The sequence below is a fragment of the Monodelphis domestica genome, chromosome 1 (assembly GCF_027887165.1).
Source record: "Monodelphis domestica isolate mMonDom1 chromosome 1, mMonDom1.pri, whole genome shotgun sequence".
Taxonomy (NCBI): Eukaryota; Metazoa; Chordata; class Mammalia; order Didelphimorphia; family Didelphidae; genus Monodelphis; species Monodelphis domestica.
The window spans coordinates 427,086,726-427,158,814 of NC_077227.1; positions in this window are offsets into that span (position 1 = coordinate 427,086,726).

A 72,089-nucleotide genomic window follows, 5' to 3' on the forward strand; every position below is an offset into this window, starting at 1 on the left:
TCTTTGTCAAGAAAACCTGAAACAGACCACAAAGGGTTGGATGCAATTAAAAACAATTGAACAATAATAGAAAACATTTGATTCAGTAGAGCTAAATGCTACCTTTAAGGCTCTTCTTCAACAGGGTGTCTTCTATGCATTTATTAAGATAATTTAAGATTCCATGAAAGATGTAATAGTAATAACATTTAAAAAGAATTCTCTAATGATTAACATCACTATTCACCAAAGGTACATGCCACTGTCAAGGAGGATGCAGAGGCCAAATGAAAGGGAGATTCCTCATAGACTTTTTTTTTTAAACCCTTACCTTCTGTCTTGATTCTAAGACAGAAGAGTGATAAGGACTAGGCAATGGGGTCCAGGGTCACACAGCTATCTGAGATCAAATTTGAACCTAGGAACTCCCATCTCTAGGCCTGGCTCTCAATCCACTGAGCTACCCAGCTGCCCCCTCCTCATAGACTTCTAAATCCTTTAGATGCCTCCATTTATGAATGGTGGTGTGCCGATTATATCAATCCCAAAACATTATAGTTTAAAAAATAAAATCCATAATAACTCAAGAGTTCAGTTAATGATTTTATTGATCATCTTTGTCATTAATGTCATGATTTTTCCAGGCATTTGATATTCTTCCCTCCATTTATCCTCCAATATTCAACTTATATCCCACCTCTTTCCCTGACCACCATTGATGAAAACAATCAACTGTCCATTGCCTGAATTCTCATAGCATTTGTTGCCTGTATTACTAATAGAAATTCCCAAGATCTCAGAACTGAGGAACTTTGGAGGTCATCTAGTCCAACCTATACTTGAGCAGGAATTTCCTCCTCAACCCTCTTCCATGGTTTCTCCCAGCTCTCCAACAAAGTCATCCAAATTCTTTGTATCCACACAATGCACGCAAGAAAAGTCAAAAGAATGAAAAATGTACATTGACAATGTGAGAGCCCAGACAGCTAATCTTTCAATAAACAGCATTTATATGGGCACTGTGGATAGACAATGAATTGGACTCATAAATGAATAGGAGGAAGAGAGTGTGTTGGATTGCATTTGGGAAGTGCCAAGGTGCTTCTAATGACTTTACACTTCTCCCTGAAACAAAAGCCCATCTTCTTACCATTAATATTCTTCCAGCAATGCTATATGGCTACAAGGTGATAGAATAATATAGTCTTCAAAGATTTATCATTTTTTATTTTTCTTTTAAATTATCAACTTGGCAAACCTCAACAAATGCAAACATTTCTATATATAACTGAAAACAGAAAAAATGATCCATATATAAAACCTTTTTTAAAAGTATCTTTGAAAAAGTGTCTATTAAATTCAACACAAAAGTAAGAACATTACCATGTTTATAGGCCCTCCTCTGAACTTTCTTCTGCTTTTTCCTTTTTGTTTTTTATGTTCTAATGATGTTCTTTTTTTTTTTGTTTGCATGGTTATCACTATTCATTTGCTTTCCCCTCAAAACCTCTCTGCCCCAAACTAAAAGCCCTCCCAAGTAACAAATAAGTGTAGCTGAGCAAAACAAATCAACACACTGACCATGCCTGATAGTGACTATCTCACTTGGCACTTCTACGTGTTCACCTCTTGGTCAAGAAATGAATGGTGTGCTTCATGCATAGGTCTTATAGAGTCATGGCTGGTCGTTACATTGATTCTAATCATTATTCTTATTCTTATTCATTAATCATTAATCATAATTCTTATATCTTCCTTTTTTTCTTTTTTAAAAAATTTATTTAATTGGTCAATTTAGAATATTTTTCCTAGGTTACAAGTCATGTTCTTTCCCTCCTCTCTCTCCTCCCCCCCTCCATAGCTGACGCATAATTCCACTGACTTTTACATGTCTCATTGATCAAGATCTATTTCCATATTTTTGACATTTGCACTAAGGTGATCATTTAGAATCTACATCCCCAGTCATATCCCCATTGACCCATGTGATCAAGCAGTTGTTTTTCTTCTGTGTTTCTACTCCCACGGTTCTTTCTCTGGATGTGGCTAGCGTTCTTTCTCATAAATCCCTCAGAATTGTTCTGGATCGTTGCATTACTGCTAGTAAAGAAGTCTATTACATTCAATTGTACCACAGTGTATCAGTCTTATATCTTTCTAAGTTGTTTTCCTTTATGTTATCTTATTAAATGGGTCTCCTAGTTCTCTTCACTCACTTTGCATCAGTTTATACAAATCTTAAAAGTTTTTTCTGAAACCATCCCTTTTATCATTGCATCAGTATTCATAACTTGTTTAACCATTCCCTAGTTGAAAGACACCCCCACAATTTTCAGTTCTATATTATAACAAAGAGCATAGCTACAGCTATTTTTGCCTGACTCTGGGCATTTGCACTGACTGTCCCCAATGCCTGGCATTCTCTCTCTTTTTATCTCTGCCTCTAGGCTTCCCTGGTTTCCTTCAATTCCCAGCTAAAATCTTGCCTACTACAGGAAGCTTTTCCAGTGCACCCTTAATACCAGTGTTTTCCCTCTGTTGATTATTTATTTCTAATTTTTCCTGAATATAGCTTATTTGTTTATTGTTTGCATGTTGTCTCTTTCATTAGACTGTGATCTCTTTGAGAGTGAGGACCATTTTCTTACTTTCTTTGTGTCCTTGGCACTTAACAGAACACCTGGTACAGAGTAGGAGCTTAATGAATGTTAACTGACTGTCTGACTTCATACGGATTCTTTCCCTCTGATTTTTACCTATTTGGGGTACAGCTATTAGTGGTATTACTGGGTTAAAGAGTATAATTTGTTTAGTGACTTCCCTGACTAATATTTAAAATTATAGGTTCTGTAAAGGGCCACAGAAATATGCAGAGTATAAAGGGAACTGGACCAAATTTATAAAAATAAAAGCTATCCCCCAATTCATAAATAGGTAAAAGGATAGAAACAGGAGTTTTTAGAAGAAGAAATAAAAATTATCAATAGTTATATAAAAATGCTTCAAATAACTAATTATTAGAAAAATGCACATTAAAACAACTGTCAAATACCACTTCACACCTATCAGATTGACTAACATGACAGATAAGAAAAGTGACAAATTCTGTAAGGGATGTGGAAAAATAGGTAAGTGAATACGCTGTTGATAGTTGTAAGCTGGTCAAAGCATTCTAGAAAATGATTCAAAATTAAGTTGGGCGTTCCCTTTGATGTAGCAATACCACTACTATATCCAAAAGGAATCAAAGAAAAGAGGAAAGAACTTATAAGTTTAAAAATATTTATAGCAGCTCTTTTTGTGATGGCAAATAATTAGAATTGGGGGCGTGCCCATCAGTTGTGGAATGACCGAACAAGTTGTGGTATATGGTTATTATTGTATTATAAAAAATAATGAGGGGGATGGGTTCAGAGAAACCTGGGAAGACTAAACATGAACTGATATAAAGTGAAGTGAACAGAACCAGGAGAAAATTGAACACACCAATAGCAATATTGTAAAGACAATCAACTGTGAAAGACTTGGCTATTTTGATCAATATAATGCTCCATGACAATTTCCAAAGGACTCATGACAAAAAATGCTATTCACCCTCAGAAAGAGAATCAATGAACTCAGAGTACAGATTGAAGGGTATTTTTTACTTTATTTCTCTTGCCTCTTTTTTTGCACATAAAAATATGTTTCATATTCATATGTATATTGCTTGTCTTCTCAATGAGTGAAGGAGAGGCTGAAGGGAGGGAGAAAAGTTGGAACTCAAAATAAAAAGAAGCTTAAAAAATAAATAAGTAAATTTAAAAATAAGATTCCCAGTGAGAATAAACAGGCAATGAAGAGCTGTACAGAAGTGGTATCGTGGGTTCTATCTGAGAGATACATGGCCAGAAATAAGATGGCCCACTCTTGTAGTGAGGACAAAGACTACCCAATGGCCAGTCAGTGTATTTGTTGCATGAGTATTCATGCAACGTCAAGAGATGTAGTGGAATACTCTCAGCATGTTAAGTGGAACTAATAAGGAGAATTTACAGGACAGAGACAAGACTCAGATCTGATGAGATGACCTAAATGGCTTATGGTTTGTGCTGGTGATAGAGTACTCAGACTGATGAGATCACAGACTTTTCTACCAAGCTACCTGGTCCTTTTAGGTCTCCCACCCTGTGTCCTCAGGGTGTCCCATTGACCCCACAAATGTAACATGCCTAAAATAACTTTTTTCCAAAACTCATACCTTCCTGTAATTTCCCCATCATGTTAATGGCATTCCGTTAACCAGGCTCAGAATCCAGGACTCACTTTTGCCTCTTCTCTTGCCCTCCCTTTCCAGATCAAGTCTATGCCCAAGTCCTGTTAATTCTATCTCCACAGTATCTATTGAAGAGGAGTTAAATGAATGTATAAAAAATATAAAGAGGGGGTGGCTGGGTAGCTCAGTGGATTGAAAGCCAGATCTAGAGATTAGAGGTCCTGGATTCAAATCCAGCCTTGGGCACTTCCTAGTTGTGTGACTCTAGGAAAGTCACTTACCCCTCATTGCCTAACCCTTGCCACTCTTTTGATGTGGAACCAATACACAGTATTGATTCTAAGGTGGAAGGTAAGGTTTAAAAAAAAACCATAAAGAGCAAGGACTCTATCCATCTATGCAACAGTTTGTAGAACTTTAAACATAAAAGAATAATAGCAAGATAGTTACTTGACCTAGGATAAGATAATTATAATAACAATAACTCACTTTGCAAAGCACTTAAAAATCTACAAAGCTCCCAATGACCCTACAAGATAGGCAAAGTATTAATATCCATTTTTACAGCTAACAGGAAACTGTGGATTTGAGAAGCAAGAGGACTTGTCCAAAGTCAATCAACTAATAAATGTCAGAGCCAGCTAGATGTGACTTAGTGACGAGAATTCTCCAGCAGAAGCTTGCTAACCTTCGTGGACTAACAAATTCCCATACTTCAAATACAGACTTCTGGCATCTCTTTTCCAGTCACACAGCCCCAATCCTGGTTCAGGCACTCCTTATTCTTTTCCTGGATGATTGTAATTATCTCCTAATGGGTCTGCCTGCCTCTAGCCTCTCCCCGATCTGGTCTATTCTTCACATGAAAGAAAGAACTGGACCTCCTGTCTGGAAATTGGTGTTGGCTTCTAGGCTCCGACATTTATCAGCGTGTGACCCTGGGCAAGCTGTGCCACCTCTCTGAACCTGTTTGCTATTATCTGTGAAATGTGGATACTAATACACTACTTATCTCTCGTGGTTATTGGGAGGGAAGTGCTTTTTGGCCAAAAAGTACTAGGTAAATGGGAACTATAATCATTTTCATCTCTTCATCATCATCATCATTTCATCATCACCCACTTATCCTCTTCCTCCTCCTCCTCTTCCTCCTCTTCATCATTTTCATCATCACCATCACTCTATTCTCACCTTCTTGATAGAGTTCAGAGAAAAACACCTTTAGGACAAAGAAGTATCTTGCTCTTATTCCTTTATATTTAGAGTTCTATGGTGCAGGTGGATAAAATCACTGCTTTTTTGTAGTTGAACAAAAGCATTATGATCTCAACTCACTTTTTGCATCCTCCTCAAATAACTTCAGGAGCCAAGAGTGACGGGTCTGATGTGTATCTTTCATTCTATTCTGACATGTTTGATTTTTTCTGCTAGGTTTCTGCATTTTGAAAGCTTTTTATTAACAGTAAAACAAAAAAAAAGGGCTAATAAATAAATCTATATAGTACTTTCAGATTTTCTTTTTTTTTTTTAACCTTTATCTTCCATCTTAGAATCAGTATTGGGTATTAGTTCTAAGGCAGAAGAGCAAGCAGTAAGGGCTAGACAATGGGGGTTAAGTGACTTGCCCAGAGTCACACAGTTAGGAAGTGTCTGAGGTAACATTTGAACCCAGGACCTGCCATCCCTGGGCTTGACTCTCAATCTACTGAGCTGCCCAGCTGCCCCCTAGTCCTTTAAGATTTTCAGATATTAGCTTATTGGCTCCTTTTGACCACCCTGGGAAGCAGGGTCATCCCATTTTTCAGATTCAGAAATAGAGACTAAGAGAATCTAAGGGACTTGCTCAGGATCACACAGCTAGTAAGTGTCTGAGGAAGAATTTGAACCCAGGTATTCCTGACAGTGGGTCTGTCACATTATATATTGTTCCTCTTAGCTGTTCCACACAGCTTAGAGATTTTGAGTATTTGGCATTTTTGGTATGGCAGCTTCTACTAAAAAATTGCTCCTAAGTTTTTGATTATATATTGTTGTTATTCAGTTATTTTAGTCATGTTGACTCTTCATGACCCATATGGGGTTTTCTTGGAAGAAAAACTGGAATAGTTTGCTATTTCCTTCTCCACCTAAGAGTCAGGAAGATCTGAATTCAAATTCCACCCCAGATGAACGCTTATCTCCCAGGTTTGTTGTGAGGATCAAATGAGTTCAAATGGGTAAGTTGCTCTGCAAACCTTAAAATCCTATATGGACCCTAGGTATTATTATTAATCTAGAATTTCTGATATATTTTTTCTTCTAGATTTCATTTTGCATGGGTCTTTTTTGTGGCTTTAAATGGGGTGACAAGTTATTCAGGCTTCCTACTGCATACCAGCTAAATATTGTTGTAATCTTCCAATGTGTTTTTCTAGATTAAAAAAAAAATCTTTACCTATTATCTTAGAATTGATACTCAGTATTGGTTCCAAGGCAAAGGAGCAGTAAGAGCTATGCAATGGGGGTTAAGTGACTTGCTGGGTTAAATTTGAACCCAGGACCTCCCATCTTCAGGCCTGATTTTCAATCTCCTGAGTCACTCAGTTGCCCCCAATGAGCCTTGATGTCTGAGTGCCATATTACATGCCAGGGATAAAAGACAAAAATGAAATAATTTCTGATTTCCAAAAGCTCACATTCTATCATTTCATTATTAGATAGACTTTCTGGAGTCTTCATTAAGTCAGGATTTTCCACCATCTCAAATTCTCCAACTTTTCCTTTCTCAGATAGGGGTAATTCTTGGATTTCATCTTTGATTTTCATAAGGAAGAACTTATTTCTCATGATTGTCCTGTTCTGCTCACCAATCTAGTGTTGCATTGCATGGAGCTGGGGCTGCCATTGTGGGGGAAAAAGCAGGATTAAACCTTTGCCTCTAACTGTCAAGATTTGTTTCCAATTTCATTATGATCCTAGAACTGGCCCATAATGAAAGTATTTATGTCCAGTTCGTGCCTATTCGTGGTCTGCCTGATTTAGAGATCAGCGCAATCTGCTCAGAAACATTGCCTGCAAGTTGTCTGCTAGCATTCCAGATTTGTCCCCATGTATCTTGCCCTCTTGTGGTATCAGGCCATAAAGGAGAGTCACTCGTTTCTATCACTTCCCCATCAAGCTTGTCATCATGGCAGATTACGGGAGCGGGAGGCAGCTAGCTGGCCAAGTGGATAGAATTTAGGGGGTCAGGAAGACCCGAGTTCAAATCCAGCTTCGAACCTTAATAGGCTGTGTGACTCTGGGAAAGTCTGTCCACCTTAGTTTTTGCATCTATAAAATGTGGCTAAAAATAGTACCTGCCTCCCAGTCCTGTTGTAAGGATCCACTGAGACCATAAAACGCTATATCAATGCTAGCTAGTCTTATTAGGGTCAGCCTGCAATCTTCTGCCTCTGCAACTATTCCATTCATTCTTAGGAGTGGTTGTATCACAGCAATCAGGGTGCTAATCCAGTTAGTGGTACCACTGCTAATTAGAGCCTAATTTGCCTGCATTTCATGGTTCCTACCAGCTTTCCCAGCTGCCATAATGGTCTCAGGGCACACGAGGTCTTTGCTGATAGATCATCATCATTGACATTATTATTGTTTTCGTTATTTTTTAAAAACTCTTACCTTCTGTCTTGGAATCAATACTGTGTATTGGCTCCAAGAAAGAACAGTGGTAAAGGCTAGGCAATGGGAGTTAAGTGACTTGCCCAGGGTCACACATCTAGGAAGTGTCTGAGGTCAAATTTGAACCCAGGACCTCCTGTCTCTAGGCCTGGCTCTCAATCCACTGAGCTACCCAGCTGCCCCCTTGTTGTTATTATTTTTAAGGCTCAGAATGGACCATGATACTTGCCTACTGAAGCACCTTCAAATTCTCCCTGTTGACTAGAGAAAATAAGATTTTCTCAGCCTGGCATTTAAGACCCTCCATTATCTGGCTCTAAACTACCTTCCTAGCACCTTTCCAAATTACTTCCTTTCACTGTCAGTTAATAAATATTTATTGAGCACCTACTATGTGCTAGACACTGTGCTAAATTCTGGGCATACAGAGAAAGGCAAAAGACAGTGCCTGCTTTCCAGGAACTCCCATTCCAATGGAGGAAACAACATGCAAACAACTACATGCAAGGAAGGAGACAAGCATTTATTAAATACCTACTGTTTGCCAGGCACTGTACTAAATGCTTTACAGATACAGATATCCCTTCCACATCACAGTGGGTAGGGGCATAGTGCCCCCATGATCTGGAAAATCCAAGCAAAATTTTTTGACTCTTTCTTTGTACCAGAGAAAAGTCTGAATTTTTTTCTTTTTCTTTTATGGAATATTTACTATGTATGTTTATGGTATTAAAGATAAAATGTGTTGTTAACATACCTACATTTTATGCATCTCTGAATTTCTAAACTTTTTTGTGTCATCTGCTGACCTTGTGTTGTCTGTGGCTTCCATACCTCCCCCCCCAATTTCCATTTGGTTTCTTATCAAAATTTCGATGGGGAAAGGATACAGACTATTACAGCAGGTGGTATCCCACAATCCTGGGAGGCAGATGCGATGATGATCTCCATTTTACAATTGAGGAAAGTGAGGCAGGTGGAGGTGAAGTGACTTGTTCAGGGGAACATAGCTAGTAGGTGTTTGAAGCCAAATCTGAACTCCAGAGCAGCTAGGTGGCATAGTGGATAGAGTGCTGGATCTGTGGTCATCTTTGTGGGTTCAAATCCAGGCAAGTCACTTAACCATTTGCTCCAGTTACCTCATCTGTAAAAGCTGGAGTAGGAAATGGCAAACCATGCCAGCATCTTTGCCAAGAAAACCCCAAAAGGGGTCACAAGGACTCACATGACTGAAAATGGCTGAACATTCCTGGCTTCAGACCCAGAGTTCCATTTACTGTGCCACCTAGCTGTCTCTACACAAGTTCTATACAGGATAAATAGAGCTAATCAAGAGGGAGAAGGCATTAGAATGAAGGGAGATCAGGACAGACTTCTTAGAGAAGGTAGAATTTTAGTCAGAACTTGAAGGAAAGCAGAGAAGCCAGAAGGCAGAGATGAGGAGGGAGAGCATCCTACACACAGGCTGCTCCCCTCCACTTCTCCATGCCCTTGAGAACATTTCTCTCATCCTCTGCCCCTCTGCCCACCAGCCTAATGAGAGTGCTTCCTCCCTCCCCTGTCTGGGGTAAGGCAGGAAGCTCACAAGTGGTGTGAGAGTTGCAATTTGGGCATTTGGTCTCTGAAAGGTTTGCCATCATTGTCCTAAAGCATACCTTCCCAATTCTTTGCAGGCAGAAGTTATCCTTCCTTTCCCAACTATACTTTCCAGGCTTTAAGTATACTCTCTAATTAGAATTTTATTTATAATTTAATTTTATTATTGTAAACTAATTTTAATTTTTACACCACTCAGAGGCTTATAGTAGATGTTGCTTCCTCACTGGAATGTAGCCAGAAAGGGAAGAGATCAAGATTGAGTCATTTTGACCTTTTGTATTTGTTGTTGTTTGTTCCTGTCTAACTCTTTGTGACCCCATGCTCCAAATTCCAAATTGTCTATGAGGTTTTCTTGGTAAAGTTACTGGACTGGTTTTGCTATTTCCTTCTCTAGGGGATTAAGGCAAATAGAAGTTAAGTGTCTTGCCCTGAGTGTTTGAGACTGGACATGAACTCGGGTGTAGGTCTCCTTGGCTCCAGGCTTAGTGTTCTATCCAGTGAGTCACCTAGCCGCCTCCTATGTGCTTCCTTTGTATTTGTACTCAGGAACAGAATCAATTACCTTTCATCACCCCAAGGTTATCAGATAGGAAACAATCCCTGCACATGCTCTGAAGTCCATGTGGGAGTTTCATCAAGAAAAAGAGAACGACTTTGCACGTGCTTATAAGAGCAGGGCTCTCGCTGGTCACTTCCCTGTCATACCTTGCTTGGGCTATAGTTATATATGTTTAGGTCTCTTCCCTCTACTGTCTCATGAGCTTCTTCTGGAGGGCAGGGACCATTCCATTTGTCATCCTTGTATCCTTGAAAATTCGAAGAGTATCCATACTAATGAGACCACTGTTTTACCTAAATATTGAAGCAAACATTGAAAGAGAATAGGGTAGCAAGAGAACTGGAGATCACATTATGCCTCCAAAGTGGAACAGTGGAATCAACTGGGGATGTTTAGCCTGGAAAAGTCTTGGGAGGCCATGATGGCCTTCTTTGACTATTCAAAAAGTTGTCACGGGGAACAGGCATTAGCTTTGTATGGTCTGACTCCAGAGGACATAACTAAGAGCAGTGGGTGCAAGGTAGGAGGAGGCAGAATTTGGCTCGGTATAATAAGGAATGCTCTCCAACAATGACATTTGAGCCAAAGTGGTATGGACTGCCTCTGTTGATGGTGAGTTCCGCATAACTGGAAGTCTTTAAGCAGAGGTTAGATAGCAATTAGTTGGGGATGTTATATAGAAACTCTGCTTTAGGCAGTTTACAACTGGGCTAGATATCTGTTGGGGCTCCTTATAGCTCGAGGTTGTAGGATTTGATGGTCTGTGTGGTTCCTTTTACAAAAAAACACCAAGATTTCTCATGTGTTTATATTTGTGTTTTTTTTCTTTCTTTTCCCTTTAGGGAAAAAAAAAACCAAAACAAGATTTAAAAAAACATAAATTACCCAAATTCAGGTATATAACTGGATGGGCAGATTTTGTTAGTTCTTCTGTGCTTATGTGGGTTTCTACATTTGCATATAGCATGTGTGTATATATATGCATGTATGTAAACACACACCTATGTATATATATACACATAAAGAGTATGTATGCATATGCCTATATAAATGGGTGCATATATATATTACTTTTTCAGTACATATTTTTCTGTGTGCTGAAACCAGCTTAAACTTATCATTATTTAAATTAATTAAAATTTCAGTATAAGCATTTTCTCTTTGGAAATCAGCAAATGCCCCAAGTTGGAGCTTGATTTATTGTTTTGTTTATTGTCTAGACCAGTGTTGGTGAAGCCGTGGCACAAGTGCAGAGCTGGCACTCCGGGAGCTGTTCCGTTTCCCATCTTCTCAGGGCCCAAGGACATTTTATGCATTCCCCACCCCTCTGTCCAGCTGCCCAGAGCAAATACTTCCTCAGCTCTCTCTGCTAATGTGGGGGCTCACAGACAACTTGAATTTGCCCTCTGGGCACTCAAACTCAGAAAAGGTTCACCAATGCTGGTCTAGACTAAAGAAAATGATGGAGAAAATATAAATGTGGGGGCTCACAGATAACTTGAATTTGCCCTCGGGGCACTCAAACTCAGAAAAGGTTCACCAATGCTGGTCTAGACTAAAGAAAATGATGAAGAAAATATGAATCGTGCAGATTTAACTTTAAAATCTGTTTTGTGTTTTCAGAGAGCTGGTTGTTAAACATTTACCAACATACAACTGCCTGTGTGCATACATACAGACATACTAGTTATATGAATATGGTCAAATAATGTAATTTCCCAGTGCTCCTGACAGCTCTCTGATCTAGGAGGAAAAATCATATCACAGATCTGGATCATTTTTGCTTGGTGGCAAAATGGATAGAGCACTGGGTTTGGGATCAGGAAGACTTATTTTCACAAATTCAAATCTGGCCTCAGGCACTAGCTCGGTGACCCCAGGAAACTTACTTCATGCTGTTTGCCTCAGTTTCCTCATCTGTAAAATGCGTGGGAGAAGGAAATGGCAAACTACTCCAGTATCTTTGCCAAGAAAATCCGAAATGGGGTTAGGAAGAGTCGCACATAAATGAACAACTGAACAACAACACAAGTTCATTTGGTGTCTGAATATCTCTGTTTTACTACCTCCCCCCCCCCCCCCCCCCCCCCCCCCCCCCCCGTCTCTCTATCTCTCATGGACAGGTCCTGCAAATATATATTATCCATGCAACTATTCTACAGCCCGAGGTCTCTTCTAGCTCCAACATTCTGCAGGAGATGGTCTGACCTTCTGTGGCTTAAGGTCTTTTCCTGCTGGGGCACTCGATGATTCTAAGCGCTGGAGAAGGACTTTTGAATCTCCAGTGAAACATGGGGCTGCCACCTCGAGCCGGTGCCTTGTTTCCACCAGAGCAAGTGCTCCCCCCCCCCCCCTCCCCGCAGATAAATTCGCTCTTTGAAATTAGGAGGGATCAAGTCCCCAATCCGCAGCAGGGAGCTTTCGGAGAGTGAAATGTGTTCTCTGAGTGGATGGAGATGATTGAAAATCAGCTGTTTCCGATCCTGACTATAAAGTCTCCTTATCCTCACTGTCAGATGGTTGCCCTTTGTACAGGGTAATGGATGGGGGAGCTTAGGAGCGCAGCAGCACCAAGAAACCTGTGCTGGTAATGATGAATCGGGGAGCTGAGCTTTCCGCCAGGACGCTGATCGGCAGAAGACCCCATCGTTCCCTGGTCCCAGATCTGTGCCCTGCACATAGTAGGAGGTCAGCTGTTGGAAGGGATCCTCGGTGGCTGCAGGAACACTCTAAAAGATAGCGGAGGGCAGCGTCGAGGAGGAATCACAGCTTTAGAGACAGGAGAGACCTTTCAGGTTGTCTAGTTGGATTCTCCCTCTTCAAAGATGGAGGAAACTGAGTGAGGCTCAGAAAGGCTGTGACTCGGAAGTCAGAATTTTGACCCAAATTCTCTACGTCCAAATCCAGGATGCTTTCCTTTGTGCTGTATTCTCATTCAGAAACAAAACAACACAACTGGGAAAGGAATAGACAACAAACTATTGTGCTATAACAAACTCTATGGGAAGAAGAGTAAGTATTAGGCTGGGAGTCAGGAGGTCTGGGTTCTAGTCCTATCTTGAAGAGGGAAGGGAACAAGCATTTATTAAGTACCTACTACATGCCAGATATTTTATATGAAGTGCTGTATAGAGTATATATATTTATATTACAAATATAAATTTGTATTTATAATATGATATAATAAATAAATATATATTTATGTGTGTATATATGCTATAAATATAATAAATAAATAAATGATAAATATCATTTGTTTCTCACAACAACTCTGGGAGGTAGATACTATTGTTAGAGTTTTTTGAACTGAGGAAATAGAGATAGAGAGGGGATAAGTGACTTGTTCAGAGTCAGCAGCGAGCTTTTTGAACAGGTAGATTAGCCACGGCAAGTGGTTTTATTTTGTTACCTTTTTATTCCTTTATTTCTAATGATCATTAATAAATCTCTTAAAATATAATATTTTAAATTATTGATGGTTAATTTAAATTTTTACACTTTTAAGTGTTTGAGGCCAGGGGGTAGCTGGGTGGCTCAGTGGATAGAGAGCCAAACCTGGAGACAAGCCTAGGTTCAAATCTGGCCTTAGATACTTCCCAGCTGTGTGACCCTGGGCAAGTCACTTAACCCCATTGCCTTGCCCTTACTACTCTTCTGCCTTGGAATCGAGTATTGATTCTAGGATGGAAAGCAAGGATTTTTTTTTTTAAAGTGTTTGAGGCCAGGTGTTGAATGCAGGTCTCCCTGACTTGAGTGCACTCTCCACTGTGTACTGGCTGTCCTAGGTAAGTCACTTGATTTTAAAAGCTCATATTTAAATAGCATTCTAAGATCTCTATCTATAATCTCATTTGCATTTCACAACAGTCCTGTAAAGTAGGTGATACATGTGTTGGTATATCCATTTTATAGCTATGGAGCCTGTGCTTAAGGGAACAAATCAATTTACCTTAGGTCATGAGGCTACTAAATGTTAGATGCTACATTTGAACCCGGGACCTGATTCCAAGTCTAGTGCTCTCTATGCTACATTATGTTTCTGTCTCAGTTATTTTTTTTTCTTGTGAAATGAGGGGTTTGGGCTATATGCTCTTTAACTGTTATTTTTATTCAGTTGTGTCTAGAGTTGTGACCCCTTGGGCCACAGTGAACCCTGGGGGCTTTCTTGGTAAGGATATTGGAGTGGTTTCAATATGGTCCTTAAAGTTCCTTTTTCTTCTACCTCCATACCATACCAAACCATACCATAGTTTATTATTTTGCTTTTTACTATCCCTTCAGGGATGGGAGGTCAACTAGGTAGTTCAGTGGATTGACAATCAGACCTAGAGATGGGAGGTTCTAGATTCAAATCTGGCTTCAGATACTTCCTAGCTGTGTGACCCTGGGCAAGTCACTTAACCCTCATTGCCTAGCCCTTACCACTCTTCTGCCTTAGAACCAATACACAGTATTGATTCCAAGATGGAAGGGAAGGGTTTAAAAAATAAATATCCTTTCTGATTGTGCCATTCTATGCTCTAACATGTTATGCTTTAATGTTTCCTTGTGGCTCTAACTTGTATATTCTAATATCTTCATCCACTCTAAGCTTCTACATTCTGATATTCCATGGTCTAAGATTTCTGTATAGAATCATAGAATTTGGGAGCTGGAAGGGATCTCACCATCCAATCCAACACTTGCACAAAGGTGATCCAGCCTTCCAGCCCTACCATTGGGTTCCATATTCTATTATCTCTAAGGTCCCTTCCAAGGCCAACATTCTATGGATCTAGTCTTTCTAGTTCAAATAAAGCAGAGGGTTTCAGCAACAAGCTCAGCCTTTTGCTGTTCTTCATCTTCCACCTCTCCATTATTGTTTCCTCAGAGTCCCTGCCTCTGTTTGGGCTCTCTTCTTATCCCAGGAGAAAATGGACACACAAAGTCACCCAAGTCCTGCTCCTGCTCAGTGAGCCCCGAGGAGGACGGGACCTTCCCAGATCAGGAGGTTCTGGGAGGGAAGAAAGGCTCAGCTTTGGCTTTGAACTTGGGACTGGGTGATACCATTCCGCATCTCCATTTTCAATGGGTAATTCATCTCCCCCTTTTCTAGAAACAACTTTGCCAGACATTGGATGTATATATTATATGCTATTATGATATGATAGATAGTTATATATTATAAACATATATAACATGACAATATAATATATAACATAATGTAAGGTAACTTAACATAATATAACATAACATAGCAACATGACATAAAATAACATAACACAGTATAATATAATATAACAACACAATATAATATAATATAACAAATATAACATAATATAACATAACAGCAATATGACATAAAATAACACAACACAGTATAATATACTATAACAACACAATATAACAATATAATATAACAAATATAACAACTTAATATAATAAATATAACATAACAACATACAATATAGATATAAACTTCCCTGTGGACATGTTCTTCCCCCCATCTCTGTCCCAGGCTGTAACCCGTTGGGTTTTGGTCTCTGGTTCCGGCCTGACCCATAGTAGGCTCTCAGGCTATGCCCGTTCAATTGAATTGAATGATGATTTGGTGGTGGGAGTTGGGGTGCGTGTGTCGGTGGCAATTCCCGGCTCCAAGCAGCCCTGGGATTGGCTCGGCTCGGTCGTCTTTATTTTAGGAATTAAATGTGAGCTGCGCTCTGCATGGCAGGAGGTTGTCAAGCCGAGAGGAGGGATTTTATAGCTCCAGTCAAAGGGCGCCCCAGGAAGGTTGGGGGAGGGGGAGACGGCGGGGGCGGGGCTTGGCACCTCCAAAGGTGGTTTCCTAATTTGGTTGCAAATGAAAGTCCCTTCCCATTTTCTGCATCAGGCCTACCCCATGGAAGATTCCCTCCAAACCTGCATTCCCTGCTGGCCTCCCGACAGAAGAAGGGAAGCCCTAGATATAAGAGGCTCTGTTCTTTCCGGCCCGGCTGCCTGCCTGCCGCCAGCTCGGGTCATAAATCTCGGGGAGAAAACCACTTTGCTCACACAATTTCAATCCAGCAGGGCGTAGAGGTATCAGTCAGTGCTTGTTTTATTTAGCTGATAATCTTTTATTGCACCGGGAGACCCTCAGAGAAGTACAGCGTCTTTAAAGGGCTGTCATGGGCGGCCAGAGTTTAAAACTCTCCCAAACACCACAGCCTCCCAAAGAGGCCCTCGGAAGAAAAGCCAATATTTTCTACTTTCTCTGTCCCGGCCCCCTCCTCCCTTCCCAGACAGTGACTGATGCCAAGGCTGTAAATCTCCCGCACAAAGTGCGGCTCGGGTACCCTCGTACACTGGTGAGGTAACAATCGGGCTTGCTTGGCATGTCTTGGTGTCTGGGCACTGGAGCAGCCCAAAGTGGGGCCCGCTCAGTTAATTTTCTCAGGGGGGAGCACCAGGACCCCTGGGCCTCAGTTTTCTCATCTGTAAAATGGGAGTGCTTGCCTAGGTGATCTTCAGGTTTCCTTCCCACCCTAAATCCTCAGCCTCTTGACAGAGGAGTGTGTAGTATTATCTGTGGTATTGTGGAATACGGTGGCATTTCCTGAGCTTCTCTTGATTTGGCATGGTGGGAAGAATCTTGAAGTTGTAATCAGTAGGCTGAGATTTGGCTTAGGGTTCCAAGGCTTACCAGGTATGTAACAGGTGGATACTAGTTCAGAAGGTCCAGATTGTCTCACTTTTGTGCTCAGATTCTTCCATTCTTAATGTATTTGCTGAGTACATGCTGGCTGATTGATGGATGGTGAACAAATCATTTCCCCTTTTGGAGTATCAGTTTTCTCATCTTTAAAATGGGGATAATTATCCTTCACTCTCTAATTTATTTTAAAAAAATTTTTATTGTCATGCAAAACACTTCCATATTGGTCATTGTTGTAAGAGCAAACATACATAACCAAAACCCCAAAATAAATCCATAAATACACAGATGTGAAAGATGCCCCTGACAGTTCTTTCTCTGGAGGTGGCTAGCATTCTCCCTCATAAATCTTTCAGGATTGTCCCTGATCAGTACATTTCTGAGAGTAGCCAAGTTTTCACAGATAATCATCGTTCAATATTGTGCTTATTACATACAATGTTCTTGCTTATTTCATTCTGCATCAATTCCTGAAGATCTTTCCAGCTTTTCCTGAAATCTTCTTGCTTATCATTTCTTATAGCACAATAGTATTCCATCACCAATATGTACCACAATTTGTTCAGCTGTTCCTCAATTGATGGACATCCCCTCAATGTCCTATTCTTTGCCACCACAAAAAGAGCAGCTATAAATATTTTTGTACAAATAGGTCCTTTCCCATTTTTTTTACTATCTGTTTGTGAGATACACTCCTAGTGGTGGCATTATCAGATCAAAGGGTATGTAAGATTCTATAGCCCTTTGGTTCAGTTCCAAATTGCCCCCTAGAATGGTTGGATCAGTTCACAATTCCACCAACAATGCATTAGTGTCTCAATTTTGCCACATCCCCTCCAACATTGACCACTTTACTGCCATATTGGTCAATCTCATAGGTGTGAAGTGATACCTCAGCTTTTTTTAAATTTGCATTTCTCCAATCAAGCTTCACTATCTAATTTCCAGAGCTGCTCTGAGGAAAGAGACTTATAGACAGTAGAAGGCTATGGAAATATAAGATATTGTTACCTTCTGGGGGGCAGTCTTCATGTTCATCAGCATTTCTCAGGTAATCACCTAGTCTAAGGGTGGCTATTCTTTCAGCACTTGAAGAGATAGGACTATAGGATTTCTCCAGGGCCCCATCCTCTTGGAGGTACCTGTAAACCAAGGTGTTAGCTCTGGAGACCTAACCTCATCTATCCAGTCATCAGGGAGCCACTTAATTCATTAGGAATCACTGAGTGCCCAGACTCAGCATTTAGAAACTTCCAGTATTCTTTCTTGAGGTTCCACATCTGTCTTCCAATTGGAGTAATAATAATCATCATCATTTTGTACCTAAAACAGAACACAATACCTCAAGATGTGGCCCGGTCAGGGAAGAGGACAGCTGGATTATTACCTCGCTCATCTTGGACTGTTTTTCTTCCTTGAATGCAGGTTAAGATCACATTAGAATTTTTGATTACCACATTACATTCTTTATTCATGAACAGCACATAGTCCTCTAAAACCACCAGATCTTATTAAAAATTTAATTTTTTTAAGTAACAAAAATCTTTTTTCTTTCCCTCTCTTCTCACTATCTCCCACTGGAAAAAAGAAAAAAGAAAAACAAAACTCTCATAAAAATCTTCGTAGTCAAGCAAAAAAAATTCCCTCATTGGCCATATCCAACAATATATAAGGTATTCCAAAAGTCTTAGTATTGTTTTATAGTATTAAAGCCAGTGCAGAAGACAGAGTGCTGGTCCCAGAGTAAGTGCATAGCTTACCTTATAGACTTACCAGCCATGGGACCCTAGGCAAGTCACTTACTTCTGTTTGCCTCAGTTTCCTCATCTGTAAAATAGGGATGGTAATAGCTTCTGCTTCCCATGCATATTGTGAGAATTATTTGAGATAATAATTGTAAAGCACTCAGTATAGTGCGTGGCACACAGTACTATTTAAATATTAGCTATTATTATTATAACAACACTTTACTAAGAATTTTGGGGACACTATGTCTAGACGTCTCATTCTGAACCCTGAATCTATTATCTCTCTTTAAATAGGTAGGTAACAAGTTTTGTTTCTTTAAAAAAAAAAACCAATTTAAGTCCATACCTTCTTTCTTAGAATCTATCACTTCCAAGGCAGAAGAGCAGTAAGGACTAAGCAGTGGGGGTTGTGACTTGCTGGGGTCACACAGCTAGGAAGTGTCTGAGCTCAAATTTGAACTCAGATCCTCCCATTTCCAAGCTTGGTGCTCTCTCCTCCCAACTGCTTATCTGCTTTGGTAGCAAGTTTCATCATTGGTCTCCCCATATATTTTTTCATACAAACTATAGGTAGCCAAGTAATAAAATGATGTTTAACCATTTCTCTCTCAACTTATACTTGTTAGTTGTCTCTAAAACGGAGTTTAGGACTTTATACTTATTCCTCTTAAGTTTTATCATAGATTTGGTCCATATTCTAGCACCTCAAGACTTTTTTGGTTCCTACTATCGCACTATTAATTTTGTTCCCAGCCTCAAAATTATTGGCAAATTTTCCAAGCATAATTCATTCAACCTGTGTGATTTTTTAAGTGGCACAGACAGGGCAAGGAGAGGGCATGGACAGCGCGCTATGGTTTCAGGTGGACACTCTGTGTGAGGTGAGTGTCAATGTATTTATTCCTTAGGCTACTTTTTCCATAGCATTCCCTAAATGACTCAGTTTCACTCTCGGTGTTGCCTGCTCACCTAATTCACATAATCTCGATTTTTCGACTCCCGCCTTGCCCTTTTGCTTTGTTGACCCCAAGGAAGTTTTCCTCTTTATCCCCAGCAGGAAAATTCCTATTGTTCTGGTTAATGAGATCCTAACCTATATCAAGGAAGGAAAATAGTCCAAGAAGAGGGAGATAATAACCCAGTCGTCCTCTACCCTGACTGGACTAAATCTGGGGGTATTATATTCTGTTTTACGTACAAGATGATGATGATGACCATTACTCCAATTGGAGGACAGATGTGGCATGCCTACTCTCCTTGAGACTACTCTCCTTTTACCTCTATCCCTTCTCTCCCATTTGATTTGTTACTTGTTCTTAATTACCAGCATGAATGGGATCTATCTACAAAGGGGGCAGAATCCTGAAACGTCACTAATGAAAATGTTGGACTCTGGCATTTCCTACTTTAGGCAATGGTGAGGTGGCTCCATTTTAATAACCCATGGTGCCTGGTGCCAAGATGTTGCCATCTTGGATGATGACCCAAGTGAAGCGGGAAGCCCTTTTCTTATCTTTTGAGGGAGGGGTACTGATGAGTTAGCCTTTTGGGGGAGATAATCTTCAAAGATATGACAAAAGTCAGAGAGAGGAAACGGTGTCATTTCAGGGACTGCTCAGCCCTTGGTCTGCTATTGACGATCTTCCATCTTGGGCAAGTAACTTTCCATCTGTGTCTTAGTTTCTTCATCTGTAAAAGACTAGACTGGATGGTTTCTAAGCTCTTTTCCATCTCTAAATCCTAGGGATGGCAGCATTTTCCGTCTTTGTGAAGGCAGCTGATCTCCTTTTGACCCTGCACTCTGAAGCCAGGGTTTCCAGAGACCCCGAGTCGTCCTGAGCCACCGGGGTCCACTCGATTCCCTTCCTCTCACCTGTGCCCAGTGAAATGACAGGAATATGTCCTGCCTTCCTCCGGGGGGAGCTGAAGGTGGCTTCACGGCCATCTGCTCAGGCTGAATTTCAAGTCATCAGCACTTGTAAGGGCCCCCAGAGACAGAATTCAGTGCATTCTGCAGGTGTATTTCATTGCTCTGAATGTGCTGAGCCCAGCTGAGGAAAACGGGGTCCCTGCGGCTCACCCTTTGTCCCCGTTTCCTGGATTCCTCAGCTACAGCCCAAGATGCTGGGGGAAGACAGAAGTACACACAGATACACACAGATGCAACCATAAAACCCTTCAGCAATTTTTTTCTTATATCTTAGAAAAATTATATTTTGAGTCCTGAAGGGAGGTTCTGGGAGGTCCTTGGAGAGAATTCTGGCAAGGATCTTGAAGATCAACCACTCCAACCCGATCCTTTTGTAGATGAAAAACCTGAAGCCCAGAGAAAGAAGTGACTTTTCCAAGGTCATACAGCTAGCTAGGGGCAGAGTTCAATTCTCATTCCTGGAATATAATTCTCACACTCATATAGCTATGTGGAGGAAAGACCTTTATGGGTAACTTACATTCCTTCTCAGAACCTCAGTTTTATCCTCTCTTCAATGGGGATAAATAATAGCTGCCTACCCCTTAGAGCTACTATGGGGGGGACTTTGTAAACTTCAAAGTGTTACTGAAATGAGAGTGATTAGTTATTATTTCACAGAGCTGTGAGGACTGAGACAGCTTTTCAGAGGTCATCTTGTCCCTCCCTCTGCCCCCAGGCAGGACTGTGCCTAACTTAGCTCTGCCAGATGGCTATCTCTCCCAGCCTGAAAATCATCCAGGGAGGAGGTAACCTACTTCATAGCTCTCGAAGTCTGAGAATTTCCCCTGAAGTCTTTGGCTAATCAATCATCCTACTTGCCAGGCATGGACAAACCTTTAACCTTACAATGACTCTTGCCAACAACTGCCCATCTTCTGTGTGTGGCGCTCCAGGAATTAGGAAGGGCAAGTGGAATTGAGATGGCAGGCTGAGTGCCCCTCAAACCAAGCAACCCCTCCAACAACCCGACGTCTGGCTTCTCTTCCCCTCAAAAGCTTCCTTTCTCATAAGCAAACATATTTATCGTGCTCGATAGCAAACAGATTATACTTGTCCAGCGCAGAGAAGGGTAGAATTAAAACTTAAAACCTTGAAGTCCAGGCAATAACAATGAGGGGAGTTAAATTAAAGTATATAAAATCCTAAATGGTGCAGATAATGTCAGCATGAGTTACAGCCCCGATAAGAGAACAGGGGACCCACACGGAGAAAGCAGAAACAGAAATTCAGAAAGGGTTGCGTGGAGTAGATTTCAAGCAGCTAGAATCATAAATATGTTGAGCAGCTCCCAGGCAAGGTTACTGAGGTGAAAATATTGGGGTCATTCAAGAAACAATTACATGGCATCCTGGGGGACTGGAGGGCTACAAAGGAAATGGGCTTCGATGGGGCTGCCTGGCTTTTTCTTGTTCCTTAGAAATTGATGGCTAGACAGGGTTTTTTAATGTCCTGACGCTGGCTTGGAGTCCGTGCAAATCTTAAATGCTTTCCCTATCCCCTACCTATTTTAGCAGCAAAAATATAAAGGTGCAGAGGACCCCTGCTTGCATTTGCCACACAAGTCCACCATCTTGACAGACATGTGCCAATCAGGTGGCTTTCCCTCCCAAATGAAGCATCTAGGACATCATAAGATGTGTAGGGCTGGAAGGGACTTTAGGACATAGGATGCTATTGTTTATGTCGGAGAACGTTAGAACACACAAAGTAGAATATTATTTGCTAGCAGGGAACTTAGAACAGAGAATGTCAGAGCCAGAAAGGCCCTGAAGACAGAGAATGTCAGAGCACAGACTGTTAGAGACGAAAGAAACCATAGAACAAAAGAATATTGAATATTAGAGCTGGAAGGGACTTTAAAACATGTATCTTGGAATACAGAACATGAGATGTTAGACATGGGAGGGCACTCAGAAGTCACCTAGGCTTCCCCAGTTAAAAACAAAAACAAAAAAAAGAAACATTTGCAGTCTAGCGAGGGAAAATAATTGATTGATTGCAGTAATTTGCCCAAACTCATACAGTGGGTTAATGGTGGAGTTGAGATTAGAACCCGGGTATTTGGACTCCCAGGACAATGTTTTTCTCCCCCATCCCCCAACTTAACCATTGCCCTCAGACAAGCCTAGCTAGTAATACTCCCTGGGTGGGAGGGAGGGCACTGACTTGGAATGATGCCCAATATGTCCCCAGGAGGTGAGAGGGTTAGAATAGTTTCTGGGAAGCCTCTCTAAACCCTGACTGGTCTGGAAATGCACAGCTTGGATCCCTTGTCCTTTGTCTCATCCTTCCTGTTCCCCTCAACCCAGTCGATTTGCAAGCAAATAAATCCCTCACTGATAATAAATAATACTTTGCATTTCCAGAGAGCCTCCATCCAGGGATCTCAAAGTGATTTACACGCATTAATTAATTCTGACAACATCCCTGTGAGGTAGTTGGCTGTTATGGTCCCTAAGAGAAAACAGAGATGCAAGGAGGTTAAATGAATTGCCCTGAAGGCCATACAGTGAGTCAGTAGCAGGCCCCAGTTACAGTTCATGGGGTTCCCAGTCTCTCAATCACCTCTGGCTTGGTCTACTCCAAGGGACGGTCTGTGGGTGAAGGCCAAGCTGTGTTTGTTTGTGCTTCTTCATCAACCACAATGGACACGTCTCTACCCAACTGGGCTTCTCCCCCTTGCCATTCACTGAGAACTTTCTCCTGGGAATTGATACACACCAGAATTTGACCACAAGGTATATTAAGAAGTTAGGGGTAATACATAGGGATGGTTATTACACTGGGGTTCGAAAAATGCATCAACGTAAGGTGTTGGGTGAAGGGCTAGTCGCCATTTTTTTTTCCTGAAAAAGATTCGAGGATTTTGGTTGACTCCAAGTTCAACATCAATCAGCACTGTGTTGTGGCAGTCCCTCCGAAAACTAGTGAGATATTAGGCTTATTAGTTCCCATTGGGTTCAATTACAATCTCTCCACAGGTGATGCCTAGGTCTATATATCCAGCTCTGATCTCTCTTCTGATCTCCAGACCTACATTTCCAACTGGATCGCTGATGGGCATTTCAAACTCCATTTGTCCTGTGAGAATTTACTTTTTATGTACTGTGTTGATTCCTATATTTAGGGACAATGACTGTGTATTCCTGTGACTTGGATCTGGGTCAGAGATACCCATTTTGCATGGTCTTTGTCCTTAGGAATCCCAAGGAATGTCTTCCTTTTTAACAGAATTCAGTTAAGAAATGAAGGGGGAAATGGGTTCGAGTCAAGAACACATGTGATACCCAGTGGAATCATGCGCTGGCTATGGGAGAGGTGGGGGTGGGGAGGAAAAGAAAATGATTTTTGTTTCCAATGAAAAATATTTGGAAATGACCAAATAAAATAATGTTAAAAAAAAAAAAGAAATGAAGGGGACAAGGGTTCATTTGCTGTGTACGTATTCCCCATGATATAGGCATGGAGAAGGGTGGATAGCTCTTAATTAGCTATCACCAATTAAAGATGTCTTGGGATGGTCAAGGTGGGAGCTAAATAACGAGCTCCTAAAAATCTGTTTATTAAGCTGCACGACCCAGCTCGAGTTGTCCCTGGTCACTTGAGAGCTATGGTGACTTAGATTGCTTTATCGGTTATGATGCTGGCCTGACCAATAAACCTGTTTATATAATCAATAAACTCATATTCTTACCCCACAATCAGTCTCTTGAGATCATTTTAATTGCAATAGACCCAAACTTAATGCTTTATTATTCCTCTTAAAGCCACCTTTCTTTCAAAGGCTCTTATTTTGTTTGGAAGTACCCTCCCACCTATGCATCTAGTTGCCAAAGCTCTCTGATTCTCTTTCTACAATATCTCTTTCACCAGTCTGCTTTTTGATTGAGTGATTGATTGGGCTTCCTCAAGAGTCATGGTTTCTCGGACTAAGGAGATGATGAGCCTACTGTATTCTGCCCTGGAATATTGGAATCAGTTTTGGGTTCTGCATTTTAGGAAGGGCATTGGTAGGTCGAAGAGTTTCCAGGACATCCAGGTAGGAAAAGGCCTTGAGTTTGTGCCACCGGAGAACTGGCTGAGGAACTGAGGATGTGTAGACTATAAATGTAGTACACGTGTAGCTGTAGGCAGCTTAGTGTTCCAGTGGATCTGATGTCATGAAGATCTGAGTTCAAATTTGGGCTTAGACATTTACTAGCTGTGTGCCTTCTAGGCAAGTCACTTAACTGCTGTTTGTCTCAGTTTCCTCATCTGTAAAATGGGAATGATAATAGCACCTACCTTCCAGGGTGGTTATGAGGCTCAAATAAGAAAATAATTGTAATGCGTTTAGCTCTTAACATAGTTAATACACCCCTCCCCATCCCTACATCATGGGGAACATGTATATAGCAAATGAATCCTTGCCCTCTTTGTTTCTTAGCAGAATCCTGTTTTAAAAAAAGACATTCCTTATACTATTGTGCTCAAAGGAAGAATAAATTGGAGGAATTCCATGTGAATTGGAACAACCTCCAGGAATTGATGCAGAGTGAGAGGAGCAGAACCTGGAGAACATTGTACACAGAGATGGCTACACTGTGGCACAATCAAATGTAACGGACTTCTCCACTAGCAGCAATGCAATGACCCAGGACAACTCAGAGGAACTTATGAGAAAGAACACTATTGACATCCAGAGAAAGAACTGTGGGAGTAGAAACACAGAAGGAAAACAACTGCTTGATCACATGGTTCGAGGGGGATATGACTGGGGATATCCCTAGTGCAAATATCAATAATATGGAAATAGGTTTTGAACAATGACACGTGTAAAACTCAGTGGAATTGCACATTGGCTATTGGAAGGGGTGGGAGGAGGGGAAGGAAAGAACATTAATCCTGTAACCATGGAAAAATATTCTAAATTAATTAAATAAAAATTTTAAATAAAAAAAAAGACTTTCCTTGGGATTCCTAAGGGCAAAGAACATATGGAACTCAATGAATGCTATTGTTGGCTAATTATTATTTCATTATGCATTTATATACATAATGAAATAATAATTACATAGCTAATATATCTATTAGAGAAGATGAGGGTGGGATAGGGCATGATGATTGTCTGCAAATATTTGAAGGTCTTCCTCATGGAAGAGGGATTAGACTTTTCCTGGCATAGACTCACAGATTTTGAGATTCAAAGGCCACCTAGCCCAAACCCCTCATTTTACAGAAATGGAAATTGAAGCCTAAGGAGGTTAACAGACTTGCCCAGGGTCATATAAGTAGATGGGAGAGGCAGGATTTGAATCCAGATCCTCTGATTCAGTTTTTTTTTTAAACCTTACCTTCTGTCTTAGAATCAATACTGTCTATTGGTTCCAAGGCAGAAGAGTGGTAAGGCTAGGCAATGCAGGTTACTTGATTTGCCAAGGGTCACAAAGCTAGGAAGTGTCTGAGGTCAAAGGTCTATCCAAAGAAACACCTAGCTGCCCCTTCAGTGTTTTTTTTTTGTACCACATTACTATTTGGCCTTAGAGGGCTGACTTAGGAGCACTCGGTGGAAGCTATTCCAAAAGGATAAATTTAGAGTTTGGTCTAATTTAGTAAATTAGAATAAATTAAATAAATTTAAATTTACTAAAAAAAAGTCGGGGAAAAACTTCCTAATGACGAAAGCTTGCTAAAAGGAATGTACTGCCTCTGACATCATGGGTTCCCTCTCACTGAAGGTCTTCAAGCACTGGCTGGACCATCACTTATTGTGGATCTCATAGTCAGGGTTATCTGTCAGGGGCAGGTTGGATCAGATAGTTGCCATGGTCCCTTTCCTCTCTGAAATCCTGGGACGATGGGATTCTGAATTAGCCAGAGCACCTACCATAGAAGTTAGCTGAGTCCTCATTTTGCTGCAGGTTGGTGAGCTAGGCAAACAATTGAAGGGGCAAACTCACAGAAGAGTCATGTTTCCTACCATGCTGGGGAAGGCTACTAAGTACAGCAATGATGGGGGGCATCACAGCTGAGGGGACCAATGAGAGCTTGGGCAAATGCCAAAGTCTAGATCTGTTGTGCAAGAGAATGTGGCACTAGTAACAATATTAACAATAATGATGATACAGAGGATGATGATAATTTTAAAATAGATATATCTGAGGGGCATCTGGGTAGCTCAGTGGATTGAGAGCCAAACCTAGAGAGGGGAGGTCCTGGGTTCAAATCTGGACTCAGACACTTCCTAGCTGTTGACCCTGGGCAAGTCACTTAACTCCCATTGCCTACCTCTTACCACTCTTCTGCCTTGGGACCAATACATAGTATTGGATCTAAGAGGAAAAGTAAGGGTTTAATAATAATAATAATAATAATAATAATAATAATAATAATAATAATAAAAAGAATGGAGACTCCTTGATGTTAGGAACTTCCTTGTTTTGTTTGTATTTGAATCCTCAGTGCTTAGTACAGTGCCTAGCGCATATTAAGCACTTAATGTTTTTTAATTATTCATTCATTTATTTATTCATTCATTCATTCACCAATGAAAGGTTTTTGGCTATAGCATCTCCTGGTAATTATTTACCAAAGGGTAGAGAGCTCAGGGTTTATAGTTAATGTAGAGCTAAAAATGATTAGACTAGAGTACAAACCTCTCATTTAACAGATGAAGAAACCGATCCTCCAGGAATGTTAGAAGGTCTGCCTAAGTTAATGTAGGTAGTGGCAATAATGATAACAACTAGTATCTATAGCACATTAAAGTTTTCAAAGTGTTTTACATATATTATCTCATTTGAACCTCACAATTACGTGGGAGATAGATGCTATTATTATTCTCATTTTACAGATAAAGATATTGAGACTGAGAGAGTCAAGTGACTTGCTTAGGGTCATAGCTAATAAATCTCTGAGGCAGATTTTGAACTCAGGTCTTTCTGTCTTCAGGTCTAGTATTTTAAACATTGTAAACTGCTGTGGAGGAAGGACCTATATCAATGATATCACAGATTTTTTTTAAGTATTTGAAAAATATACTTGTTTGAAAGAGAGAGAGAGAGAGAGAGAGAGAGAGAGAGAGAGAGTGAGAGAGAGAGAGAGAGAGAGAGAGAGAGAGGGAGAGAGAGAGAGTCAAGCCCTGGTTTAGTTGAATGTAAATTGTAGGGAACAGGTAGGTGGCTCAGTGGATTGAGAGTCAGGCCTAGAGGCAGGAGATCCTGGGTTCAAATCTACCCTCAGACACTTCCTAGCTGTGTGATCTGGGCAAGTCACTTAACCCCATTTCCTAGCCCCTACTGCTTTTCTGCCTTAGAACAAACACACAGTATTGATTCTAAGATGGAAGGTAAAGGTTTTAAAAAAAGAATGTAAATTGCAGGTACCTACCACACCTCCTATTCCCTCCCCATATTAAGGCAAATCTTTGCTGCTTTTCTAGCTCACCTTCCAGGTTCTTCCATCCCTATTCCAATCCTCTCATTCCCAACAGAATGTAAACTCTTTGAGGATAAGGACTATTAGGTTTTTATTTTTGCATCCCCACCATTAGGCACAATGCCCAACACATAGTAGGCACTTAAATGCTTGTGGAATGAATGAATACATCCTGAAGATGGCTCTGTTGTTTAAATTTGAGTAGTGGCAATACAGTAGAAAATGCACAGGATGTCAGATCTTGGGTTTGTTGCTTCATATGAACTGGGGTAGCACTATCTCTCTGAGCTTAATTTTCTTCATCTGTAAAATTGAAGAGTTGGACAAAATGATTTCTAAGATCCTTTCCCCTTCTGATTTTCTATGACCTTAGATTTCTTTTATCATTTGGTATATGAGAATTCTCTGCTACTATCCCAGTGTCAGGAAATTCTCCTTGTGTGTGGCATAGAGAGACCACTTTGGGGGACTTCATGATTTGAGTGCAGATTAGACCAAAGAAATCTTCGGAATCCTTTAATAATAGTGCCTGTGGCTTATAAAATGTTTTACATCAATTATCTCATGTGCTCCTTATTATATCCTTGAGTAATGGATAGTAGAAAGATTATCATTCCCATTTAAGAGATGAGAAAAGTGAGGTTTAGTGAAGGGAAAGGATTTGATCTGATCCCCAAACTACTGATTAGCAGAATTCAGATTTGATTTCAGGTATTTGGATTCCAGATCCAAGATTCTTTCCCTGCTATCTCTAAGTCTGCAATTCTATAATTCTCTGAAATGTGTCCCAAGACAGAGGAACAACCAGCTTCCCTGGGGAGAAGCCCACTTCCAGTCCCTCAGCTCTATTTCCATGCTTCATTTCCTACACAAATAAATTGAAACAATAATCAGTCTGGCTCGGCTCTAAAATATGCAAATAACACCTCCTGTTATCACTGAATTAGGTACATTCACAAGCTTGGGGAGGAGTTGTGTTCTCAGCTTCATACTAATGGGGAAGTCTTGTCAACACTGATCCCCTCCACCTCAACCGCAGAGCCTTTGTTTGGTCCAAAGCCATTGTTATCATAGGGTTCTAGAAGACAATCAGAATCTCAATGCTGGGATGGACCTCAGAGAGTTTCTAGTTTTCCCTTCTCCCAGATAGTGCTGGAACATTTACCAAAAATTTGTGACAGATGGTCATCCAGTCTCTGAACATATCCAAAATCAGGATGCTCACTTACCTTCTGAGACAGCCATTGGGAGGCAGCTCCGAGTGCTACTATCCACAATAACAACATATTTGTATTCTATTCAAGCTTTACAAATCCTATTCCTTACAATAAACTCAAGAAGGAAATAGTATTATCCCCATTTTGCAGATGAAGAAACTGAGGTTCATGGAGGGGGGGAAGAAGCTTAAGAAAAACCACATAGCTAGCAAGTGTTGAAGCCAAGATTCAAACCCAGATCTCCTGTCTCTGGATCCAGGGCTCTTCGCACTATACTACACTGCTTCTTTGTTAGGAAATTTCTTTTTGTGTTGAATTAAAATTCACTTCTCTCTGATTCTCTGTCCCTTCTCTCTTCTTCCCCTTACCTGATTGCTCTTAGTTCTTCATTCTGAACAGAACAAACTGAATTTCTCTTCTCCGTGACTGTCCTTCAAACACTTAAAGGCAGTGAACCTCCCTTGCCCTAGGCCAAATAAATCCAGTTTGTTTAATTAGTCCCTTAATGGTACCACATTGAGATCCCTCATCATCTTGGTTTCCTTCTCTGGACATACTCTAACTTCTCAATGTCCTTCTAGAGTTGAAACAAGTTCAAAATAGTAAACATCCCTGTATGTTATCCTTTCAGGTGTGATCTGACTAGGGCACAGGGCAGTGGGACCATCATCTCTCTGGTTCTGTATGCCAAGCCTCTTCTAATCAGTCTAGCATCAAACTGGCTTTGCGTAGAGCTTTGGGAACAATGCTGGCACTTAGGAATTTGATAGCCACTAAGAACTATTGCTGTTCTACCAGGTTTCCCATTTTCTGTACTTGTGATCTGATTTATTTTTACACCTAAGTTTAGAACTTTCATCTGGTTAAATTTCCTATTGTTAGTTTTAGCACTTCCGTTCTGTCAGACTTATGGCTAATCAAAGAGGGGGCAAGCCTAGTGTTATCACTTGCTACCTTGGACAGCAACTTTTCATGAGTGTGTCAGGTGGTTCTAATCAGCCCTATTTCAACAGGGTGGCCAAATTTATTCAGTACTGGCCCCCCAGGCTCCGTGGCCCCACACCTGGCTTTGACTAGTACCCCAACACTTTTCCTGGCCATCTGGATTCATCCGTCCTGGTGAACCTTTGGCCTTGATCTTAGTGCATCATTCTGATCACCCTTTCTCTCAGGGTTTCTCTACCCTGGGTATTATCCTCTCAGCTTGTTAAATAAAACCCATCCTGATTTGACAACCTCTCCAAGGGGCTACAGATCTGACAGTTTCAACCTGCAAAGATCTTTGAATTTAATACTGATTCAGTGGTCCAAAGTTCTCTTGTTTTCATGCCATCTGCAAAATTGATGAATGTGTCAGCTATGCCTTCATTCAATTAATTGCTTTAAAAAATCTCAATAGCATAAAAATGAGAAAGACAATACTAATTTAAATTTGCTTTTATTATTTTGCTTTGCATTTCGTTTATTGTCTCCTTTGTAAAAAAAGGAAGATTCTGTTCCTCCTTCTCCATGTGCTCCATTGGTATCCTCAGAATGTCAAGAGAAAACAAAGGCCTTTTCTGTATTGAATGGACTCCCCCTATAAAAATTTTATCCTAGGAGGTGGACAAGAGTCCCATTGGAGGGGAAGGCATAGTGTGCTGCAATCTGCATCACTGGAGGCGCCTCCCATACCAGTGAGATTACAGACTCATTTGGGCATATCGATAGTGGCATTGTGATGATAGTGAATGTGATGGCCTGACATCATATTCATTCATTCGAAAGATCTGCTGGGTTTTAAGTCTTGACTCTGCCACCTGAAAGCTGAAAGGCAAGGCAAGTCACTTTCCCTTTCAGGAAAAACAAGGAATAGGACTAGATGATTCTAAGTCTCTTCTAGCTTTAACACTATGCACAACAAGACTCCTTCTGGCTCTGACCTATCATAGACTCATATAATCCCACCTCATCACTATAAGATGAGGAATCTGGAGCCTAGAGAGGTGACATAGCTTGGCCAAGGTAATACAGTAGCCTAGAAGGGATTAGAAATAAGATCTTTTGATTCAAAGTCCAGTGTTCTGGGGACAGTTGGGTGGCTCAGTGGATTGAGAGCCAGGCCTAGAGAGGGGAGGTCCTAGGTTCAAATCTATCCTCAGTCACTTCCTAGCTGGGTGACCTTGGATAACTCATTTGACCTCCATTGCCTAGCCCTTACCACTCTTCTGCCTTAGAATCAATATGGAAGGTAAGGGTTTAAAAAAAAAAAGCCCAATGTTCTTTTCCACAATCCTTATTCTGCAATTCTGTGTGTCTTTAAGACATAGTCCACACCCTCAAGGAGCATAGAGGCAATAATGTATGCACACAGGCAAATTTAATACATATTAGAATCTAGTAAGTACACAAGAGTATACATAAAATACCAAAGTAGTTAATGATGAAAATATCACATCTAATTGCAAAGAAATGACTTGTTTCTGAAACTACACACTAATTATTGTTTAACTAGTAACTTTGATTAATCATGATTAATTATTAATGATTAATCATATCAAAATACTCTGTGTGTGTCATGGGCCATTTAAACTTTTTATGGATAATTTTAATATCACCTTTATTTCACAATATTCTCCCTTCTAACCACCTCCCCTGCCACTCCATGGATAATCAGGTCTTATAACAAAGAATAAAAAAGTAAAGTCAAAAAGGCAGTTGAGAGAAACTAAGGAATACACTAACCAGATGTGACATTATATATAGTGTTCTACACCCATACTGCCTCACCTGTGCAAAAAATTAGAGGGAGGCACATTCTTATATCTCTTCTTCTCATTATATGATATTAAAAAAAAGTATTTCCATTTATATTGTTTAATTTACTGTGAATATTTTTCCAGGTTCTACTTATACCATATTGCATATGTTTATGTCTTCTTATGCTTCTTCATATGCTTTTTGGATGGCATTTGTTAATTTAAAAATATTTTATTTTCAATACCAAATTCTCTCCCTCTCTCAATTCTTTGAAAAGGAAAGAAATGCAATATTCATTATGCATATGAAATCATATGAAATATATTTCTTCATTAGCCACATTCCTCCCAAAAAGAAAAAGGAAGAGAAGTGTTTCAATCCACACTTGGAACTCTTAGGAGTGTGAATAGCATTTTTCATCATAAATTCTTTCGAATTATCATAGATCATTGTCTTGATCAGAGAAGCTAAGTCTTTCCTGATTCATCATTGTTAAAATATTGCTGTTCCTGTGTATAATGTTCTGGTTTTGCTCACTTCACTTTGCATCAGTTCATAGAAATCTTCCCAGGTTTTTCTAAAACCACATCCATTCCTTCATCATTTCTCAGAGCACAATTCCATTACAATCACACACCACAACTTGTTCCACTGCTTCTTTGTACACTATATAATTATAGTTTTGTGTGATACAGTGATATTCTGTTATACTCATGTATCACAGTTTATTTAGTCATTCCCCAGTTGATAGTCATCTTCTTTGTTTCCAGTTTGCTGCTACAAAAGTAGCTGATTTAATTTTTTCCCTAGTGTACGGCATTAATTTTTCTCATTGACTTTAGTGCTGGGGTATATGCCTAGCAGCGACATCTTTTTGTCCACAATTATAGACCTTTTGGTCATTTCTTAGCAAAAGTAACGGGCCACTTGAAAGGCAGAAAAACTGAGGTTGGAGGAATTATTGATTTGCAGAAGAGTCCTAGTAGTGGACGTGGGGAGACCTTGGCTCCAGGGCTTCCTACTTCTCTTCGTTCCACAGAGCAAGACACACACTCTACACCATTAGTCCAGGTTAATGCAAATCAAATCTTCTTCATGCTTTGTGAATCTCTATTTCTCACGATGGGGAATGAGGATAAGTACAGGGTGTAAATAAATCCATAAATTAGCCAGCTTCCATAAACATGACCCAGAAAAACGAACAATTTCCGGCCATCACGTAAAAGACGCCCTTGTGTGCCAGTCTCCGGCAGCCTCACGGCGGGCGGCCTGGAGTGAAGCTCTGAAGCGGCCTTTCCATTTTTCATCACAGGCTTAGCAATGAGACAGACCTTCCCTTGCTGTTACCCGCAGGCGAACCCACCCTGCCTGCTGTCCACTCCTGACTACATCAATAATTCCTGTGCCAGCCAGTGGAGGGGAGGACCATTCCCACCGGGGCCCTGCGCTGAATTCATTAGTACTACTGATGCTCACTAGTGATGCAGAACCGCACCTGCCCAGGCCGACTGTTCCAAAGGAAGGGCAAGGCAGAGCTTACCAGCTGCTCAGGGGCCCCAAGGAGGCTGAGAGGAGATTTCCCTTGCTTCCTGGGTTGGTAATGTCGCCGAGGCCTCTGTGTCCATTAAACCCAGCCATGGGTGTGCGGGCTCTCCTCCAGCCTGTGCAGTTAGCAGAGTCTGAAACCCTCCCCACTGACACAAGGTTGGCATTCTCAGAGACGATCTGAGCCGGGAGATACCTAGGAACAAAAAAGTCGGAGCCGGAAGGGACTTTGGAGCATGGAGAATCGCTAGAGAGATGGAAGAAAACTCACAGAGGTCATATATTCCAACTCCTTTGTTTTAAAATAAGGGAACTGGGGGCAGCTAGGGGAATTGGCGGATAGAGAGCCAGGTCTGGAGACGGGAGATCCTGGGTTCAAATATGGCCTCAGAGATTTCTTGGACAAGTCACTTAACCTCAATTTAAATAAAATAAAACTGAGTTCAAGAGAGAAGAAGTAACTTATGCTAGGTCACATGGGTAGTAAATGGCAGAAGGAGGATTTGAATCCAGGTTCTCAGATTTCTGATCCAACATATGTTCCCGATACTGACTCTTAGGGAATATAGTCTAGAGGTGTCAAATTAGTGCCCTGTGGGGCTAAATGCAGTCCACAACACTCCTGAATGTGACCTGAGATAGAATAAATTGCAGATGGGAAATATTTAACAAAACAAACAGAAAAAAACACAATAAAACAAATTTTATATTTTAAAACAAATTCAAAATGCAAGCTTCAATGAACTTTATCGATGAATTAGCAGCCCCTTGTTCTATTTGAGTTTAATACCACTACTATAGACTACAGAATATTAGAGCTAGAAGGGGCTTCAGAGCATAGAATGTTCCAACTGGAAGAGGCTTCCACCATCAGCCATTGGAGCTAGAAAAGGAAAGGGCTCTTTCCAACGTCACATGGTCAATAAGAAGGACTATAGGAGTGTAGGTTTAGGACTGGAAAGAACCGGAGAGGGGCCTGGGGAGATTAAGTGAATTGTGTACTAGAATCAGTTCATTTCCAGTTCAAGATTCTACACCCTCTTCTTCCATTTTTTATGTTCTTGGAAAAAATTTCAGGCAAGGATGTTATTGAAAAGGACCTTGGAACATAGAATGCTAGAACAAAGACTTTCAGAGATGGAAAGAACCTTAGAATATATGATTCAGGAATAAATGTTAGAGTTTGCGGTGCTGTCACTATTGCCATTTTGTAGATGGAGAGACTGAGGTAAATAGAAGTTAAGTGACTTGCCCAGGGTCACACAGTTGGGAAATGTCTGAGGTCAAATTTGAACCTGGGACCTTCCATCCCTGCTCCTGGCTCTTAATCCACTGAGCCACCCAGCTGCCAACTAAAATTTTTTTAAATATTAAAAAAAGAAACTGTCTAGCAAACCACCCAACACATTGACTGCCTTTGACAGTATGTAACTGTCAAACAGTCAAACTGTCAATGTAACATTCCACAGTCATAGGTCCCCACCTCTCCAGTGAAGGAAGGAATAAAAATACATTTTCTTGTGTCTTCTTAGGGGCCAAAGCCTGGTCAGTATAACTAAGCAGTATTTTCCTTTTTTTTTAGTCTTTTTATTTACATTGTTGTAAACATTTATACTGGTCACAGTTCAAATGAGCATTCCCAGAATTCTCTGAATCCTTTGTATTTGTCATTTTCTTACATTGCAATGATAGGTGGAGAAATGGAGAGAGCACAGGGCTTGGAGTCAGGAAGACCTGAATTCAAATATGACCTCAGACACTTACTAGCTGTGTGACCTTAGGCAAGTCACATCACCCCATTTGCCTTGGTTTCATCATCTGTCAAATGAGCTGGAGAAAGAACTGCTCCAGTATCTTGGCCAAGAAAACTCCAAATGGGGCCACTATGTCAGAAACACCTGAACAACCACAATTTATTTGGCCATTCTCTCCACAATGGAGAAACACTTTTTTTTTTTTTAGTTTTTTGGCTACCACAAAAGACAATTGGTGGTACAATGGATAGAGCACTGAATCTTGATTCAGGAAGACCTGAATTCACAACTCAGATACCAGCTGTGCGATTCTGGGCAAGCCATTTCACTTCCATTTACCTCCATTTCCTCAACTGTCAAATGGGGGTCATAATACACTTACTTTGTAGGGCTCTTGTGAGGACCAAATGAGATAAAATGCTCTGCACAGTGTCTGACATGTAGTAGGTGCTGTGTAAATGCTTATTTGTTTTCTTTTCCCCCTAAAAGCCACAAGTTATTCTGAATAGTCAGATGGTCAGCAGACGTTTCCCTAGTCTCATATGGGAATAGCTGAAATATTGTTTGAATTTTCTATTTGGAGTCTTCAAATCACAGATAACGAGAGCTGGAGGGCCCCTTAGAGATCAGGGAGTCCAACCTCCTCATTTCACAGATGGGGAAATGGAGGCTCAGAGAGTCTATTCCACAAGTGAAACATTGCCTAGTCTCAATAAGAGAATGCCATATCATCTATCACATTGAACTTTTGGGGGGGGTTGAAAATTTTTATTTAATTAATTAATTTAGAATATTTTTCCATGATTACATGAATCATGTTCTTTCCCTCCCCTCCTCCCCCCATATCCTGTAGCCAACACTCAATTCCTCTGTGTTTTACATGTGTCATTGATGAAGACTTATTTCCATATTATTGATATTTGCACTAGGGTGATCAATCATATCCCCATTGACCTATTATCCCATTAACTAAAAAAAAACAACACACCCTTATCTCCCTAGCTGTGTGACCCTGGGCAAGTCACTTAACCCCCATTACCTAGCCCTTGCTGCTCTTCTGCCTTGGAACCAATACACCGTATTGATTCCAAGATGTAAGGTGAGGGTTTAATTAATACGGTGTATTGGTTCCAAGGCAGAAGGGCAGAAAGGGCTAAACAGTGGAGGTCAAGTGACTTGTCCAGGGTCACACAGCTAGGAAGTGTTGGAGGCCAGATTTGAACCAAGACCTCCCATCCCCCTGATGCACCTGCTTGCCCACAATCACATTAACTTTTGATCCCTTCCATTTGAAAGGTATTAAGAAGACTAATTGCGGGCAAGACTGCATGCAAACCAGATACCTAATAGAAACTATTTGAATTGAATTGTGTGCAATAGCTCTCGTGAAAGACTGTATTAGAATAGAAAATCCTTTGATCAGGAATCAAAGGATCTGGGTTTGAGTCTGCCTCTGTGTGACCTTGGATAGACTGTTTCCCTCTCTGGGGCTTCAGCTTCTTTTTATGTGAAAGTGGGGACACCATTCGGGTCACTCTTTGCCTTCCAGGGCTGTTACAGCGAGGCTCCACTGTGAGAACATATGGGGAGCGCTTCCTAATGAAAAGCACGGTGTAACCTGAACTAGGATGGGCTTTCTCAGAAAGATGGTCCAGGTCCAGGAAGGGAGAGATGGGAGCCGCAGGACCGTTAGCTTTGCTCTTGGAGGAATTGGAGGCTGTCTTGGAAATCATCTCTGACCTGAAAAAGAAGCCCACTCGACCCTCCTGTGAGTCTCTCGTGGAAGCGTGTTTGCAAATCGGATGTGACAGGGTAATGTTCACCAATATGCTTACCAGCTGTCCGGCTCTGGGTGGGGAGTTGGGCTTTCACGGGGACTGACTGGCTTCCAGACAGTTCCACCAAGCGGAGTCCGCTTCACAGAAGTGAAGGGGCGACCGGTCCTCTCCTTTGTCTGAACGCGAGCTTAAGTTTAAGGGCCGCCGTTTGTAGGGGAGCGATCTACCGGCGTGAGCTCTCGCCATGGTGGATGTGAGCCTGCGTCCGTGAGAGTGAGTGTAGGAATGCGTTGTGTGCTTGAAGGCGAACGCTTGCGCGTGTGTGTGCAAGAGCAAAAGCCAAAGCCGACACGCCGACGGGGGTGGGGGAAGGGAGGATGAGGTGAGATGGGGAGAGAACAAAGAAAAGAGACACAGAGGTGTTAAATGTACTGTATTAGTCGGAACATACCACGTCCCTGAACTCGGATGCACCCCCAGAATGGAATCTCTTAGAAAGGGAAACACACACACACACACACACACACACACACACACACACACACACACACAGAGTATTCCAAAAGTCTTCATCTTACCGGCAAAATAGCCTAAGACTGATGGGATGTTGTTGTTCAGTCATTTCCATTGTGTCTGACTCGTCATGACCCCATTTGGGGTGAGTTTTCTTGGCAGAGATACTGGAGTGATTTGTCATCTCCTTCTCCAGCTCATTTTACAGATGAGGAAACTGAGGCAAACAGGATAAAGTGATTTGCCCAGAGTCACACAGCTAGTGTCTGAAGCTGGATTTGAATTCATTTGAAAAATGCCCTAATTCTAGACTAGTGTTTTATTCATGTGCCACCTAGCTGCCCACTGCCCTACCTGGACTTATGGGATACCTTGTATAATATAAAATACCCAGTGGAATTATGGGTCAGGTGCAGGAGAGGGTGAGGAGAGGGGAGGGAAAGAACATGATTTTTGTAACCATAGAAAAATATTATAAATTAATTAATTAAATAAAAATTTCCAAGAAACTTAAAAAAATATGCGTGTGTGACTTTTGTGTACATTATGTTTGTGCATATGTATACACACCTTCAGTATTCTAATGGGCTGCGTTGTTCTTAACTTGCTAGAAGGCTCCAGACCTTTTCCTGAGGTATAAAATAAAAATCTTTACTTAAGGGAGGGCTCTCCAGGCAGAGGTTGGCACTTCCATCTAGTCAAACTTTTCCTAGTGGATATAGCCTGCTGCATACTCCAGAGGAAGGAATTCTGGGGCCTGGCATGAGTCCATTGCTGAGGTGGCTATGTCATGGCTCTTGCCTTGGGTTTCCAAATTTCAAGTCCAATATAATATGCTATCTATCACTAGATGGTCACTGGAAGTTTCCTTCTATCTGTGAGAACTGTAGATTCTGTGATTTAAGGATTCTTGCTTTCATCAAGATAGGTGACTCCCCCATCCATAATTTGAATTAGAATTCCTCCACACTTTAGTTATTGGCTTCATGAATTATAAAAAAAAATTCATCTCTCAGGGGCCAGCCTTTTGGTGACGAGTCTCCAAATTTATATAGATTGGATCCTAAGAAGACAGACAATGATTCAGTCTCTAGTTCTGGGCTCAGAGCCTGTCTCTCTTGGAACTGCCAGAGGTTAGCCTCTTCTAGAATAGGCTTAGGATAGATACGCGGGCCCCTCTGCTCCATAATAAAATATTTTGAACTTTGGCAGAATTAGTGAAAAGTAATTATTAGGCATAAACTCCAAGGAGGATATTGACAGACAAAGAATGGTTCCATACAATCAAAATATTTATTGCATTACTTTTAGTAGTAGAAGGAATTAAAAGTAAAGTAGATGCCCATTGGTTGGGGAGGTGATAAAAATGATTTGTTACATGAATGTAATTGGAATAATTCTGTGCTGTGAAAACAATAAATATGATGGCTATAGAGAAGTACAAGAAAATTTATATGAACAGATACAAAGTGAAGTGAGCAGAACCAGGAAGACAAGACATGAAGTGATGTAAATGGGAAAAAGAATAACAACAAAACATTTGAAATTCAAGCCTGCAAAATTACAATGACAAAGCCTGTTCCCAAAGAAGAGATTTAAGAAGCCATCTCTTCCTGCTTCTTTGTAGAGGTAGAGTTTTAGAGTACAGAATACAACCTTTGACAACAGATTTTTTTTTCCAACATGTTGGATAGTTTTTTCAAACTTAAAAAAATTTTTTTGTTCTTTGTTATAAAGAATGGTTCTCTAGGAGAAGAGGAAATACTGGGAAACATAGGTGACATAAAAACAAAAGCTATAAAGACAATTATTTAAAAATAATTACCCCCAAATTACTTGGTACTTCATCAAATTTGGAGTTTCATCAATTTGAGTATTTCTCCCATTGATGTAAATCTCATCATAGCCTTACAGTTTTATTCTGGGCCATATCTTTCCATAAGTCTTCCTTAGAGGAGCAATCCACTGTGCTAGAGTCATATATCAATTGGAACACGTTTATAGGAAGCACTCAGATTCTATATAAGCCAAACTTTGGACTTTAAAGCATCAGGTCTCTTCCAGCTCCAAATCAATGATCTTATCATCCAATGACTTATTTCCAGGCCAATATTGTGCTTCTACTACTGAAGAGAATTGTTAATTTGTCTAAGTGACATGTTTTGCCAAGATTGTTGCCCTTAGTAAATGGAAGCCTTTCCAGGACTTTCCTCCCTAGTGTGTGATGCAAGATCATAAAAATCAAACATACTTGTGGCAAAACAATTATAAAAGCTCAGTTTCTAAATTTGCTAATTTTACTTTCATGCTGTTGACATTAGCTAAGTGTTTCATTCAAAATAAAGGAGCAATAAGATTCCAGGTGATTTAGGAGCAGAGGCTGGGGAGGGAGAGGAGAATATTAAGAAGTATGATATAGCATCATAGGCTGTTAGAAGTGAGAAGGCCTCAGAACAGAGACCACAAAAGATGAAAAAGATCTCAAAATACAAAATATTTCAAATAAAAGAGATCTTGGAACACAGAATGCCAAAAATGGATCATTAGGGCTAGGAAGGCCACCAAAATGTAGAATATTAACATATAAATTTTTAGATCTGAAAAGTATTTTAATACATAGTATAAGAACATTGAATGTTAGAATTGGGAGGGATCTTAGAATGAAGAACGTATAATGGTAGAGGTGGAATGGACTTTGGAGCATGGAAAGACAATCTGGTACAGTGGGAAGAGCTCTGGAATGGGAAATCAGAGGACTTTGGTTTGAATCCTGGCACTTCTACTATTTCTATGACTTTGTGCAAGACACTTAACTTTTCAGGGTCTCAGCCTGCTCATCAGTCATATTATGATGAAGAAACCAGGGCCAGGAGAGTGAGAGAGAGAGAATGAGAGAGAGAGAGAGAGAGAGAGAGAGAGAGAGAGAGAGAGAGAGAGAGAGAGAGAGAGAGAGAGAGAGAGAGAAGGAGAGAGGAGAGTGAGAAAGGAAAGAGAGAAGAGAGAATTAGAGAGAGAGAGAGAGAGAGAGAGAGAGAGAGAGAGAGAGAGAGAGAGAGAGAGAGAGAGAGAGAGAATGGAATGACATCCTGGAATATATGGATAATTAACAGCAGAGGTGAAAGCAGGCTTTATCTCTTTCTCACTTGGCCCAGGGCCTTTTCTCTTATCAAACTAATGAGATTACCAAGGATATGAGGCAGGGAGTCAGCTTGGGATCCAGCTTCTTGCCACTTGGTGCAGCCAATCCAGCTGATGTTTTGACTTGGGTGACTAGTCTCCATACATGAGGCATGTGGGTCATTGATTCCACAGGTGTAGCTATGACAACATATTCATGTTGAATATTGTGCAGGCTTGAGGTTCTGTAACAATTATGGCACATGTGAATGAGAGCTAAAAGCCTATCAAGGAAACACCATGGAGTGACAGTTTTGGACTTCTCTGATCCAGAAATCCCTGTATCCTTGATATCTACTGGCTGTATGACCTTAGTTAGGCAGGTCATTTCCCATTCTCAGCCTCAGTTTTCTTATTTGTAAATGCTAGATATCTGTCTTCTAGTTCTAAAATATACTTTCCTCTCATTTTTTTTACAGCAAACATTTTCAAATTTGTTTGAAAACATTTCCCAGAGTTTCTAAGGAATTTAAAAAGCTAGCATTTCCAGTTTGTTTCTCTAAAGCATGAAAAATGGAATCTGAAGGCTGGAGGGAATCTAGAGAGATTATCTAGGCTATCCTTCTTTCTAATGCATGGGTCCTATCTGTAAGGCTCTTGAATGGCAGAACTGGTGTCCTCTTAAGTACTTCCAGTATGGTGGCTTATAAGTTAGTCATTATCTTGTCCAACTACCTCTCTGACACAGGAATCTCCTCTTCAATAGTCCTGAAAAATGGTTGTCTCTTCTCTGCTTAAATACCCTAAGCCAGTGATGGTGAGCCTTTTAGAGACTGAGTGCCCAAATTGCATCCTCACATCACATGTGAGCCCCCTGCCTTACCCTAGACAGGGGAGGGAGGAAACACTTCCATTGGGCTGCTGGGCAGAGGGACAGAAGATGTGAGAAATGTCCTCAAGCACAGTGGAGAAGGGGAAGGGAGCAGCCCCCTCTGGCATACATGCCATAGGTTCACTAACCTGGCCCAAGTGATGGGAAGTTCGCTAGTCTAGCAACAAATTGATCCAATATTCTCCCTGATACATAAATCTCTATAAAAGCCCTGACAATTATTGTCCATCTTCTTCCAGAACACCTCCAGGTATAGGAAGTTTCTTGAGGGCAGGCACTACCTTGCTTTTTAATTGGTATCCCCCATATTTAGCACAGTGATTGACATATAACAAACTAGGTAGTTCAGTAGATAAGAGCGCCAGGCTGAGAGGGAAAAAAAAATGAACTGAGTTCAAATTTGGATTCAGACACTAGGCAATGAACTCTGTTTGCCTCTGTTTCCTCATTTGTTAAAATGAGCTGGGGCAAACCACCCCAGAATCTTTGCAAAGGAAACTCCAAATGGGATCATGAGGAGTTGAATACAACTGAAAGAAGCGTGCTTAAAAAATGCTTTTCATTTATCATGATCATCACTGTCCTTTTTAGAACTACAACATCTCTTATGAGATCTTCCAAGCTTTGCCCTCCAGGGCATCCACTGTGCCCTGCTGGTGGCTTCCATCTGTGGCCTCACCTTCTGTTACAATTCCTCTCTTACTTTCCCTCTCTGGACTGAGCAGTCTTTTGTAAATCTGCATTAATAAGGTTGCCCAACCATATTCATGGGAACATATATTGTATCTCGTCATTGTCGATCAATGCTATATATCATCCCATAAAACTGATTAAAAAGCAGGGCAGTCCATCTCACTGGATTTCATGTCTCAACATTATAAATTTCATATTATGGTTAATGATTGTCAGTAAAGATAGAGTACATACAAGCTGATCAGGATTGGTGCTCATAATTAATTACTTGAAGATCAGTGCACGTCTCAGAAAGGGCTTGTGGCTTTCAGGCAAGGTACGATGGAAGCAGTTTCCCTTTTAAAAATAAAAAAGAAGAACTTTTTCTTTAACAGAGCATTCTACACAAATTAATCAGTCGCTCAGTCTTCACCCCTTTATTAAGCACCTTGTCAGGAACTGCATTGGGCACTGTGCTAAGGAAGGTAGATCTGAGGATACCAAGACAAAAATGAGGCAGGCAGCTTTGCCCTCAGGGAACTGCCATACCTTCAGGGGAAACAACATGGACATGTTGAAAGATGGGGTGTCCCAAAAGTCTTACTGTAGCTTTAAGCTTTGGGTCCTCTATATAAAATCTACGTTGAGGAAGTCATCTGGCATAATGGATTTGGAGTCAGGAAATCTTGAATTCAAAGCCCTTCTAAGATCCCAGGCAAGATCTCTCTGTTTATTCATCTCTAAAATGAACATCTTGGGAACAGCTGGGTAACTCAGTGGATTGAGAGCCAGGTCCAGAGACAGGAGGTCCTAGGTTCAAATCTGGCCTCAGTCACTTCCTAGTTGTGTGACCCTGGGCAAGTCACTTGACCCCCCCCCCCCCCCCCATTGCCTAGCCCTTACCACTCTTCTGCCTTGGAAACAATACCTGGTATTGATTCTAAGACAGAAAGTAAGGGTTTAAAAAATAAATAAATAAAATGAACATCTTGTACTCATCCAATGCTAAGTTCATGATACTATGAGAAATTTAAAATAATTCTGGAGGAGCAGCTAGGTGGCACAGTGGGGAGAGCATTGGGCTTGGAGTCAGAAAGATCCATCTTCATGAGTTCAAATAACCTAAGTACCCTTACTTAGTGCCTCACTAGTCTGAAGACAGGATTAACTCTCTTTTGTCTTCTTTTGAATTAATTAACAAAAGCCAACACACCCATACTTAACCCTAAAGTAAGGGAAGTCCACAAACTCTTACTCCTAGGAGGAGAGTTAATACCTTTAGAGCTAAGAAGCCATCAAGATACTTGGAAGAGCTCCACCTTTTTTTCTAACTCAAACAGCCAGAAACTTTTGAATTCTTTTAAGAGTTCACACATTCAGAAATGTATGGTTCCAAAGGTAAGAATCCTAGGAGGAGAGTTGTTACTTTCAGAGGATGAGGATGAGAGGTGTGACAATTTTGGAAACTGTGATCGGCCCCCTGTGAAGAGGGGCGGGCATAGGAAACCACCATAAAAGCCACAAAATCCTTGGGCTGGGAGTCTGGTGAAGTTGAGTCTCATGGAGAATGTCTCCTGGAGATAGTCTTCTAGGGAACCTCATTGGAGACTGCAGTGTGGGTCCTGACTTCAACTTAGATTCTGACTCCTGGACTACTTGGTTGGGTGAGTGAAAGGGCTGACTCCCTTCCTAGTTTCCTAAGAGACTAGCTTCTATCTTGGAGGAGACCACATGATTACTCACTACTGGCCCTCTTGGCTGAGGACTAGTATAGCTATTTTCTCTAACCTCTTTCACATTACTCTACTTTATTGTTTCCCCTCTATTTTGGTAAATAAACTGCATCCAACCATTAAATTTAACCTTTACATCTGTTTGTGTCATGGACCCCTTCTCAAAAGAATGTTTGCTGGGATAGCCAGCCAGCTCAGTCAAGATAGACTGGAGACAGGAAGTCTTGGGTTCAGATCTAGCTTCAGATACTTCCTAGCTCTGTGACCCCACCGCAAATCACTTACCCCAACTGCCTAGCCCTTACTGCTCTTCTACCTTGGAACTGATACTTTGTATTGATTCATAAGACAGAAGGTAAAAGTTAGGGGGAAGAACAAATAAGAATGTGTGTTGTCCATATTATGATAATGGAAGGAAATGCTAAATTTTGGTTAGAGGTTAATAAAAATAAAGACGTAAAATTTTTTCCCATTGAGGTCCATAGACTTCTAAAAATCTATTCTGATATATCCACTGAGGGTCCATGGACCCCAGATAAAGAACCTTTGATCTATTCCAACCCCCTTATTTTATTACAAATGGGTAAACTGAGGCCCAGAGAAGGGTAGCAATTTTCCACCCAGTTTGGGGCAGAGCTGATAAGGCTCCTACCTGACAACCCAGGATTCTTTCTTACTTTGGGCTTCCTCTCAGGACATCAATCAGGAATTGTTTCTGTAAATAATTTGCATCAGAGGTTCCTTAAATAGGTCACAGATCTTAATTTCCAAAACAAATAATTCAGTACACTAGAAGCTGATGCAGGCAGGACCTTTTTTCATTTGCTTTTGTATCTCTGCATAGCAAATGCTTACTAAGGGCTAGAATTGAATCAGATTGAATCTGTAGGTGTACATTAGGCTGTCTGGGAGATTAAGATAAAGACTTTTACTCCTTAGGGCTACAGAGTACTTTCACAAGAACCCTGGGCCAGCATCTTGACCCCATCATCTCCAGGTGACTTGCCTAAAGTCACACCTCTGGAAGTTACATTTGAAAACAAATCTCCTAACTCTAAGTTCAATACTCTTTCCATCCTACTAGACTTCCTCAAGTGAAAGAACATATAGGAATGACTTTTGTAAATGGTGAAGAATCCTATAAATGTGTGGCAGAAAGAACCCTGGATTGAAATCAGAGGATCTGGATTCGAATCCCACCTGAGCCATTTTCTAAACAACTTACTGTGGGCAAATCAATTCTCCTCTTTGAGTCTTAGTTTCCTTAATATGTAAATTCAAACTTAATGATAATATATATATATGTATATATATATATATACATAAACACCTACTATGTACTAGGCACTGAACAAAGTGCCTTTTACAAATATTACTTCATTTAAGCCTCACAACAGAGCTGAGAGGTAGGCATTGGTGCTCTTATGATCTCTATTTTACAAAGGAGGAAATGGAAGCAAATAAAGTGATTTGCCAGAGTCACACAGCTAGCAATGTTTGAAGCTAGATTTGAACTTGAGATCCAGTGCTCTATCCATTCATCAACTCAATTTCTGCTTCTATTTAAGATCATTTAATTTATTTTATTATTTTAAGAAATATGTCCATGAACAGCAAATTTGGATTACTGCCTCTATTTTTCCTTCATCTTCTTGACATGCCCGAGAAATTCAGGTTTCTTAACACATGCCAACTGTTTTCCTTTCTGTTTAATTGTGTAAAATTTTGGCCACATTCATTTCTTTAAATAGATTTTAATTGAAAAACGAACAAAAAACCTGCTAAGTATTTTAAATCTTTTCCTTGTATCTCGAGGCTTTATGGGTATGTGTCCAGGAAGAGGACCTGGAAGAAGGAAGGTTGTCTTTTCTCACTGTTTTTCAAGGGGCAGAAGAATGAAAGGGAACTCTGGGGATTCATTTGGTGCTATGACAAAAGCCAATTCAGCCTCATCGCCCTTAGCTGCAATGAGTAAGATGGAAGCCATGTTTTGTGCAGGATTTTTTTTTAAATGGAGAGGGAAGAGCTGATTTGGAAAAGAGGGGATACAGAATAACACTCATCCTCCTACCAGGCAACAGCCAGGATTAATTCCCAGTAGGAAATTACTCTAAACTGGAAAAAAGGTATTTGTCTATTTGAAAATGAATTTTCCTGATTAAAAAAAATCACAACCCTACCTGGCTGCCCCTACTTGCACTTCTTGCCTTAGAGGCTGAAGACTGAATGTGCCAATTCAGTAAAAAAAAAAAATAAAGGGCTCTAATACATCTAAGTCTAACTTCAGTATCATCAAAACTTTACTATTTATAAAGCATTTTCTCCAAAATAGCCCTGTGAGGAAAACAGCACAACTATATTCTCAGTTTCCTTTGACATATGAGGAAACTGAGGCTTGGAGAGAGCAGGTGACTTTGATCACATGGTAAAATGTTAGAGCCTTGATTGGAACACGGGGTCCGGAATCCTAGCCTGGGTCTTGTTCCTCCTGTACAGCACAGATGCCTGTAGAGCTTTACAAATGTTAGCTGTGATTTCTATTATCTGAACCCCTCCTGCTCACTCACTTCCTCCCCTCATTCCACTCCCTCTCTCACCCATCTTCTCCCCCTCTTCCAGAGCATCGGGAGATGCTTCCAAGTGGAAGTACCAGTATTGGGAAGGGAGGGTTTGCCAGGAGATAGGAAATCACGGGGTCCCATTAAAAGCAGAAAAAAAGATGCCAGTGAAAACCAGACATAATTGGATTCCGTGTTTATTGGGCCTGCCTATTTGTAGGGGGAGGCGTGAAGTGTCCTGGGGCTGCAGGGAGTTAATCAAAGAGGGCAGGGGGTGCCTTCTGTTTCTCCATAGGGGGCCCCATTCTAGCTCAGGGAGTTCACTTTTATGGCTAATAAGAAGGTTTTACAGAGCAGGAGCTGGGAGTCAAGACAGGCCTCGCACCACAGCTTGGTGGGAGAAAGAGGCCCCCCACATCATCACGTTTGAGTGTGTGTGAACCCTTCGCATTCGGCGGCTTGGGATCCCATGGCAACCAAGAGATGCAGAGCATCCCAATAGAATGTAAATGTATGTTTATTTCCTAGTCAATTTCTTTACAGCTGAGCTGCCCCAGCGAATTAGGAAGAGGACTCCATTGGGGTGAACAGCATCAAAAATGTGCATCTCCTAAAGCCCGGGGTTTTAGGGGAAAGCTGCTTGGCTAGGTTGGATGTGGGTTCCTATTTTTGTTTTCAAAATTGGCGGAAGGGGTAATGCGGCGTGGTGGAAGGGTACCGGGGTTCTAGACTTGGCTCAGACGCTAACTTGTCCTGTGCCCCGGGGCAAACGCTGAGCTCCCCATCTGTAAAACAAACCGAACCAGACGGTCGTTAACGCTCTTTTTTAACGCTCTTTCTGGGTCGAACATTGGATGTTCTAAGTCCCTTCCTGCTCTCACATCCAACATTCTAAGCTCCCTTCCCTCCTTCCAGTGTAGCCACGAAGCAGCCTATGTAGCGGTCAGAGTGCTAGAGGACCTAGGTTTAAATCCTCATTCAGATTTTACTACCTGGGACCACAGACAATTTCCGAAGCTTTCAGAGCCTCATCTGTAAAATGGGGGTAATAATATCTGCAGTCCCTATCCCTGGGAATTTTTGGAAGGGCTCCAATGAGATAATTTATGTGTAAGATATATGTATATCCATATAAGATACACTTTTCCACTTGGGTTGTCTAAATTAGACTTATTGGAGGTAGGAATACTTTTGATTTTTTTTTTTTTTTGAATCTGGCCCAACTTTCTTAAAGGAAGGCTGAGGGAATCTGGAGAAGAGCTATGGCTGGATGCTTGCTCCTTCTCTCAGCTATCTCCAAGAAGGGAATAAGATTAGAATTCTGTCTCTATTTTATGTATATGCACATAAGCACATAATTTATGATGCTCTTTTTTAGAATTATGCCTATCTTTGTCCTCCAAACATTCAGGGTGCAGGGTATAACAGGTTCAAGATGAAGGCTATTTCCCTTCACTGGATCTTAGTTTCAGATAAATCAACTGAATTCCTTGGTCCCAAAAACTAGTAACACAAATGACAATTACAGACCCGGGAGTGCCGAGGAAGGGCATTTATCCAAACAAACAAACAAAACAAATAGAAATTGGAGAAGATGAGAATATATTAGAAGAATATACTAGACTGAACAGGCTAAGATTTCAGCTGGAACCAAGAGATAGAGCCCAATCTCCCTCAAGGGGAAATTTACTATCCCACATCTCTAGGGGATGCAGGCTGTAAATCAGGGACATGCTGAGGACCCAACTTCTACATGTCTGCAGCTTCTCAAGTCTTTCTTTCTCTCCCAAAGAATGTCTGGAAGCACTTGTATTTTGTATCTGAGAGCCCAAGAGCTCTTACACCAATTCTGCCCCTCCACACCACTACTCACTGTCCCATCCTGTTCAGCATGGCCTCCACCATCCCGGAGTCTCTCTTTCCTCGTAGATAATCACACCAAAAACACGTCAGGCTTAGATGAAATCCTAGTTACAAATGTAAAATGTTTTGTTTATTATTAAGTATTATATAAGTGCCAATGGGTTGTTGACTTTTTAAAAACCAGACATGTCATCTCAATGGTATAACTGTCTGCCAATGCAGACATAGGCAACTTCCTGGCAAATTATAGACTTGGAAAGTTGCCTGGCAGGCTAAGAAATTAAGTGACTTACCCAGAGCTGAACAACCTGTATGTGTCATAGGCAGAATTTGAATTCAGGTCCTCCGGATTCAGAGGCCAAGTCTGGTACCTCATCTTGTCTCTTCAATGCCATGTATTTTTATTATTATAGTTTGTTCTAAGGTCTACATATTTTCTAAACTCCCTTCTAATTCTAGCATTCTGTATTCTAAAGTTCTTTACTTTCTACATTCTAATTTCCCTTTAAACTCTGAATTTCATGGAGCTGACAACCTATCATTCAGTATTCCCAGAACCACAGAATCTTCGAGTTGGAAGAAAGCTGGGGAGTGGGGGGGGGGGAAGAGGGGGTCTTGGCCTGACTCCTCCTTGAATATGTGATTCCTCAAGAATGGTTGCTACAATCCACATTCAGAGGAAGAACTGTGGGAGTAGAAACACAGAAGAAAAACAACTGCTTTATCACATGGGTCAATGGGGATATGATTGGGGATGTAGACTCCAAATGATCACCCTAGTGCAATTATAAATAATATGGAAATAGGTCTTGATCAATGACACATGTAAAACCCAGTGGAATTGTGTGTCAGATATGGAGGGTTTGGGAGGAGGGGAGGGAAAGAACATGAATCATGTAACCATAGAAAAATATTCTAAATTAATTAATTAAATAAATGAAAGTTTTCTATTAAAAAAAAAAGAATGGTCCCCACAAATGGTCATCTACCCTTTACTTGAACATCTCCAGTGATGAGAAAATCATTGCTTTGAGAGGTGGCTCATTCCACTTTTGAATAGTTAGAAAGTTTCCCCTCATATTAACTGAGATCCACCTCTCTACCCATCACTCCTAATGCCACTCTGAGGGATGAAACAGACCAGTATAATTCCTCTCCAATATGAGAAACTTTTATATACTTTCTCATTTTATAGATGAGGAAACTGAGGCAGAGAGAGAGTGACTTGCTCATGGTCACATGGGGAATATGGGACTTGAATGCAGGTCTACTGACTTCAAGTCCTGCCCACTGTCTTCTCCAAATGTGCAAACCCAACAATGTCAGCTCACTTGACTTCTAGAACTTTTCCTTCCTAATTTATAGCACCCGGACAGCCCTTTTACCCGACTCATATCAACTAATCCCTTAAAATAGTCGGGCACTTGAGAAATGCTAAAATTTTAATGTATGTTAAAAGGGTATTAAATTCTAAACCAAAATTTACATGGAAATATGACATTAAAATATTTTTAGCTTTCAGGAACCCAGGGGCTTAAATTTTATAATATAGACAAATTTTACCATTTTAAAAAGAATTAGCAAGGCAGTATTTCTTATATATTCATGTTGAGTTAATGCATAAAGATGTGAAAACAGCCTGAGGCTGTTATGCAGATGACAGGAAGCACATACTGTAAACCAGCCTTTCTGCTTTCTGCTGCTGAATTGGAGGCTGAGGCCTCCTCCCAGGAGCTCCCTGGAAGGCAGGGCTCTGGGGAAGAAGAGCCTTCTCATTTAATGAGAGAAAATGTTACATCCTGTCGTCTAGCCCCGTGGCATCTAAGATCCCTTCTAGCTTCTGAGGTTCCTGGCGGTCTGAACATCCACATTCTGGGTTTCCAGGTTCTTTCTAGTTCTACCATTTGTGTTCTTCATTAGTACTTCTTCTGAAGTCCTTATCCCAATCCCTACTTGATTTGGCTGGCTAGATGCCCAGTGTAAAAGCTGCTTCATCTCATCCCAGAACTCTAGGATTAACTCTAAGAAGCTGGGAAGGGGACCATAACTCTTCTAATGCTATAGCTCATGAGCCCCCCCCCCCCAGCAAAATCCTCCCATCATTGTTGGTTGATATCAAGTAGTCAGCCAGATTTAATTAAAATTTTTTTTAACTCCCCTTCCATCTTAGAACCAATACTATGAATTGGTTTCAAGGCAGAAGAGAGGTAAGGGCTAGGCAATGGAAGTAAAGTGACTTGCCCAGGGTCACACAACTAGGAAATGTCTGAAGTTAAATTTGAACCTCCCATCTCTGGGCCTGGCTGTCAATCTACTGAGCCACATAGTTGCCTCCTTACTTATCTTTTAGAAATAGCTATTATGAAGATGGAATTACTACAAAACAACTCTCCTAAATCTTGGGACACTTTCTTATATAAGTACATTCAGAGTCCAGAGGAAAGTGGGTTCAAGCTTAGACTGCATGTGGCAGAAAGGTTAACGAAGTTAACAACTTCCTTCCTTCCTTCCTTCCTTCCTTCCTTCCTTCCTTCCTTCCTTCCTTCCTTCCTTCCTTCCTTCCTTCCTTCCTTCCTTCCTTCCTTCCTTCCTTCCTTCCTTCCTTCCTTCCTTCCTTCCTTCCTTCCTTCCTTCCTTCCTTCCTTCCTTCCTTTTTTCCTTCCTTCCTTCCTTCCTTTTTTCCTTCCTTCCTTCCTTCCTTTTTTCCTTCCTTCCTTTTTTCCTTCCTTCCTGCCTTCCTCCCTCCCTCCCTCCCCCCCCTCCCTCCCTCCCTCCCTCCCTCCCTTCGTTTCTTCATCTTTAAAATGAGAAGACTAGAGTAAATGAACCTAGATCTTTTGATCCCATGCTGAGAGCTATCAAACAATGGAAAAGATTGCTTTGGAGGCAGCTAGGTAGTGCAGTGAACAGAACTTGGAGTCAAGAAAGTTGTTTTGTTGTTTAGTCATTTTTCAGTTTTGTCTGACTATGACTCTGTTTTGGGTTTTCTTGACAAAGATACTGGAGTGATTTGCCATTTCCTCCTCAAACTCATTTTATAGATGAAGAAATGGAGGCAAACAGAAGAAAATGACTTGCTCAGGGTCATTATAGCTAGTAAGTATCTGAGGCTGGATTTGAACTCAGGTCCAGCCCTCTATCTACAGAGCCACAGAAAGTTAGGAAAATCTAAGTTTGAATCCAGCCTGAGACAATTACTGGTAGTGTAGCCCTGGGCAAGTTGCAACCTCTGCTTCAGTGTCTCAACTATAAAATGAGGGTTGCACCTTACCTCCTGGGGTTGTTGTGAAAATCAGATGAGATAGTAGCTATAAAAATGCTTACACGGGGCTTGGCACATAGTATATTCTTAATAAATGCTTGTTGCCTTCCCTTGGGAAGTAGTGAGCTCTTCATCACTTGAGAGGTCTTGGAGAACCTGAGTTTAAATCTCTTTTTTGAAGAAACTACAGCGTGCTCTTGGGCAAAATGTTTAGGCTCTCTGCATTGATACAGACAAGCAAGTTCATAATAATGTAAGAAGGAAAAGATTTGTGACCAGGAGAAGGATCAGGAAAGGTTCATAGAAGAGGTGGTCCATGAATGGAGCCTTGACGGAAGAACTTGAGTGGCCCTCTAGGAATCTGATCACAGAAATAACTGGGAGTGAAGTGAGCAGAACCAGGAGAAACAGTCCCCAGTGACCACCCAGGAGGGTCTAAACCACTTTCTGCAAAGCGAGTCTCCAAGATAACCACCAGGGGACCCATGATGAGAATGCTATCCACGGCCAAAGAAGGAACTGTTGGGGTCTGAGGTAGATCAAAGCAGGCCACCTTCCCCTTTATTTCCTTTATGAGATTTCTAGTGTACGTATGATATGCATCTTCTATCAGGACATGAGCAATACAGAAATGTGTATCGGGTGAAAGTACTAGTCTAATCTACATCAGACTAAATTATCGTCTTGGGGTGGGAGAGAAGGGAAGGAGTACGAAAATCTGAATCTTAAAATGTCAGAAAACAGTTATCAAAAATGGCTTCTAGGGAGCAGCTGGGTGGCTCAGGATTGGAGGTCCTGAGTTAAAATCTGATCTCAGACACTTCCTAGCTGTGTGACCCTGGGCAAGTCACTTAACCCTGTCCCCCATTGCCCAGCCCTTACTGCTCTTCTGCCTTAGAACCAATACACAGTATTGATTCTAAGACAGAAGGTAAGGGTTAAAAAAAAAGAAACAAAAATAAAAACCAAAAAATGACTGAAACAGCTAAAGAATCATGTCAACAACAAAGGAGTGGTCCTTGGGTTTAGTTATCTCATACTTTTGGAGGACCCCAAGGGGAGGGGCAGCAATAACCTTGGGAAGAAAGCACATTTCCTCATGTTGAACCAAAGTCCTATCTATCCACCTGTACAGATGAGTAGCTGTGAAGGGGCCTTTGTGTTGATGTCCAATTCATAAAATTCCATTTAAGAAACGTTTATGGGACGTAATGGACTTCTCCATTAGTGGCGGTGTAATGTCCCTGAACAACTTGCAGGGATCCAGGAGAAAAAAACACCATTCATAAGCAAAGGATAAACTATGGGAGTGGAAACACCGAGGAAAAGCAACTGCCTGAATACAGAGGTTGAGGGGACATGACAGAGGATGGACTCTAAATGAACACTCTAATGCAAATACTATCAACAAAGCAATGGGTTCAAATCAAGAAAACATCTAATGCCCAGTGGACTTACGCGTCGGCTATGGGGGATTTGGGGGGGGGGGGGGAGGAAAAGAAAATGATCTATGTCTTTAATGAATAATGCTTGGAAATGATCAAATAAAATATATTAAAAACAAACAAACAAAAAAAAAGAAACGTTGATGGCGGCAGCTGGGTGGCTTAGTGGGTTGAGAGCCAGGTCGGAAGATAGAGGTCCTGGGTTCAAATCTGAACTCAGCCACTTCCTAGCTGTGTGACCCTGGGCAAGTCACTTAACCCCCATTACCTAACCCTTACCACTCTTCTGCTTTGGAACCAATACACAGTATTGATTATAAGAGAGAAGATAAGGATTTTTTCTTTTTAAAGAGTGACATTTATTTATTTTGAACTTCCAGGACTGATTTCAATCCCAAAGATGGAATCCTTTCACTACAGCTCTTGTCTTTGTAATGCCACTTGTGGTCATTAAAAACCTATCAGACTTTTCCACATGAACTGCTATCTGGTTAACTCTCCCTCATCCTGCGTTTGGGTTTATTTTTTAAGTCCAAGTTGATTTTTCCTTTTATCTCTATTCGATTTAATCTTTTTTGATGCAACTCATTATTCCATCTTCTGGAGAGACTTCTGGGTCCTTATTCTTTTTTTTTTTTTAAAAACCCTTACCTTCTGTCTTGGAGTCAATACGGTGTATTGGCTCCAAGGCAGAAGAGTTTGACTCCAAGGCAGAAGAGTGGTAAGGGCTAGGCAATGGGGGTCAAGTGACTTGCCCAGGGTCACACAGCTAGGAAGTGGCTGAGGCCAGATTTGAACCTAGGACCTCCCGTCTCTAGAACTGGCTCTTAATCCACTGAGCTACCCAGCTGCCCCCCTGGGTCCTTATTCTTATATCTAACAGGGCTGGATTTAAACACTCCCACTTATTTTGTGTCATCTGCAAATCAGAGAACTAAACAAGCCACAAGATTTGGGGAGGGAGGTGGAGTGGGGAGAGGGAGGACAGGCAGACAGGACCATAAGGAAAGACAGGAGACACACAGGAAGAGGAGACAGCTGAGGAAGTGACAAGAAGGAACAAAGTAGCAGAGATGGAGAGACAAAGTCAGGACCAGAGAAAATCCAAAGAAAGACCCAAAGCCATGGACATTGAAAGAGGCAGAGGCAAAGAAGAAATAGGGAAAGCCAGAGACAGAAGGGATGAGAGAAAATCCACACAGACTCTGACATAGACAGACAGAAAGAAAAAGGTCCAAGACAGATGGGAATCAGGTGAGAAGGAGTGGAGATGTCAGTTCCTGAGGGAATGCACCTCCTGGGCCAGTCTGATGAGATTCTCTTCTTTCCAGGGGGGTTTCTCCCTCCTTGTTTTCAGGCAGAACTTCCCCTCCTTCCCAATCCTTCTTTAACCTCCCTCCACAGTCTGTTTCCTCTGGCCAGGGAGGCCTGAGGGCAGGCAGGGGCCCAGCCAGGGCCAGCAGCTGGCTTACTGTGTGTGTCCTCAAGGTGGCAAGCTAGGAATGCAAAGCCAGCAGGCAAGGAGCTAGCCTGCTTGTTGACTTTCTCTAGAACAAAGACACATCAGCCGTCACCTCTGGGGTGGGAGGCCAGCTGCCCAGAGACACAAAGACCATCCTGCTGGGGCTCCCCCAAAACTTGCATTCCTTCCATCCAGACTTGACTGAAAGTGACATCTTGGGATCCTGGAGAGCCAGCGCACAGGAATGGGATCCAAGACCAAAAGGGATTCCTGGTATTACTTCCTTCTTTAGGACAATCATTTCAGTCCTTTTTCAGAGTAGGACACCATTGAAAAACAGATGTTTTCTAGCAATAGAAGCTGGCAGATTCCAAAGATAGAAATCCATTCAGTCCCCATGAGGAAATAGCTATTTGTAGGTTTCTCCTTAGAATCCCAGAATATAGAGCTGGAAGGGACCTCAGAGCAGAGAATGGCAGAGCTGGAAGGAACTTTAGAAACCCTTTGGAGGTTCAAAGAGCAATGACTGGTTCAAGATAACCCAGCCAGTTAGCAGTAGAGCCAGGACTGGACTCCAGATCTCCTAACCTCTGACCCAAGGTTCTAGTTTCCATTTGGGAAGTTTCCAGGGGGCAGTATTAATAAATAATAAAATAAATAAAAATAATAAAAAATAAAATAAAAAAATAATAAAAAAATAAAGTAATAAAACCAAACCAATACATAATTACGAAATGGAGGAATACAAAGGCACAAATAATTCCAGCCCTCAAGGAGCTTACATTCTACCAGAGGAGGGGGATGCAACATATGCATAGAAAAGTATAAATATGATATTTTGAGAAGGAAGGAAGTCAGGAAAAATTTCCCACAGGAGCATGAGCTCAATCTTGAAGGAAGTTAAGGAAACTAAGATGCAAAATCAAGGAGGAAATGAATTCCAGCCATGGGAGTCGGCCTGCTCAAAAGCTTAGAGAAGTTGGAGGTCCAAGGTGAAGACACAGAAAGGAGGCCAGCTTGGATGGAATGCAGAGCATGAGAGAGGAAGTATTTATTATGTAATAAACCTGGCTGGATAGGTTGCAGCTAGACAATGGTCTTTAATGAAGACCTTTTTTTTGTTGTTGTTATTCTTGAGAATATAAGGAGCTATTGAAGTTTCTTGAGTAAAGGAGTGATGTGCTAAGCAACAGTAGAGGGGTTAGGCTTTCCTTCCTGGTGTGGCATGGTGGCATGGAAGACTTTGGAGGCTTGGAAGGACAAAATTGATTACAATTGTGTTTCCTAATAGACTCTAATCTCCTAAAAGTCAGGGTTTATGTCTTGTTCATCTCTAGCTCCTTCATAGCCCCAGGCATAGAATTTTTATACAGGATGAATGTTCACTGGTTGAATAGAACTGAATAGCTTTTTCTATAGATTTGTAGAAAGTATTTCTATTACTAGAAATAATAAATTTATAGAATAATTATAAAATATTAAAACTAATTATAAAATAAATGTATAGAAATTATTTTTATATATCTATTGATTTTTCTATAGAAAAATCTGTATAGGTCAAATTGTGTAATGGAAAGCCAGATCAAACACTGGTAGATTAACAGGGCATGGTTTCTACTACTGGCTTAACTACTTACTAGTCGTGTGACACTGGGTAATGTAATAGATGATATTTGGAGGATATATTTTGATGGATACTAAATAACTAATGGATCAGGTAGTTATCTTCTTTTTGCCTAACCTCCTTCCTTTTGTACTTCCCTCTTCAGAAGCCTTTCAGCCTCCCCTCCCCCCTTCTTCAGTCTCCCTCAAGTCACTCAGTGTGAGCTGTGAGGTTTCAGAGGAAATACTCTTTTCTCTTCTTTATCTCAAGTAAGGGTTTATTGGGGAAAACAGGACAGGAGTGGAGGATAAGGTAAGAGGGTTGGAGGTTTTCCTATTGTTTACAGTGAGTGTTAGGTTGGAGGATATTGAGGGAAATGACAAATTAGTCACTAGCATGAAATACATCCAGTCAGAGAGAGATATAGGGACTATTGTCCTTCTTTTTCTTCTGCCTTCAAATCATCCAGGTCACCTCCAACTTGATTATCCCAAGTCCCAGACATAAAACCATCTTCTTGCTTCAGTCATCACCATCAGCCAAAGACCTTCAGCCAAGTCCAGCAGTTGGCTCTTGCTTCCAACTGTTTCCCAGTCACATTCCAAATGGAATCTTCATTTGACTGACATGATCAATCTCCAGCTTCTTGTCTTGCTGCATGCATGCCTCTTCCACAGTAAGTGTATAAACTCCAGGGACATCAGTTTCCTCACTAGCAAAATGAGGTTATATGAAATGCTTTCTAGGGTCCCCTCCAATTCTAAATCAGTCAATCCATTAGTATTGACTTAACATCTATTTTGTTGCAGGCACTGTGCTAAGCTTCGGGGATACAAGGAAGGCAAAAAATACTCCCTCTCTTAAGCAGCCTCATGAAGGAAACAATATGCAAATGGTAGGTACAAACAAGAAATGCATAAGATAAACAGTAAGTCAACAAATGGAAGACATTAGAGTCAGGAAGGATTGGAAAAGACTTCTTGCAGAAGATGAGATTTCAGCTCTGACTTAAAGGAATCCACGGAAGTCCCATGAGGAGGTAGAGAGGACTAGGCATGAGGAAGAGCCAGTGAAAATATTTGGTCAGGAGATGAAATGTTTCATGCAAGGAACAGCCAGTAGGCCAATGACACCAGATCATAGTGTATGTGGAAGGGAGAAAGGTGTAAGAAGACTGGAAATGTAGGAAGGGGCCAGGATTAGAAGGGCTTTGGACTTTCAATTGGATTCTGAAGGTAATGGGGAGGCACTGGCATTTTACTGAATAGGGAGTGATATTGTCAGAGCTGTGTTTTGGGAAGATCACCTTGACGGCTTTAAGGAGGATGAATTGGAGTGAGATGAGTCTTCAGGAAAGAAGACCAATTAGCAGACTGTGAGAAGATAAGGGCCTTCCTGCACCAGGGTGATATGCCAGTGTGTCTGGGGAGAGAAGTGGTCATATATGAGAGAAGCCACAAAAGTGGGAACAAGAGGATTTGGCCACTTCTCTGGTCTTCAGTCAATCAGTCTATCTATTAAGGGTCTGCTGTGCCCATACAAAAACCAAAATGAAACAGAACCTGCTCTTGAGAAGTGTATTGGCCAGGGAGGTGTAGTTCATATTTGGTCTTAGATATTTATTGTGTGACCTCAGCAAATCATTAAGCCTTTCTTGACCTTAATTTCCTCATCTGCAAAATCAGGAAAATAATAGCACCTACTTCCCAGAGTTGTCATGAGGATAAACTGAGTTAACATATGTAAAGAGCTTTGCAAACCTTAAAGCACTCTATAAATGTGATTATTATTATGATCTGAAACCAATGCTCATTGGTAATGAAGGGTTCAATTCAGTAATTTTTCAGTCAGTCTTGACCCTATTTGGGGTTTTCTTGGCAAAGATCCTGCAGTGGATGCCATTTCCTTCTTCTTATGAGGAAACTGAAGCAAATAGAATGAAATGACTTACCCAGGATTATACAGCTGGTTAAGTGTCTGAGGCTGGATTTGAACGGGTCTTCCTGACTCTAGACACATTGTACCATCTAGTTTTTCCTAAACAGGAGTTAGATGATCTCTAAGACCTCTTTTAATTCTAAATTCCAAGACCATCTTGTCTCATAAAGCATCATTGGATCATTTCCCTGGAGCTGGAAGTTACTCTCAGAGGTAATCTAGTCCGACTACCTCTTACTGGTGAGGAAAAATAAGGTCCAAACTCTCCTTTTGCATATAAGGAAACAGACAAAAGATCGTCTAAGTGGTAAGTGGTGAGGAGGGAACTGGGATTTGAGGTTGGATCATGAATTAACTTGCCTAGAAGGAATAGTTTAGGTCAGAGTATTGGGGGCTCCAATGAGATAATGGCTATAAAGTACTCTACAGGCCTCAGAGTGTCATAACATGGCAGTTATTATTGTTTATTATTATTTTATTATTATCATATTATTGTTATTATTAGCCTTCAGTCACTGAGCCTCCAGTCTAGTGAGAACTTCATTCCCTGAGCTTTCTGCTAGGCTGAGTTTAAGCAGTGTTTAAAGAGGAATATAGGAGAGTGCTGGCAAATGTTTATGAACTGGGTACTCTGGGGGGGAAAAGTATGGTCATACACTTGTAATTTTAATCTGCATTATTAACCTTTTCTTAAGCCTGGACGGTCAAGAACAATAACTCAAGCCTTGATTTATAGCAACTGAAGATTTATGAGGTCTAAATGAAAATTTAATGATCAACTCTTGTAAGCTGGTGAGAACTGACCCCAGCACATCCCTGACTTTTCCCCTTATAGCCTCAAATTGGCTTTTCTGCTGTCCTGAATCATTTCTTTCTTTTTAAAATTCATTTATTTATTTATTTTATTTAGAATATATTTCCATGGTTACATGATTCATGTTCTTTTCTTCCCCTCTTCCTCCCCCCCCCCCCATAGCCAATGAACAATTCCACCGGGTTTTACATGTATCATTGTTCAAAACCTATTTCCATATTTTTAATATTTGCAGTAGAGGGATCTTTTAGAGTCTAGATCCCCAATCCTATCCCCATCAACCCATGTGATCAAGCAGTTGTTTTTCTTCTGTGTTTCTGCTCCCACAGTTCTTCCTCTGGATATGGACAGCGTTCTTTCTTGTAAATCCCCCCAGATTGTCCTGGATGATTGCTTTGTTGCTAGTAGAGAAGACCATTACATTCAATTGTACCACAGTGTATCTGTCTCTGTGTACAATGTTTTCCTGGTTCTGCTCCTTTCGCTCTGCATCACTTCCTGGAGGTTGTTCCAGTCTCCATGGAATTCCTCCACTTTATTATTCCTTTGAGCACAATGTATTCCATCACCAACATATACCACAATTTGTTCAGCCATTCCCCAATTGAAGGGCATCCCCTCATTTTCCAATTTTTGGCCACCACAAAGAGTGCAGCTCTGAATATTCTTGTACAAGTCTTTTTCCTTATTATCTCTTTGGGGTACAAACCCAGCAGTGCTATGGCTGGGTCAAAGGGCAGACAGCCTTTTATTGGCCTTTGGGCATAGTTCCAAATTACCCTCCAGAATGGCTGGATCAATTCACAACTCCACCAGCAATGAATTAGTGTCCCAACTTTGCCACATCCCCTCCAGCATTCATTACTTCCCTTTGCTGTCATGTTAGCCAATCTGCTAGGTGTGAGGTGATACCTCCGAGCTGTTTTGATTTGCATTTCTCTGATTATAAGAGATTTAGAACATTTTTTCATGTGCTTTTTAATAGTTTTGATTTCTTTATCTGAAAATGCCTCTTCATGTCCCTTGCCCATTTATGTCCTGATTCATTTCTGAACAATGGCCCCCCTCATCCCTCCTCTTACCCCAGTACTATACACACATGCACACTCCTACATGCACACATACACACACACAGAGTAGCAGATGTTAATGTCCCCTGGGCACTAGGTCCAACCCCACTGGCTCTGGAGAAGTCCCAGACAATAACTTAGCCTTTTAACACACATTCTTTAATAGACACCAGTCCTCCTACTGATATAATTAGCTCTTCAGTGGCCGGTGATGAGTGAGCCATTCATGGGGAAAGAGTTGTCTAAATGGATCAGTGCCAAGGAGATCCATCGGAGGATGATAATAATAGCAGGCATCCACAGAGGGCTTTAACTGTTTCAGAGAGAGACATCTTCAGGACAGCCCCCCGAGGCCTGGAGTACAAGCATTGTGAATCTTATTCTGTGGAGGAGGAAACGGGCTCAGCGATGGAGGAATGGACCTCAAAGCTTACATTTCTAGAAGAATGCAGCAAGTATTGTCCCCACACTAGTACTAGGTAGGTACAATGAGGGTTAATTACCCCCACTTTTGCAGATGGGGAACTAGAAACAACACAGTGAAGAGATTTTCCCAGCATTAACTATGACAAGGTTCAGGTTACCTTCCACCTGCTCTTTATACGTATTTATTTATATACATATTGGTACCTCCATTGGAATAGAAGCTTCTTGAGAGCAGGAACTGTATTGGCCTTTTCTTTATATCTCTAACACTCAGTAAAGTGTCTGGCCCAAAGTGGGAGCTAAAGAAATGCTTCCTGAATGATGGATAATATCTGAGACCCCACTAAGCTAGAACATTCTACAGTCCCGGGGTTGTATATGAGAGGTGTCATGGTACAGTGGATATAGAACCTGACTCAGAATCAGGTAGTCTTGAGTTCAAGACCTGTCTGACAAAAACTTGTGTTTTGATACTGGCTATTTGAGCCCAGGGGAAAACATTTAACATCTCAGTGGTCCTGGCAATTCTCTAAATCTTTAAGCTGTATGTTTCATCATTAAGCCCTGGATCAAAGAAATTATAGACCTTCACAATCTCCACACACCTCCTTTCCCCCTTCAAAAAGGAAAAAAAAATCATAGAACATTTTAGTTCCAGACTTGGATTCGGGAAGAAGAGGGTTCAAATTTGGCCTCAGATATTTAGTTAGGTGACCCTGAGCAAGTCACTTGATCTCTGTTTGCTTCAGCTTTCAAAACTATGAAATGAAATGAACAGATAGTACTTATCTCCCAAGGTTACTGTGAGGATCAAATGAGAAAATATTTGCAAAATGCTTAGCACAGTGCTTGGCACATAGAACAGACTTACTAAATACTTGCTTCCTTCTTTTTTTCACAAGCTGGTGGTGGGGAATGAAGGTGAGAAGAAGGAAAAAAGGCTTATTAATTAAATAAATATAAGTTCAAAAGGTGAGGAGCATGGATAAGATTTTTTTTTAATTAAAGAGATATCATCTTATTTCATCGATCAAGTTTCAGGTACATGGACAAATGTTAAGACAATGGACACACTGGCCCAGAAAGTCTTTAAGGTTCTTTCCAGGTCTAACATTCTCGAATCATAAGATCCAAGACCTAGAGCTGTAAGAGGCCTCCGAGACCATCTAGCTCAGTGATGGCAAACCTTTCAGAGACTGAGTGCCCAAACTGCCACCCTCATAGGCATGTGAACTGCTCCCTTCCCCCAGATAAGGGAGGGAGGAAGTGTTCCCATTGGGCTGCTGGACAGAGGGGTGGGTCCTCAGGCACGGTGGAGAGGGAGAAGGGAGCAGCTCTCTCCAGCACATACCAGCACATGTGCCATAGGTTTGCCAACATGGATCTAGCCCTAAGTTCCCATTTTACAAAGGAGGAAACTGAAGTCTGGGAAGATTAAATTGCTTCTCTATGATCATGCACATAGTAAACTTCAGAGGCAGGATACGAACCTGCGGATCTCTGATTCCACTGCCTTTCTGTTTTCTATACATTCTCCATTCTAATTATTCTGGTAGCAAAGGGGAGTAAATCTTCCAGATTTATATTTTTATAGATTTTTAATATTTATATTTTTATAGAGAAATCATGACTGCAGAAGGTGCTATGGGAAAGATGGGCATATAGTATGTGTGTGTGTGTTACACTAATATCTCATGTTTTATGGTTCCATGTTCTAGCTCTTTTTTTTTTAAACCCTAATCTTCTGCCTTAATATTGATACTAAATATTGGTTTCAAGGCAGAAGAGTGGTAAGGGTTAAGAAATTGGGATTAACTGAGTTGTCCTGGGTCACATAGCCAGGAAGTGTCTGAGACCAGATTTGAACCCAGGACCTCCTCTCTCCAGGGCTAGCTCTATCCACCTAGCCACCTCACTGCCCCGTATGTTCTAGCTCTTACATTTGATATTCCAAAGTCTCTTTTGATCCTGATGCCCTTTACCGATGATCAACTCTTCCCAACTGGTTCTGTGACTCGCTGCCAGATCTGACACAAAGCTGGTGTGGCGCACCTGTAAGGTTAATATTAACCTTGTTCTTTGCCTTTAAATAGAAACCGAGGGGTGATCAGTGCTACTTCTATAAATACATGAATCAACAAGGCCTCCTGGGTCTTTTGGCTCTCTCTGTGACAAAAAACAAAGCCTCATACGAGTTTCCTGCTCAAAGGGAGATGCCGCGATGAGCCCCAGAGGAGTTCTTCCCATTCTCTTCTGTATCCTTTTCCCTCTTCTGTTTTAGGTCAATTAAACTGATCGGTTTTTCATCATCCCCCCAATTCCCTTCACATTCTCCCACCTTTGGGAGTGCTGGGGACAGAAAGAACAGGTGTTTTTTCAACCTCATAACCTCCTCCTGGGACCAAAGACCCAGAAGCTTTTAAGACAGACTCTCCCATCCTTCAGTGAGGCCCATCTACCCTGCGGAGCTCATCCTCCAGACTCACAGCTGGCCGGTCCACAGACATTTATGAAATATTTGCTATGTGCCGGGCGCTGTGCTGAGTGATGGGGATACACAAACGGGCAAACATATGGTCCTTGAGCTTGGGAAGCTCGCATTTTAATGGAGAAGGCGACAAGCCAACAGATATATATGGACGAGATGCATAGAGAATAAATGGAAGGGGGAATCTTGGAGAAAAGGGAAAGGAAGATCAGGAAATGCTTCCTGCATATGGTGGGGTTTGAATTCAGTCTTAAAGAAAGACAGGGGAGTCAGGAAAAGGAGGGCAGCTGGGTGGCACAGTGTTGGTCCTGGAGTCAGGAGAATCTGAGATCAAAGCCTCAGAAGCTTCCTACTTATGTGACCCTGGGCAAGTCACTTAACCCCCATTGCCTAACCCTTACCTCTCTTCTGCCTTGGAACCAATACACAGTATTAATTCCAAGACAGAAGGTAAGGGTTTAGAAAAAAAAAAAGAAAAAAGAAAGATCATCCAGGCCACTGAGTGGGGGACTGGATTAGACATGGAGAGGGACTTGAGGCAGGAAGACTGCCCAGAAGGTTCCTGCAGCAGTCTGGGTAAGAACTGTATTTCCTTCATGAGATTTCTATTATATGACCCGAGCAATATGAAAATATGTATTACATGAAAGTATGGGCATCACCTATCTAGGACTCTCTGTTGCCTCAGGGAAAGATAGAGGGAGAAAAATCTGAATTTTAAAATGCCAAAAACAATTGTCAAAAATTGTTTCCATGTGTAAAAAAAAAGAAAAAAGTTGGCAAAAAAAATAAATAGAAATAAAATAAAAATAAAAAGCAGTCTGGGTAAGAGGGGATAAGGGCCTGGACCAGAGTGAGGGCTGCATAAGTGGGCAGGGACTGTATACAAGAGATTTTGTGAAGGTAAAAAGGAACAGATTTGACAACAGATGGGATATGATGGATGAATGCAAGGGAAGAATTGAGGATGTCACCGAGGTTGTGAGCACAAGTAGCTGGGAGCATGGTGGTGCTGTTGGCAATAAAAGGGGCGCTGGGGAAAGAGGAGGGTCTTAGGGGAAAGATAATGAGGTGTGTTTGGGGCATACTGAGTTTGAGATGCCTACAGGATATCCAGGTGTGAAGACTAAGAGTTAGCCAATGATGTGGCCATGGCGCTAAGAAGAAAAACATGAGATCTAGAACTATAGACATGGGCATTTTCTATGAGGGGATGGGAGCTGATGAGATCACCAAGTGAGAGAATATAAAACAAGGGAGGAAAAGGGTCTAGGATGGAACACTGGGGGGCACCAATGGGTAATGGGCATGGCCTGAATGAAGATTCAGCAAAGGGAGACTGAGAAGCAACAGTCAGAAAGGTAGGAGAAGGTGGGCAGCGAGGTGACTCAGTGGATTCAGAGTCAGCCCTGGAGTTGGGAGAACCTGGGTTCAAATATAGCCTTGGGCACTTCCCAGTTGTGTGACCCTGGGCAAGTCACTTAACCCCATGTGCCTAGCCCATGCTCTTCTGGGTTAGAATTGGTACTAGGAGAGAAAGTAAAGGTTAAAAAAAAATAGTAGCAGAAGAACCAGGAGAGAGTGTCACGGAAACCTAGAAAGGAGAAGGTATCCAGGAGGAGGGGGTGATTGACTGTGTCAAAGGCTGCAGAGGTCAACAAGGATGAGGCTGAGAAAAGGCTATTTGATTTGGCAATGAAGAGATCATGGGTGACTTACGGGGACAGTTACAGTTGAATGCTGAGGTCAGAAGCCAGATCAAAGACTAAGGATAAGAAGAGGGAGAAGAGGAGTTGGAGAGGCACCTCCAAGCGATGGTTTTCCTAAGGGGTTTAGCTGAGAAAGGAGGGACAGCTAGAGGGGCATGGCTAGTGGGGAGGGGAGGGGAGGGTCAAACAAGGGATCTTTAAGGAGGTAAGCAGCCAGGAAGGAGCTAGTGGATCTGAAGAGATTGCCCTGCTTGTTGAGACTCTGTCTTCTTCTGTAAGAGTCACCCCTGGGCTTGCCAGAAAGCAAAACCCTTCTACGGTCTTCCATCCTTTAGCCGTGTTAAGCTGCCCAGGCTTACGGCTGACCACATCCTCTACACTAGAAGCCCAGAAAATCAGAACATCAGAGCTGAACAGACCCAGAAGATGTGGAACGTTAGAATGCAGAACATAGAATACTATATTAAAAACAAAACAAAACAAAACAAAAAGTCTTTACCGTCCATCTTAAAATCAATACTGTGTATTGGTTCCAAGGCAGAAGAGCGGTGAGGGCTAGGCCATGGGGGTTAAGTGACTTGCCCAGGGTCACCCAGCTAGGATAGAATGTTGTATTTGAAATGAGCCTTAAAGATCACCATTTCAAAGAAGAAGAAACTGAGGCTCTGAGAAAATTAGTGGTTCCTCCAGAGATGCTCGTTCTCATTTGTGTCTGATTTGACAGTTAGGTAGGTCCTAAATCTGTTGAAGAATCAAATGGAACACACTCAGAATTTCTTTCCTTTTTAAAAAAAATTTTTTTAAATTAATTAATTTAGAATATTTTTGCATGGGTACATGATTCATATTCTTTCTCTGCCCTCCTCCAAACCCCCTCCCGTAGCCGATGCACAATTCCTCTGGTTTTTACATGTACCATTGATCAAGACCTATTTCCATGTTATTGATAATTGCACTAGGGTAATCATTTAGAGTCTACATCCCCAGTCATATCCCCATCGACCCATGTGATCAAGCAGTTGTTTTTCTTCTGTGTTTCTGCTCCCACAGTTCTTCCTCTAGATGTGGATAGTGTTCTTTCCCATAAGGCCCTCTGAATTATCCTTTTTTTAAAAACCAATTACATGTAATAACAAATTTCTACACAAATTTTCCCAAATTCTGTGATTCAAATTGACTCCCTTCTTCCCTTCCCTCCCTGCTCCTGGAGCCGGCAAGCAATTCAATCTGGGTAATACAGATATTATCATGCAAAACATATTTCCATATTGTTCGTGGCTACACTCATACACGCGGGCGCGCACACACACACACACACACACACACACACACACACACACACACACACACACACACGCTTCAGATTTCTCTTCCACTCCAAGAGAATCCATCAGCTTCCAGCACCTCATTTAATAGCCATAATGAAAGGTGTACGTCACTATTAATTTAAGCCCTCCACCATTAGCCTTGCCCTCCGAAACCAGCCCCACAAAGCTATTTACAGACGAGGGGTCGAGGGTGCTCAGGAAAGTACTGCTCTGACCCAGGGGGCTGGCTCAGGGGTCTTTGATCCTACAGAGATCCGCTTCCCAGGCATATTCATCACCTCCCTTTTCCTCTGGACCTGCTGCACTCCTAGTAAATGGCAGCCAGTCTGGCAGAGGCGCGGGGCGGAACTGTCAGAGAAATCCTGGGGGTGAACTTCATTATGTCACTGAGATCCCCGGGGAAGGCGGCAAGGGGGGGCCGAAGCCTCTGGCAGGAGCCAAGCAGGGTCTGAAAGGGGTCAGCACTTAGGCTGCCTGGGAGCCGGAGCGGCTGGGCGGCCAGCCCCACTGACCCTTGGCCGGCAGCCCTCTAGAAATAAGAACAAGGGAACTTACAACCAGGGCGCTGCGTGTGTGTGTGCGTGTGTCTTGCTTTGATGTATACGTGTGGGGGAGATTTGTGTGCTCTTGAATTTGCACGTGGGTGCGTGTAGACATGACTGTGCCTGTGTAGACTGGGACGTGAGTGAATGCATGTATAAATCTTTCTGTGTGTGTCTGTCTGTATGTGTGTATGTGTGAGTGGGGGATGCAAGAATAGAAGTAAGAATTTACGGGAGAATATAGACATGGGGCAGCTGGGTGACTCAGTGGATTGACAGCGAGACCTGGAGAGGTCCTGGGTTCCAATCTATGCTCAGACACTTCCTAACTGTGTGACCCTGGACAAGTCACTTAACCCCATTGCCCAGCCCTTACTGCACACAGTATTGATTCTAAGACAGAAGGTAAGAATAAAAAAATAACAATAAAAAAACAAAGGTGGGTCTTTCTGCATCTATGGACTTCTTTGGGAATGTCTAAGTGTGTGTGTTAGGTTTCAATACAGAAATGTAAATGCATCCCATTGCACGTACATGTGTGTGCATGTGCATAGAGTAGTGTGCACACGTGTATGAGTAAGCATGTATTTGCATGTTTGTGTGTTCCTTCGGTATAGCTTTGTGATACACTGACATAGATGTGCAAGTCTGGGTAGAGGAATGGGTGCATTTCTATAGACATGTACCTGTATGTGCATGTGAGGCCATATGTGCTCACGTGTGTATATTCTGGCAAATGTTGGTATCTTTGGGAAACCCCCAGAGGGAGAAAAGCCGGCCGGGCTGCCCCGGTGCTGTGTCCTTGCGCCTCGCCTGCTCAGCCTTGGAGAAGGCAGGCATGACGGCTTCCCCTGCATCTGCCTGGGGTCCGGACTCTAGCCCCAGAGGGGCTGGGGCCGGAGGCTTGTGGGTCATGGAGAGATGCCTCGCAAGAGCTCGGGGTTCCAGTTTGGCTCCTCTCCTGGGCAGTGTCCCGGCTGAGAGCAGGCTAGCCGATGGCCAACTCTGAGGCTGAGAATGATTCAGAAAGACTTCTGTAGGGAAAAGAGTGAAAGGAGCCAGCACCCTTCTCCTAGAGCCTCAGCACTGGCGCCTCTTCTAGTGAGCTTGAAATTCTCGGAAACCCTTATTTTGGTAGGGCTTGAGAGAGCCAGTGCTCTGCTGGCCCGGTCTTTGGGACCCAGAAAGGCATGGCAGGAGGGCTGGGGTGGAGGAAGTCATCTCCCCTCCAAGTTTTTGCACTGGCTGTGCAGCAGGCCTGGAATGCACTCCCTTCTCCTTTGCGGAATCCCTCTCTTCCCTCAGTACTCAAGTCAAGCATCCCTCTCTACATCTTTCTGTCAGTTCCCTCCTTTCCTAGCTTGTATTATTTTACACTTATATACAAAATAAATATATTTACATGCAAAATAAATATATACATTTAGCTAAAACTTTTATATTCTGATTTAGAATCAATATTGGGTATTGGTTCCAAGGCAGAAGAGCAGGAAGGGCTAGGCAATGGGGTTAAGTGACTTGCCCAGGGTCACACAGCTAGGAAGTGTCTGAGCATAGATTGGAACCCAGGACCTCCTGTCTCTGGGCCTGTCCCCCCCCCCCCCAATCTGGACAACATTGGTGTTTAAAGAATAAACAAAATAAAACCCAACAACTCTACAAGTACCCGTTTGGGAAGGTACGCCTAGACACAGCAGAGAAGAAAAGGTACTGGAGGTAATAGGGAGCCCCTGGAGTTTATTGAGGAAGGGGAACAACACGGTCAGACCTACATTTTAGGAAGATTGGCAGCTGAGCGGAGAACGCACTGGAGTGGAGAAGACTGGAGTCGGGACACCAACCAGCAGGCTGTTGAAATTATTTGCAGGCACCCTGCTGCTTCTGAGACCCCCCGGAGGGGAAATGACTTGTCCAAGGTCCCCTAGACCCTGCCTGCGTCTACCTTGAGACAAAGGAAAGATCAGATTTGAGAGCAGGGCTTCCCCCGGACCGCCACCCCAACCCTCGTTGTCCCCGTCGCGTCCCCGCGGCTCCAAAGAGGACGACACAAAGACATTGCAGCCGGCAGCGTGCCTGCCCCGCCACACTCCCCCCACCCCCACCCCGCACCCCTACTCTCTCCGCCCTCCCCCTCCCACCCCGGGGCAGCGCCTGTGTGTAATTTGTCAGGACCGCTTGGCTTCCGCGATCTGTACCTCATGTCTCCGCTGTCATCTGACATAATTCCTCCTCGCTGGCATATTGGTAATTTGTGCAGAAGTGATGTATGCAATCCAGCCGAGTTAGGAGTTGGAGTTTCTTGATCTGGGACTGTCAGGGCAAAGCGTTTTAGGCCTCCTGCCATTAGGTGGAATTGACAGGCCCTGAAAGCGGCGAATTGCACAACGTGTGAAATTAACAGCGGGGGAACTGAAGTGGAGTGTGGCAGTCACTTAATCTGCAATTTATCAGTTTACGGGGCTGCTAGGAGCAGGCGAGAGATTACTCCCCAAAAGAACGTCCTCTCTCTTTTTAATTTCACCTGACAGGAGGAGGAGGAAGAGGCAGCTTCCCGAGTCTTCAGCCCGCGCTGGCTCGCCTGGGCTCACTAACTTGCTTTGGACCGTGTGCCCGGGGGCGAGCCGGACACTTCACTCCCATCTGAGGGGAGAGCACCTGGCTCCAAATGCGCTGCAAAGAGCTCGGGGCCAGGAGGTGCAGGACCTCGCGCGGAATCCCGCCCGCCACCGGTGCCCACGGCCCCTCGGACATTTGGGTCGTCTGGAAAACCGGGGAGGGAGACGGCACAAAACATCCCGCGTTCCGTCCGACCCCCCTTCCTTCCAGTTCCGAAATTCTTTGTGTAAACGACGTGTTCTCGAGCCCCTCCCAGCTCAGCTAGTTCATACTGCGTTCTTTGTTGCAAGAACCCAGGCAATAATTCTCAATGAACTTGATGAACTTTGGGTGAGATCCCCTCCGTCTCCCTTGGCCCAAGCTTGGGTCTTGGTTTTTCCATCTGCAAAAAGGGTGGAGTTGTACTAGATAATCTCGAAGGGCTCTTCTAGCTCAAACGTTCTAGGTTCCAACGTTCTATGTTCAAAGGTCTCTTTTGCCTCTGCCTTTCTTTGTTAAAACAATCCTTTTCCCAAAGACCCTGGTCGAAGCTCTGACATTGGAGGTCCTTTGTTTTAACATTCTGAGAAATTCTTTGACTAACTTGTTTCATTAACTTGGAGAGAGGGGTTTTCGTATGGTTTGCAACATGAAAGGACCAAAGAGTTAGGGGATCTTTTCTAATCTTACAGTTCTTAAAAAAATCTCTCTCTCTCTCTCTCTCTCTCTCTCTCTCTCTCTCTCTCTCTCTCTCTCTCTCTCTCTCTCTCTCCCCCCTTCCCTCTTTCTCCCCTCTCTGTCTATCTTTCTCTGTCTGTCTCTATTTGTCTCTGCCTATCTATTTTTTCTGTCTGTCTCTATTTTATCTATCTGTCTGTCTGTCTATATCTATTTGTCTCTATTTCTCTTTCTATTTTTCTACCTCATCTATTTTTCTTTCTCTCTATCTCTACCTATCCTTTTATCTCTCTATTTTTCAATGTCTTTTTGTCTGTCTACCTCTCTTTATTTTTCTGTCTGTCTCTCTATTCTTCTGTTTGTCTATCTGTCTATCTGTTTTTCTATATATATATCATATATCTATACCTGTCTGCCTTTGTCTATCCGTCTATCTTTCTGTCTATCTCTCTTTCCATTTTTCTATCTGTCTCTATTTTTCTGTCTATCTATCTATATCTGTCTGTGTGTCTGTCTGTAGCTCTATCAATCTATTTATCTCTCCATTTATCTATTTAGATATGAATTTTAGGAGTTTGGAGAACATTTTTCTCACTAGCAAAACTTGACCTTGCCTTGAACTTTCTGTAAGAACTGCTGAAACTCATATCACTCCAGCAAGGCAAATATTTAAAAAATAAGTTGTTATTGCTATCTTTGGGTCGGATCATCTTTCACTTCCAGGGTATGACTTTCTCCTTCCTTTCCTAGAGGGCAAGCCCTTATAATGAAGAAGAAAAAAAGAAAGTAGTTTGGTGAATTAATCAATATACCCCAAAGATCAGACATTCTTTGCACTGTTCCACGCCCCATTGTTCCCTGCTCTGCTCTGTGGAGAAGGTGGAGGAAGGCATAGTTGAGAAGTCTGCTTTTGTCTCTCTGTGACATTTGGAGTTGTTACTGCCTGATCCCTCAGCTACTGATTCAGATATGTTGATGGTCGACTAGGTGGGAACACAGTAACTAGCAATCAATTCCTGAATCCCTTTTTGTGTGCTTCTCAGCTGCTGCTTTTGACTTGTGAAGGGCTTTTGTGGAATTTCTTTGTTTTGCTCGTGAAATCATAGAATGTTAGGCCCAGGAGGGAACTGGGGTCCTTGACATTTCTTGTGTATCAGAGATCCCCTTGGCACCCGTCTCTGAAGAATGTTTTTAAATGCATAAAATAAAGTACATCAGCTTCAAAGGAAACAATTATAGCAAAATATAGTTATCAAAATATTTTTTAAAATCAGTTTACAGATCTTAGGTTAGGAACTCCTATTGACCTAACCTCCTCATTTTACCCATCGGGAAGCCTATGTACAAAGGTGAAGTGATTTGCCTGAAGTAATAGAGAAACAAAGAAATTACCGTGGGAGAACCGTGGCTGCCCATCAAATATGGAATGACTAAATAGATTCTGGTCCATAAAGGCAATGGCATGTTGCTGTGTATAAAACAATGAAGAATTCAGAAAAGCCTGGGAAGACTTCTGGGAATTTGATTTAGAGTAAAGTAAGCAGGAAAATGACAGATACAGTGACTGTAACAGGGTCAACAGAGCCACAACAAAAGCTCCCACTCCACTCCTCAAACTGAATGCTGAAATTTGAATGATCAAGCCTGGCTGTGGATAAGGGCTGGGAGGATGCACTCCCTTCTTTCTATGAGGATGTGGGAAACTATGGGTATGGAATATTTCAAATATTATCCCAGATGCAGTTGATCTGTTAGGTGGTTTTGCTGAGCTCCTTTTTTTTTTTAAACCCTTACTTTCTCTCTTAGTAAGAAGTCTAAGATAGAAGGGCAAGGTCTAGGCAAATGGGGTTAAGTGACTTACCCAGGTTCATACAATTAGGAAGAAGAATCTGAGGCCATATTTGAACCCAAGACCTCTTGACTACAGACTGGGTGCTTTATCCACTGAGCCACCTAACAGCCCCCTTTTCTTTCATTTTTAATGTTTACCACAAGGGAAAACTTGTTGGGCAGGGGAGGGAGACGGGGATATATTTACTTGGAAATGAAGGGAGTGTGAAGAGAAGAGATATCAATAGAAAATAAAAGATAATAAAAAATAAAATAAAGGAACATAGCTGTAGTAAAAACAGAACTTGAACACTGGTTGCCTACTTTCCAAATCAGTGCTTTTTCTGCTTCATCACACAGTTTCAGAAAAAAAAAAATCTGCCTTGGCACTAGTCTTGACTAAAGAAAAGGGGAATTGAAATGGCTTATAGCACCAGGGCATACTACACGAGCCAATGAGGGTGCCTGACTTTGGGGGCCATGATGCATCATCTTCTCCTGAGCCATTTTCTACCGTTCTGCTAGCTCTTGCTCTGAAAAATGTAGTTGAAACACCACTGCCATTATCTCTGAGGATGGTGTAGACAGCTCCATTTCCACTCACTACCTTTGTTACTTCCCAGACCCTAACTCTAAGGCCTGACCACTATTCAGCTCAGTTTC